The sequence below is a fragment of the Leptopilina heterotoma genome, unplaced genomic scaffold, assembly GCF_015476425.1.
Source record: "Leptopilina heterotoma isolate Lh14 unplaced genomic scaffold, ASM1547642v1 Lhet_281, whole genome shotgun sequence".
Lineage (NCBI taxonomy): Eukaryota > Metazoa > Arthropoda > Insecta > Hymenoptera > Figitidae > Leptopilina > Leptopilina heterotoma.
The window spans coordinates 88-72,176 of NW_025110988.1; the positions used below are offsets into that span (position 1 = coordinate 88).

General features: G+C 21.9%; 1 long non-coding RNA gene and 1 pseudogene across 1 annotated transcript; one reads left to right on the forward strand and one right to left on the reverse strand.

Moving 5' to 3' along the window:
- Window positions 1–1,082: 1,082 nt before the first annotated feature.
- Window positions 1,083–16,501, reverse strand: LOC122504143. The gene is made up of 3 exons (XR_006301809.1): window positions 16,416–16,501; window positions 8,544–8,624; window positions 1,083–1,115 (listed from the first exon to the last, which is right to left on the reverse strand). It is a non-coding gene; the product is annotated as an uncharacterized LOC122504143 (long non-coding RNA).
- Window positions 16,502–27,082: 10,581 nt separating this feature from the next.
- On the forward strand, window positions 27,083–55,955 carry LOC122504146 (annotated as a pseudogene).
- Window positions 55,956–72,089: the final 16,134 nt, after the last annotated feature.

Genomic DNA, 72,089 nt, shown 5'->3' on the forward strand with positions numbered 1-72,089 from the left:
AAACAAAAAACGGATTTTACTAACGGTTTTTTGCGCTAACACAGGTTTAAGTACAAAATGATACAGTCTGACGGAATCGATGTACTACTAATGACACTATGTAAGTCAACTAAAGGAAAACAAGTGAGTAAAAATCATTTTTGTTTTTTTAGGTCATACGTATGATTTATTAATCATTTTCATGAGGTCTTACTAACGTATTTTGTTTTACTACTACTGACAAATTAAAATAATTGAAAGTATAAGTCACGATTCAAGGAAATTTTGTGTGTTTAACAAACCGGAGAAATCAGTAAAAAACGTAAATTAAGTAGTAAAATCATTTTAGAGGTCAGACACCGTTTTTACGTCTGACTAACAATTTTACTACTACTGGTAAAAATTAAAGTAATTTAGTGAGATACCCAGACATTAATCATTTTTTACTAACTAACGAAATACTAAGTAAAAACAATACAAGTAATAAAATTATTTTTTCTAGTCGACTAACGATTTGGGTGATTTAATGACTAAAAACGCTTTTTTACTACTACTAACAAAATTACAAGTACTCCTGGTGATACGTCTGACGAAAAAGATTTTCTACTAATTAAATAATATTAAATAAATATAAATATATAAATATTGAATTAAATATTACTAAAAAAAGAAAATCAAGTAGTAAAAATCATTTTTAGTCAGACTAACGGTTTTGTGTGATTGAAGTTCTTTTGTAAAACATAAGATTATTTAAACTTTTAAATTACTTTTGAATTCTTTTTTATTAAATTTATATAGAATTTCAAAGCACTTTTTTGTATTTTTTTTTTTTGCTTCATGAATCTGAGTTGCTTTTAAAATTTTTTTTTTTAACAAAAGAACTATAAAAAAAATAGAGAACAGAAAGAAACTTCTAAAGTATATTTACATTGATTTTATGATCACAATGAAAGCTTTTAAAGAAAGTCATTTTTCACGGTGCTCACCTTTCTTTTTTGACTTCATCGATTCTTTTTGATACTGCGTATGCTCACCTATCGATTTTGAGCCCCACAATTTACGGCCCATCAAAGTGTAACATACCGCCATTACCATCATAGGATAGGTATGTTACTCCGAGAAATACTAAATTGTATCTGAAAGGAGGAACCAGTTTATCAATTGATAGGTGACAAATCGAATCATCTCCTTTAATCAAAATCATATAATAGCTCATAATTATTATCGCAATCCCATTAGCAATCGAATATACGTAAACAATATATATTATTATTTTTGTTGATAAATTATGTAAAATATCCTTGAAACAATAATAGAAATCAAATAATTATTATAAACTATGTTGTATGTTTTAATATTTATAATGTCACATGTAATTAAAATTTATCATCTTTTTCAATTTTTCCATTTTTTTAGAATTTTTAATTTAATTTACATTTAATTTCATTACCGCTGAAAAAGTTCTATAGAATTTCACTAGAATCATTCTATATATGAATTCTAGTAAATATTCTACAGAATTTCACTAGAATGATTCTATAGAATTTCTACATGAATTCTACTACATTTTAGTGATTTTTAATTAGAAAGAATATAAATTCTCATGAAATAATAATAATAATAATAATTAAATAATATATAACATTCTTCGCAGAAATTCAATTGTGTTCAAAATTTTTTAAACAATTTTCGTCAAAATCTTAATTATCTTTATGAAATATAAAATTCTTATCCGAAATTCAATTATTTTAAAAAGTAATAAAATTCTTGGTAAAATTTCAATTACTTTCAAAAAATTGTTTCTATTTAATTATTTTTAAAATCTATATATTAATAAAATTTTCCAAAAGAATACAATTGTTTTAAAACATTTTAATATAATTCTACGAAAACATTTAATTTTTTTAATAAAATTTTAATAAATTCCTCGTAAGGTATAATTATTTTGAAGAATAATTTGCAAGAATTCAAGTACATTTAAAAAAAATCAATTAATTCTTCGCTGAAATTCAAACATTTTTAAAATTTACTATTTTAATAAAATTCTTTCAGAATTCAATTATTTTCATAAATGATAAAATTCTTTACAGAATTTCAATTATTTTATAAATAATAAAAATTCTTTACAGAATTTCAATTATTTTTATAAATATTAAAATTCTTTACTGAATTTCAATTATTTTCATAATAATAAAATTCTTTACAGAATTTCAATTATTTAGAAAAAATTAATAAATTTCGTTTGCAAGATTTCAATTATTCTCCTAAATAATCAAATTCTTTGCTGGATTTCAATTATTTTCAATACAATTTTAAGTAAATTCCAGGTTCGAAAATGTAATTATTTTCAAAAATCGTATTAAAATTCTTGTAAGGAATTCAATTATCAGCAATTATTCTTAATAATTTTTGCAAAAATTCTTTGATAATTTTCAAATCTACGAGAATTCGTTATTTAAATAAAATAAATATTTATTAAATAATTGAAAACATTCAATATTCAATAAATTATTTTTTTGTGTTTAAATAATTGATTTCTAGTCGAATTTTCTAATAAAAATTAATTTAGAAATGAATTTTCAGTTAAAAACAATAATTAAATTTGAAAAATTGTCAAAGAATTTTCAAAAAATTTTATTAAAGGAATTATAGAAAATTTTATAAAACTATTTTTTCAAATAATAATTTTTAAGAAATTACAAATTATTGCAGAAATTCATTTTTTCAAGAGTAATCCCGCCTTAATTATATTCAAAAATAAATTCATTCTCTTAGTTATGGTATATTCAATTAATAAAATAATTACTCAATTACAATTTAATCAATTTCTCGTAGATTAAATTTAATCAAATTTTAACTTGAAAATTGTCAAAAAGAAAAAATTTTTAAAATCGAAAAATAATTATAAAATATAATACATTCTTTATGAAATTTGAATTTCACGAACATTCAATTGTTCAATAAATCATTATTTTTGTATTTAAATAATTGAATTCTAGTAGAATTTTCTAATAAAATTGATTTAAAAATCAATTTCAGTTAAACTGTGGATGTATAATGAATATTAAAGCAATATAGTGTGAATTTTTAGAAATAATTGAATTTTGAAATTAATATTTTTGAAAAAAAATTGAATTCTTTTTGTTATTTGAAGTTTTTATTTTCTAACATATATTTTTAATTGCAGAATTTACGAATAATTGAAGTTTGTAAAATTGAATATTGTAAATAAATGGATTTTGAAAATTGTTGGAAAACTTTTTCGAAAATTAATTGATTTACAGAAAAATTTTAGTGTAAATTTTTTTAAAAATCATAATTGAATTGAAATGATGCAATAATTTTGAAGAAGTACAATATTCTTATAATATATAAAATAATGATTCTATTAATTTGTCATTTTTTAATTAATATAAAGCATGAAGAAATCGATCACTCCGAGTCTCGGGGCGCCCTCGACCTCCACTCGTGTCACAAAAATCACCGTAAACAATGCTGCCTTTATCCTCTTGTTGCTTATATACTATTTTCTTCTTACAAAATAACAAGTAAATATTATTATGTATCAATGTTTCAATATTAGAAATTGTAATTTTTTATAATAATTAATAATTTTTAATATATATTAATTAATTAATTAATTAATTTTAACAATATTTAAAAAATTAATTATTAAAGAAATAAATATTTAAATAATAAATAATAAAATTAAAATTAATGAATTAATATTTTCTGTATGGGAATTTTTTTTCTTTAACAAAGAAAAAGGAACACAACTCCTCACGTTTCTGAATGCAAGACAGCAGAATAAAAAAATGAAAGAAGAACTTCTCCTTTTTCCTTTAATGAGAAAACTATTTATTAAACATTGCTTTCAAGTCATTATGCAGTTGGAAAAATAACGAGCTGCTTAATAGTTGATTATAAAAAGAACCTTTTAATAAAATTCAAATAAACTCCTTATACATTTTAACTTTTTAACAGAACTCCTATCATGGGCATGTCTATATTAAAAAAAATTCCATCTATCATAATATAGCTTTTGTTCAATTCATAAAAAAAATTTAAACTCTTCGTTTTAAATCATCGTTAATTTCCTATTCGGAAAATATATGATGTTTACTTTAAAACACTCTCACACACCACTCGCCTTATTTCCTTTCAACACTTTTTTCTCGGGATCTTTATTTTTTATTCAAAAAAAAAGAGAGAAGGAAAAAAAAATAAAATGTATGCTTGGCGTTATTTTTTATATACACAAAAGGAAGAGAGTTCAATGTGACTCGCGTAAATAATGCAGTTCTTATGTAATGTCATAATTTATCACTAATGAATGAACAATATAGTTTATAGCATAGCAAGTCAAGAGAATGAAACGCAAACTTTTTTCCGGTTACTTTTAACCTTTTTTATATGTGTGAGGAACATATATGTGTATCTGTGTGTATATATATATGCTAAACGTAACATTCAAACAACAAAAGTTTTATAACATTATAGAAATTTCTTATTCGAAAATTCCAACTCACATACTTATTTCATTTGCTTTGAAAAATTAATTCCTTTGTTGGTTAAAAAATATGAGGGACTGACTTTTTTTATACATTCAAATATTTATTCTTTATTATTCAATTATATGTTTTAATTTCATTCTTTTTTGTAATTATATTCACGTTACTAATGAGAAAGACTATTATTAAATTTTACGCTCCGAACTTCATGCTCAATTTATTTTATTATAAATATTTTTGCCAATAATAATGCAATACGAAATTTTTTGTTTTTCTATATAAATATTTTAATAATTTCAGCTTAAAAATTTCGAAAATTCACTTATTAAATACATAATTATTAGCATTATTTATATTTTACAAAAATGTTAATAAAATTCTTCGCAAGAATTTAATCATTTTTATAATAATAAAATTTTTCTCTGACATTCAATTATTTTAACAATTTAATTTTAATAAAAATCAATAATCAAGATTTTTAATTATAATTATAACAGAGACAGTTATATATATATATATATATTATATATATATATTATAATATATATATATATATATATATATATATATATATATATATATATATTATATATATATATATATATTTCATGAAAAAAAATATTTAAAATTTAAATTTCAAATTTCAATTAAATATTTAAATCCTAATAAAATTCAGTAAAATTATTATTACTATTCTTAACAAATTGATTATATTAAAAAAATTAAAGAAAATTTTCGAAAGAATTCAATTATTCTCAATATTTAATAAAAGTCTGTGAATAAATTAAATTATTTAAAAAAATTGTAATAAAATTTTGAGAAGACTTTAATCATTCTCTAAAAATTTTAATAAAATTCTGTAATTAATGATTAATTTTAATTACTACTAACAAACACGATTATTTTAAAAAAAATTGAAAGAAATTTTCCATAAAATACAACTACTTTCAAAATTTTCTATTAGTTATTAAAGGAATTTCATTATTTTAAAATAATTCAAAGAAACTATTAAAAAGAATTGAATTAGGATTTTCAAAATTTTTATTAAATTCTTCTCAAGAATTCAATTATTTTTATAAATAATAGGTAAAATTTTTGCAAAAATCCAATTATTTTCAATACAATTCAAATAAAATTTAACGAAAGGATTAATTACTTACTTTTTAATTTTTTATAAAATTTCTCGAAACATTCACTTATTTTTTATAATTTTGGTAAAATTCTTAGCAAGAATTCAATTATTTTTATAAATAATAAAATTTTTCTCGGGCATTTATTATTTTCACAATACAATTATAATGAAAATCAATAATCAAAATTTTTAATTATAATTATAACAGAGACAATTCTATATATTTTAAAGATGGAAAAATTCTTCGCGAAATTTAATTACTTTATTAAATTTCAATCAAAATTATTTTTAAAAAACTGCATTATTTAAAAAAAGAAATTCATAAAAATAATTTAATTATTTTAAAAACTCTGATAAATTTAGTAAATTATTAATTACTATTCTTAATAAATTGATTATATTAAAAAAATTAAAGAAAATTTTCGAAAGAATTCAATTATTCTCAATATTTTTAACAGAAGTCTGTGAATGAATTACATTATTGAAAACATTGTAATAAAATTTTTAAAGAATTTAATTATTTTCTAAAAATTTTAATAAAATTCAGTAATCAATGATTAAATTAATCATAATTAATTAAAATTTAATTACTACCTACTAACACACGATTATTTAAAAACTTGAAAAAAATTTTTTCATAAAATACAACTACTTGGAAAATTTTCTATTAGTTAAAAAAGAATTTCATTATTTATAAAAAAATTCAAGGAAAATAGGTATTAAAAAGAATTTAATTAGGATTTTCAAAATTTTTCACAAAATTCAAGAATTAAATTATTTTTATAAATAATAAAATTCTTTGAAGGAATTGAAATTATTTTCAAATTCTAAAAAAGAATTTAATTAGGTTTTTCAAATTTTTTTATAAATTCTTCTCAAGAATTCAATTATTTTATAAATAATAAACTTCTTTGAACGAATGAAATTATTAAAATTATTAAGAATTTAATAAGGATTTTCAAAATTTTTTATAAAATTTTTCTCAAGAATTTAATTATTTTTATAAATAATAAAGTTATTTGAAGAATTAATTGTGTTTTTTTAAATATTTTGATAAAATTCTTTGCAAATGGTCTCGTAAATTCTCATTAGGTTTTTCGTCAATTTCACTCTAAATGTTGCTTTGAGCATTTTGGAAACTTTGCTATAAATGTTTCTAAAAACTGTCTTGTAACTTTACTAAAAATATTACTGAAAATTGTCTTGTAAGTTTTACTATAAATTACACTGTGAATGTTACTGAACAAATTTTACAAAGTTTCACTAAAACTTATTTTAAAAAAAATTAAAAATTAATAGAAATCCAAAGAAGATAGAAATGAAAGATATTCTCTTTCATAGATAAAACTTTAAATAATTGATTAAAAAATAAAAGAAAATCGAGTATATTGAATTATTTACAATACTGTAAAGGAAGTAAATTCTGTCATAAAAAATTTTGTGTAGCGAGGATAATTATTTCTGTTTTATTTCGCTGTTGTGGCAAATGATGACGCAAGCTGAATCGTGTAAAAGGTTTATTGAGAACGAAGAACAAACGAGAAAGAGGCGGAAAGGAGGACCTGAGTACATGAAGGTATAGGAACAGAGAGAAGGAAGGAACCATCCTCTAACCAAAGGATTGATGAGAAAAGAAAACTTGACAGAGAAAAAATATTTGCTTTTTCCTGATGGATAAAACTACGAAATCTCAATTTTGATTCACTGCGATTTAATAGCATGTTTCGTTACAATTCATTCACGAAATGTTAATTTGTCAATCATTTTTCTCGTACAAAAAATATCTAATCTTTACTTTTAATAATAAAAAAATTTTTTGTTGGTTACTTCTTAATATTCTTTTCTTTTTTTCAATTTTTGATAAATTTCTTTCAAGTTTTAAAAATAATCGAGTTTTGTCAATAATTTTAATTAATAATTTTATTATTGAATTTTATTAAATTAAAGATCAGATAAGAAATTAAATCTTCTAAACCATTTTATGAGATTTTATTGTAATAATTAAATTCGTTTGGAGAATATTTTTAAGTTTTTTTTACAATAATAGTATTTTTTTAATAATTTTATTTCTGAATTATAAAAATAGTTAGAGTTAATTTAATTCAATAATTTAGTAAAATTATTATTTATTTTTTTTATTATTTATTATTTTTATCAATAAATTGAAATTATAATTAAACGAGTTTTCGAATTCAACTACAAAATTCAAAAGTGAGAAAATTTCTTGTTTATTTATAAAAAAAAATATGCGATTTTTGAGCTGATTCATTTTAATGAAATTTCTCAAGAAATTGAAACAAAAAGTCAATTGTAAAGGGGCTTCTATAATAGATTAATATGTATTTTGTTCCCTTGCGAGTAAACGTTGCGCAGAACACGTCATTCTCATAATAGTACGTGTGTTAATCTCCTTCCTCTTTTCACTTGACCACACAGATTCAATTTATTTTTCGCTTAATATTTCCTACCCCATCTCTACAGCAGAGATCTTATTACTCTGACGCATGGTGTGAAATATTAATAAGCTTGCGGCAAAAAAAAAAAAAAAAATGACTCGACACACACGGAAAAGAGTGGCTCTCGAGATAAAAATCAATCTCATTAATTTTTACAAATATTTTATATTAATGATTGTTATTTCTTTGGTTTTTTTTTTTAATTCCTACAAAATTTAAATGAATTTTAATATTTAATATTTATATCAATATCCGATAAATAATATTGAGTATTATGAATTTTTAATAATTAAGAATTATTGAATATTTGATTATTCAATATTTAAGAATTGAATTTTAAACATGTCGCAATACTTAGTATTTAAGTATAATTTTTTTTAAATATTTAAATATATAAAAGAATTCAGTTATTTTTATGCCTGTTTAATATTAATTGGATAAGGAAATTGGTTGAATATGACTTACATGTATTCGGTTTTACTGTTTGGATAACTTCCATCAGGCCATTGCATATAACAGACGATTCTAGTATTTCCGCTATTATATCTGTAACACAAAAATGAAATTTTGTTTCATAATTTTAATATTGACAAAAATGTGCTTTCCAATACTGAAAAATTGGAAATCATTCAAGAAACAGTAATTTAAGTAGTTCAGGTCGGTACTGGTCAGACTTACCAGACAAAATTTTTATGATTTTAACAGGTCTGACTAAAAACGTTTTTTACTACTACTACCACTAAAATTAAAAGAATTTAAAGCAATAGTTAGACGTAATCGAATTTTTTTTGCAATAAGTAAAAAGGAAATCAAGTAATAAACATAATTTCTAGTCAGACTAGGAATTTTTATAATTTTAATAGGTCTGACTAAAAAGGTCTATCACTACTAACAACAAAATTAAACTAATTTATTGAGACATTTTATTATTTCGTTAGTAGTAAGAACCACCGACAAAATGAAAATGATTTAGTGAGACATTTGACGTTAATCGATTTTACTACTAAACAATAAAAAAACGACAAAAGAAAATCAAGTAGTAAATTCATTTTCAGTCAGATCAAAATTTTTAGTTTTAATTAGTAAAAAAATTATTTTTTACTACTATCGAATTAATAGGTAACGAAATTAAATCAAGTAGTATAATTTAGTTTTAGTCAGGTATAGCAAAATGATTGTTTTATTCTAAAATATTTTCTTAAAAAGAAAGCATAAAATCACTAAAAATTATTTTTTTTACTAATTAAAACTACAAACATTGTTGGTCTGACTGAAAATGATTTTTACTACTTGATTTCCTTCTGTCGTTTTTTATTGTTTAGTTTTATTTTTGTGATTATAATCTTGACAGAAGGTTACATTTATTACAGAGAAATTGAAAACCCCTTTAGAAAGTAATTTAAGTAGTTTAGGTCAGTGTTAGTCAGACATAGGAAAATAAAAAATAACAATATACCCTAAAGTATAGGTAATATGATTAATAATAAATTATAATAAAACGAAATAATAATTATGAAAAAAAAAATTAATATTTGTGAAACTATGCGAGAATTATTGAATAATTTCTGTTTTAATAAATAAATAAATAAATTATATTTTACTATTTTATAGTATATAACTTTTTTGCGGAAAAAATACAATGTACCTGAAAGTGATACAGGATTAAATTCTATCAATGTTGTACTAATTACATTAAAGCTTGTTGAGCATTCACGTACTAATTCCAACTAATTCTATTGCAAAATCCACAGCATGAAATTTCCTTGTTTCACAAACTGAAAAACGTGACGCAAACATGAATTTAAAGATTCACTTAATTCTCTACGAACTTTCAACAAATCCTTGTTTTTTTTTTTGCTAAAAAAAAAATGTTGAGAACTTTTTAAATTTAAATTTCTTTTAAATTCTGCTTCATTTTATATTTTAATTGCTTATTCTCTACATTTAACGTTTTCATATTTTATTTTATATTTTACTATACTTTTGTTTCATTTTACTTATTTTGTATTTTATTTGATAATATATTTTATATTCGTATTTACCATCAAATATAATAAAGTTGAAAAAAACTTTTTTTTGCGACTCTTCACTTTGACGGATGAGAGTAAACATATTTATAGAATAAGATTTTTTTTTTTGGGAAAATACGGGGTAAAATTAGTTTAGGAATCTCAAATAATATTGAATAAAACAAGTGAATAGTATTGTGAAAATGGAATAAAGTTTCAGACCGCAGAAGAACAAGTTTGGAATAAAAATTGACGTGTCATGTTTTTTCTCGCTCCTTGAAACTTTTAGATGTAATGTTACTTTAACTTAAACGACACTTCTTATTAACGTCAACACATAACGTAAAAAAGTTTTGTACCCCCGAGATAAAAAAACACGATTCGCTAATTTTCCCCTACTTATTTTTATTTTATCGCTACTGGTTTTTTTTGAATATCAGATTTAAATTCGTATTTTGCATTTATTTTTATCTCCTAATTTAAAAATGCAGAATAATTCTTTGTGTTTGTAATTTAAAACTTAATAATTTAATAATAAATAAATATTTAATAGAAATAAAAAATTATTATAATAGGTAATGATAGAAACTATTTTGAAAATTTAAAGTATTTAACTAATACTGGAAAAATTATAGAAAAATAAAAATATGTAAGTTTCACTTTGTAATTTTGTAACATTCAATGAAGAAAAATTGCATTTTCCGACTTTCAGACTGTCATAAATTAGACTTGCAAGGAACAAGAAAACTAAACAAGTCTAGAGAATACTCATAAAGCCTAAGTGAACGTTTTATTGGCTCAAAGCCAACAAACTGAAAACAACAGTAATTCAGTACTGTCGAGTACTGGGATTTAAGTATTCACAAATTACTTTGCGCAAAATCAAATAAATGAAAAATTTACACTCACATTTTTTCCACAAATCTCAGTTCTTTTACTTATTAGTTTTATTTCAAAATTATTTATTAATTTTCCAAAATGAAGAATGGAAAATAAATAATAAAAAACGTACAATAAAAGAAATTGATGTCGAAAATAAAAAACTGAAATGTACCTACGAAATAAAAATGTTCAAAATGAATATAAAAAAAAATACAAAAATACAAAAACAAAAAAAAATAATATGTAGAAAATAAAATATACAGAATAAAACATGGAATTCAAAAAATAAAAATCCTAGAAATAAGAATATGAATAAATTGTAGGGGAACATAGTCTAGGTCGGCCACTTTTTGACTTTTGTTTATAACTTTTTTTTTAAAATGAATTTGGACAATTGAAGTATATGGTTGGAAAGTCCTGTTTAATAGGAACATTTTTTCTGTACAAAGTAAATTGACAGGTTTAAAAATGAAAAAGTTATAAAGATTTAAAAAAAAAAAAAATTTGTAGTCCAGGTTGGCCATTACAGTCAAGGTCGGCCATGTTTAAATTCAAAGGGCATTAATCGTTAAAAAATAAAATAACATGTTTGGAGTACGGAAAATTGATTCTTATTGTTTACAGTTTGTAACTAATGAAATAACAAAATAATAACAATAAACAATATAAAAAATAAATATAAATAAAAAAAAGTTTTGCACTAAAATATTAATAAAATTAAAAAAAATATTAATAAGATGATCAATTATATTATGAGTTATACAGAATTGCAGTTTTTGCAAATGAAGTAGCTCGTCCTCAACTTTGCGCATTTAAACACATAGTGGCCGACCTTGACAGTAAGTAACATTACCGAATTGGTTGTAACCATAAAGAAATACGTTTCGGATTCGATTTTTACTTTGTTTTCCTTTCAACCATGAGTCCCACAAATTTTCTGCATACTTGCCTTGATGATTCAATTTGTTTTTTATCTTTATAAATGGTTTTTCACATTATGCACAAACTTTTTTTGAGCTTTTTTTGTACCGACGTCACAGAAAACACAATTTTCGATTTTCCGAAAATGTAATTGAACAAAAGTTAGGTTTCACTAAGACAAGCTTCGACAAAAATGCGCGTAGGTGGCGCTAGTGAACTTGACAAAAAAACGCGAGTGGCCTACCTAGACAGTAGGCCAACCTGACTACATTCCCCTACAGAATATGAATGTGACAGAATAAGCTTTTTAAAAAATAATGAAACCAAAATTGTTATTTACTAATTAGAAAAAATTGTGAATTCAATCATTCACCTACGTTTATTATTAATAACAAAAAAAAAGAATTTAATCTAGAAAATATTAAGAATTTTTCGAAGAAAAAGAAATAATTAAATATTTCAACGACTATATTATTATTTAGAATCTTCTACACAACCTTTGGCATAAAGCTTTTCAGTGTACGTGCGTCCATCAAATCTTTTTATCTCTTTCATAACTTTTTAACAATTCAACTTTCTTTCTTTAAAAAAAAAGTGTTATATCACTCGCTACATGAAGGAATTTATACACTTTTGCATAAGCAGTTTATATAAATAGATAATTCATATTTTTTTCTAAAAGAATTTTCAATTCTTTTATTAAAATATATTTTTTAAAGGCAAGAAACATTTGATTGTTGATTGTTACATAATTTTCTTTATTATCTACTATTACTCATTACATTGATACATTTGTTTGAGACTGTTCGTTAATATTATCGTTTTTATTATTCGCTGCTTTTGTTATTGATTCGTTTCATTCTTCGTTAATTATTATCACATATTACTTTTATTAGTTACGTCTTAACATTGACATTTATATATTTTTTTTATTTTCTTTATTTTCTTTATTTTCGTAATTTTTTTTATTTTTTAAATTCTTTTTTATTACTTTATTTTATTTATTTCTTATTTATTTATATTTCTATTATTTATTATTGATTAATTTATTTATTAGTCTTTTTTTAGTTTTCTTTACAATAAATTTTGAAGTAAACCAAACTAATATTTTTAATCAATCGATTTTATCTTCTTTAGTAAGTAGGCAACTTTAATTGCATTAAATAAATATTTCATTGGACGCACTTAAAAATTTTCACTTCATAGAACAAATAAAAATTTATTTAAATTTAATTTATTTACTCTGAATGTGTTAACGTCTGTAGTACACAAAGATCAATAGTGAAGTTTTGTACTTCGATAGGAAAAAAATTATGTAATGATTTATTTAATTTATTTATTTCAATTTATTTCTTTATTTTTTCCTTATTTATTCTAATACTTTAATGTAAAAATTCGAATAGTTTTATCTTTTATTTGTTCTATTTGTTATCTCTACATTTTCTTTATCTTTAGAGTTTAATTTTCCATGTAAAGAAAATAATTGTATTAGATAATTTGCAATTTTATTCACTTTTCTTGTGAAAAAAAAACTCCTTGGCATTATTTTCACTTATACGACTTAAGTTTTTCACAGTAATAACTGTTGCTACTAAGTTTCTTCTTTGGATATTTTCCTCCTTTTCAAAAGTAAATCCTTTTAAACCTTGGTAAAACATTAACGCCTTTATTTTAATGAATATTGTACTGCAACCTACTCGAATAAACTTAAGAGTTATGAAATTTATCATTTTGAGCGCAAAAGAAAAAATGCTCATGAGAATTGAAATATTTTCAAATAATAAAATTTTTTCCGGTATAGTGCACCGTCCGACACGATTTTTCACACACAAAAAAAAATCAAACATTTTCAGAAACTAGGACAAAAAAAAAAAAAACCCGTGTCTGGCCGTTTTGCTGGATCAAGTCGTTTGGGGCTTATAGGGCTGAAAACAACCCTTAACCCTCACAGGCTCGAGTTCGATTTTGAAATGCGCGCACAAGGTGGGTCCGAGGGACCGGATGTTTCAATGCAATAAAAAATAAAATTTAATAGCAAAGTGTGCTTCATATTTTCCATATTTAATACAATTTTAATGATATAATTGCATAAAAAATTTTAAATATTGAAAAGTAATCAAGATATAACTAAAATGGTTTAATAATTTAATGAGTCATTTTGAATAAATCGAACTACATACTTATTAAGCAAGATTTTTTAATGTGTATTTTTTGTTCCATTAAATTTACCGATGTATTAAGCATATGTTATCACTTATTATGTCAGTGTTGATAAAAATACCATAAATAAATCCAATATTGCATAAAAATTGCAAATTTTTAAATTTTTTTCCATAGCCCGGGTCCCTCGGACCCGGCTTGAGCCCTTACGTATGTTCGACTTAAAAGGTAATTTACCAGAATATTTTATAAATAAAAAATTGTTTATATTGATGAAAAATGTGTGTTTTTACGTCCCCAAGCCTAATGTGAAGTTGATTTTTCAATAATATTTTTTTAACCAAAAGTAGATCAAAAAAACTTTCCACCGGGTCCGAGGGACCCGGCTCGAGCCGTGGGGTTAAATGAAAAGTGTCAAGGTATATTTTGAAAATAGGTTCAATTTGCCTATATGATTCGTTACTCGGGGGGTTTTGGGGTCGCTGATCACGAATCTGATGTCAGTTTTTCAAGATTCAAAAATGGTGGATCCAATATGGCGGACAACTTTAAAAAATTGATTTAATTTGCCTGAAACTCGTTGCTTGGGGGTTTTTGAGGTCGCTGATACGAATCTTATGTCAGTTTTTCAAAATTCAAAATAGCGGATTCAATATGACTGACAACTTTTTTAAGAATAGATTCAATTTCCTGAAACTCGTTACTCAGGAGTTTTTGGGGGTCGTTGATTACGTATCTAAAGTCAGATTTTAAAAATTAAAAATGGCAAAAAACAAAAAAGAATCACACAATTAAATCTAATAAAAAAGATACCAAAGTTTAAAAATTTCAAAGACAAGAAATCACATTTTTTGTCCTTTTTTGGAAATAGTGTGATAACTTTTTAATTTTTGTCTTACTGGAAAGGTGTCTAAAGGAAAAGCTGTTTGTTTTGGCCCAAAATTTAAGGACAAAAAGAGAAAAAATACTTTATTAAAATTTAAAAAAGATACCAAAGTTTAAAATTTTCAAAGACAAGAAATCACACTTTTTTGTCCTTTTTTGGAAATAGTGTAATAACTTTTTGATTTTGTTTTACAGGAAAGTGTCTAGAGGAAAAGCTGTTGTTTTGGCCCAAAATTTAAGAACAAAAAGAGAAAAACATACTTTATTAAAATTTAAAAAAAGATACCAAAGTTTAAAAAATTTCAAAGACAAGAAATCACAATTTTTTGTCCTTTTTGGAAATAGTGTGATAACTTTTTTAATTTTTGTCTTACTTACTGGAAAGTGTCTAAAGGAAAAGCTGTTTTGGCCCCAAATTTAAGGACAAGAAGAGAAAAAAAAATTTATTAAAATTTGAAAAAAGATACCAAAGTTTAAAATTTTCAAAGACAAGAAATCACAACTTTTTGTCCTTTTTTGGAAATAGTGTAATAACTTTTTGATTTTTTTTTACTGGAAAGTGTCTAAAAGAAAAGTTGTTTGTTTGGCCCAAAATTTAGGGACAAAAAAAAAAAAAAAATTTATTGAAATTTGACAAAGATACCAAAGTTTAAAAATTTCAAAGACAAGAAATCACAACTTTTTGCCTTTTTTGGAAATAGTGTAATAACTTTTTGATTTGTTTTACTGGAAAGTGTCTAAATGAATAGCTGTTTGTTTTGGCCCAAAATTAAGGACCAAAGAAAAAAAAACAATATTTTATTAAAATTTAAAAAAGATACCAAAGTTTAAAAATTCAAAGACAAGAAATCACAATTTTTTGTCCTTTTTTGGAAATAGTGTGATAACTTTTTTGATTTTTGTTCTTCGGGAATGTGTTTAAAGAAAAAGTTGTTTGTTTTGGCCCAAATTTAAGGACTAAAAGAGGAAAAACATATTTATTAAAATTTCAAAAAGATACCAGTTAAAATTTCATAAACTAGAAATCATACTTTTTTAACCTTTTTTGGAAATAGTGTGATAACTTTTTGATTTTGGTTTTACAGGAAAGTTGATAAACCGGTTGTACTTGGAGAGGTTTTCTACAGTTCCCTCTCTACTGTCGAGAAAAACCCATTAGACGGGTGGTCTAGGCAAATGCGAGTACTCTAATTTTCAAGTCGCTCTGTAGGCGCAAAAAATTTAGTATTAAGGAATGTTTGTAAGGAATGTTCTACGGTTGTAAAAAACACTTGTATAGCCAAGATTGTATCTAGTGAAATAAAGTAGAAAATTTCGCATTATTTTTTTTCAAATTTGGTTTTTGCAAAAAAAAACAAAGTCTCTATACGATACATAATACACGCACACATATGATAGATAAAAGATCTGGAAAAGTAATCTATTTTTAAATTAACATGCAAATCAAAATATCGCACGTGACAGTTATATATTATTTTACCTTCGAGAATTTGTAGTTGAATATAGAAGGCAAGGTATCGCTAACATGGCTGAAGCGAACCAGATTGAGAACAATGCCAATATTGTCTCTTGCGAGACATGTGATGTTTAAGAGGTCGCATAATCGCCATATATCTGCAAAATTCAAATTCAAATCCAACGATAGATATTTTTTTTGGCGAAAATTTGAAAAATTAAAAAAAATGTTTAATCCTTAGGAATAAATTTATGCAATACAGAATATTATTTATTTTTTAATTACTGTTTTATGGTAATAGTATATAATTTTAAATATAAATATAAAATATAGTAAATAATATCTGTATATGAGAATTAATAAATATATTTGCAACTTTAATATTATTAATATTAATACCAATAATAATAAAGAATAATACCTACTAATGCTAATAATAATAACAATTATTTTTATTGTAATTTATTATTATAAAAAAGGCATAATAAGGAGTTATAATAATAATATTACTGTTATCATATTATTATTATTATTGTCCCGTATGTATAAATCAATAAATAAAATAAAAATACATTTTTTGTTTATTATCATTCCAGTTTTCGCTTTGCTGATATTATTTTATTGTATAATTTTTTAAATGACATAATTTAGGCTCTCACTTCTTTCAATGATAATTTATCTGTTCCAAGAAGAGCAACTAGAAATTACTCACTATTTACTAATACTATTCATAGAACTAATTAAGCCTTCTCTAATTAACAGACTTCCTAGAGAAGCAAAATTATAATAAATTTCAGTATCAAAATTGTTACATAAATTATTAAAGTTTTGACTTAAAATTTTATATATCAAAATTTATGTCAAAATAATAATTATTTATAAACTTTTAAACAATTTTTTAAGCAAATAAATTTATATTTATTTATTTTTTTAAAATTTGCTTTTTATATTAAAATCATTCATTCTTAATAACATTAATGTTTGATTTTAATTATATTTTTCTTTTTGGATGATATGTTTTTGAAAATATTTAAGTAGAAAAAATAATACAATAATCTTTATTAGTAGTAAATAATAGTTTAAATCAGACATAATCCACTAATTTTTTTGTTAGTAGTAAAAAGAAGCTTTAGTCAGACAAAAAAGTGTTAAATTAATAATTATACTAACAGTAGTGAGTAATTGTTTTTAAGTCAGACATTCCATTTTTATTAATTAATAATAATATTAATACCTAGCAATAATAACAATTAAGGAATACAAATTATTTTTGAACTATTGTATAATGTTAACTGCATGTTATATATAATTCTCTTATAACCGTATCTCCACTCTCATAAACTGGATTTACGTAAGAGAAATCCAAGAGATCAAATAAATATTTCCTTGTATCAAATAATAATTTTTATTTCAATCAATTAAATGGTATTCCTTTAAATACAGTTAAAACAAAAAAATAACAAAAAAAAAAAAAATACTAAAATTATTGGTTCGAATATGATTTATTTGAATTAATTAAAAATTGTTTGAATCAAGTAAATTTTTATTTGATAATAACAAGTGATCAATTATTTTAAACAAATAATTTTTTTCATATAAAATTTTACTTTCAATTCTATTAGAAAAATATCTTAGAATTTGCTTATAAATATTACACTTTTAAAACAAATTAATACTATTGTTTTGAAGATTACAAATACTTAAATAATTGATATTATATTAAAAAATACCTTCTCATATGATGAGAATGTAATAAAAATGAGTCGTTAATTATTTTTAATGAAACAAGTAAATATAAATTGTTTTAAAAGTGTAATATTTATGAACAAATTTAAAGATATTTTTCTAATGAATTGAATAAAATTTTATATGAAATTTCTTAAATATTAATAATGTTTAAACTTAATGATCACTTGTTTATTATCAAATAAAATTTACTTGATTCAAACAAATTTTTTAATAGTTAAAGAGGAAAAAACGTTCAAATAAATCAGTGGTATTCGAACCAATAATTTTAGTCATTTTTTTTTTTTGTTATTTTTTGTTTTAACTGTATTTAAAGGAAATATTTTTCAGTAGTACAAATGATTGAAAAAAAATTTATTATATTTGATACAAGGAAATATTTATTTGATCTCTTGGATACGTTTCCAGTTTATGAGAGTGGAGATACGGTAAATTAATAACTGCAGTTTACATTATACAATAGTTCAAAAAATATTTGATTTGTATTCCTCAATTTTTGATTCAGTAGTATAAATCTTGATTTTTCTAGGTATTAATATTATTAATCAGATAAATTAATGTCCCTGACTTAAAAACTTACTCACTACTGTTAGTGATAATTATTATTTAACACTTTTTGTTACTTCTTACTACTAACAAATCAAAAAAAAACTAGTGGATTATGTCTGATTTAAACTATTATTTACTACTAATAAAGAATTATTGTTTAAGTCGGACAATTATTTTTCACTTAATATTTTCAAAAACTATCAGTCCAAAAAAGAAAAATATAATTAAAATCAAACTTAATGGTTATTAGAATGAATGATTTTAATATAAAAAGCAAATTTTAAGAAAAATATAAATAATATAAATTATTTGCTTAAAAAATTGTTTAAACAGTTTATAAATAGATTATTATTATTTAAATTTTTTGATATAAAATTTTAAGTCAAACTTTAATAATTTACTGTAACAATTTTGATACTGAAATTTATTACATAATTTTTTGCTTCTCTAGGAGTACTGTTATTAGAGAAGGCTTAATTAGTTCTAACGTATTAGTAATAGTGAGTAATGTGTTCTAGTTGCTCTTCTTGAACAGATAAATTAATCATTGAAAGAATGAGAGACCTAAATTTGTTTCATTTAAAAAAAAGTTATAAAATCGATATAGCTCACTTTAATAATATCAGCATTTGAAGCGAAACTGGATGTAATAATATTATTACTTTTATTGATTTATACATAGTCCTTGGACATATAGTTACAAAAAGCAAAGTAGTCTGTCCTATATATATATAGTCAATGATGGGACAGTAATTTATTATTATACTATAACAAAGAGTCCTTATTTCGAAAAAATGCCTTTTTTATAATAATAAATACAATAAAAATATTCGCAAAAGTTATTAAATATTAGCATTAGTAGGTATTATTCTTTTATTATTCATACATTGGTATTAATATTATTTAATAATATTAAAAGTTGCAAATATATTTATTAATTCTATTATTATACAGATATTTATTTATTATTTTATATATTATATTTAAAATTATTTATTACCAATAAAACAGTAATTAAATAAATAATATATTCTGCAATTAATATTGCATAAATTATTCCTAAGGATTAATACATTTTTTCGATAAAAAAGGAGTAGAAAACTAGTAAAAAGAAAGCAAAGTGATTTTTAAAATTCACTTGCAAAAATATTTATATAAAACAAACGCTATAAAAAAATTTCCTTTCACACAGAAGCGTTGATTTTAAAAATTTGTCAAATAAAAATGTTTTAAATTATATTATTATTATTTTATTATTATTATTATTTTTTATCATTATTGACTTATTTGCATACAGTTAAAAATAGTATAAGATAATTTAAAAAAAACAGTTGCATTTTTTACATAAAATCGTTTTTTTTTTATCACAACGCCCTTCAATCGAGAACAATTTCTCTTTGATTGCACTCTTCAATTTACAATCAATGAAATTTCATGGTGATCTAGAAATTGACTTTATTTAAGTTGTTCAGGAAAATTTGCAAATTTTTTATTTTCCTGAAAACTTAAATAAAGTCAATTTCTAGATCACCATGAAATTTCATTGATTGTAAATGAAGAGTGCAATCAAAGAGAAATGTTCTCGATTGAAGGGCGTGTGTGATTAAAAAAAAAACGATTTTTATGTAAAAAATGCAACTGTTTTTTTTAAATTATACTTACTATTTTAACTGTATGCACAATAAGTACAATAATGATAAAAAATAATAGTAATAATAAAATAATAATAAATAATTTAACATTTTTATTTGACAAATTTTTAAAAATCAACGCTTCTGTGTGAAAGGAAAATTTTTTATAGCGTTGTTTTATATAAATATTTTTGCAAGTGAATTTTTAAAAATCACTTTGCTTCTTTTTTACTAGTTTTTACTCCTTTTTATCGAAAAAAATTATTACCGTGTTGATAAATTTTTCATATTAATTGCAGTATATCATCTTTATTGTTTTATTTTTACTTTATTTAAAATTCTATTTTCACTGCAAAATATAAAAAAATAAATAATAATAATAGTATTTCGTACTATTTGCACGAAAGGGCGTGTCCATTTATAATAAATAAATAACAATGTATGAAAAATAAATAAATAAACTATAAAAAATGCTTCAGATACAAAAAAATTTAATTACTTTTGCGAAATTTCAGATTTTTTTTAGTTATAGAGAAAATGTATTTTTTCGAAATAACTCTTTGTTGAAAGTATAATAATAAATTTTCCCATCATTGACTATAGTTATATGAAATTCTAGGACAGACTACTTTTGCTTTTGTAACTTATGTCCAAGGACTATGTATTCTGTTTGAAGTAAATAAACAAGATCGTCAAATGCTACATATTAAAGTGAGCTTATACGATTTTATAGAACACTTTTTTCCTCCGAAGAAACAAATTTCAAGTCTTCAAAGAATCTTTGGTGGTCGTTTTATTTTCCATCGCAACTTCAGAACAAAAAAAGGAGTCATGCTTTTTATTCGTTTATTGCATGTACTCTGTTTTGAACAAAAATTTGTAACTACCGTGGTATTGTATTCAGTTTTTAGAGTAAGTTATAAGTATTGTAAAATATCAGATTGTAAAAAGTTCTATATTATTGTTTACATTAAATTTATATTAGTTTTTGGAATATTTTTTCTTCACTTTTTATGCTATAATCGAAATTTTGAATTATTTTTTAAAGTATTAATCAAATAAATTTCAACTGACGTTCATTTATTACTACTAAAACCAATACTAAATATTATGAAAAATAATTGTCCGACCTTAAACAATAGTTTTTGTTTTATTTTAAATATTTACTATGAAAATAGTTTTGTCTGACTAATAATGATTTTTACTACTGAAACTGTGATTTAGATTTTGATTTTTATTTAAATTAAGTAATCAAAATGACCTTGCCAGACAATAATCGAATTTCACTACTGAAAGCTTAGTTACTATGTAGGGAATTAATTTTGTCTGATTAAAATAAAATTTATACTACTGAAAAATCAAGATTTATACTACTGAATCAAAAATGAGTACAAATCAAATTAATTTCCTTTGACTAAAATTATTTAAACTACTGAAACTACCAGAAAAAAATATTCTTTCAGAATTCGAAAAAATTTTTTTGACTGAAATTGATTTGTACTACTGAAATAATATTTATTAAAAAGTAAAAACAAAGAGATTTTGTCTGACTAAAACAGGTTTTACCACTGATTATTACGTTTTTTCCTTTAACTATTCGTTTATTTACCGTCGTGGTGTCAATTAAATTTTATATTAATTTTATAATTATGAAGAGATTTAGTTTACATTAAAATGCATTAAGAAATTTCAGTCGCTTTAGTCAAACTATGCGTCTAGAAATGTCTAGATAAGCCAAACTTTAAATACCCCTTCATATTTCCAGTCTAGTTTGCAATTTATATTACTTGTTTCATTAAAAATAATTAACGACTCAATTTTTATTACATTTCATCATATGAGAAGGTATTTTTAATATAAATATCAATTATTTAAGTATTTGTAATCTTCAAAACAATAGTATTAATTTGTTTTAAAAAGTGTAATATTTATAAGCAAATTCTAAGATATTTTTCTAATAGAATTGAAAGTAAAATTTTATATGAAAAAAATTATTTGTTTAAAATAATTGATCACTTGTTTATTATCAAATAAAAATTTACTTGATTCAAACAATTTTTAATTAATTCAAATAAATCATATTCGAACCAATAATTTTAGTTTTTTTTTTTTTGTTATTTTTGTTTTAAACTGTATTTAAAGGAAATACCATTTAATTGATTGAAATAAAAATTATTATTTGATACAAGGAAATATTTATTTGATCTCTTGGATTTCTCTTACGTAAATCCAGTTTATGAGAGTGGAGATACGGTTATAAGAGATTATATATAACATGCAGTTAACATTATACAATAGTTCAAAAATAATTGTATTCCTTAATTGTTATTATTGCTAGGTATTAATATTATTATTAATTAATAAAAATGGAATGTCTGACTAAAAAACAATTACTCACTACTGTTAGTATAATTATTAATTTAACACTTTTTTGTCTGACTAAAGCTTCTTTTTACTACTAACAAAAAAAATTAGTGGATTATGTCTGATTTAAACTATTATTTACTACTAATAAAGATTATTGTATTATTTTTTCTACTTAAATATTTTCAAAACATATCATCCAAAAAAGAAAAATATAATTAAAATCAACATTAATGTTATTAAGAATGAATGATTTTAATATAAAAAGCAAATTTTAAAAAATAAATAAATATAAATTTATTTGCTTAAAAAATTGTTTAAAAGTTTATAAATAATTATTATTTGACATAATTTTGATATATAAAATTTTAAGTCAAAACTTTAATAATTTATGTAACAATTTTGATACTGAAATTATTATAATTTGCTCTCTAGGAAGTCTGTTAATTAGAGAAGGCTTAATTAGTTCTATGAATAGTATTAGTAAATAGTGAGTAATTTCTAGTTGCTCTTCTTGGAACAGATAAATTAATCATTGAAAGAAGTGAGAGCCTAAATTATGTCATTTAAAAAATTATACAATAAAATAATATCAGCAAAGCGAAAAGGAATGATAATAATAACAAAAAATGTATTTATTTATTTATTGATTTATACATACGGGACAATAATAATAATAATATAATGATAACAGTAATATTATTATTATAACTCCTTATATTATGTTTTTTATAATAATAAATTACAATAAAATAATTGTTATTATTATAGCATTAGTAGGTATTATTCTTTTATTATTATTGGTATTAATATTAATAATATTAAAAGTTGCAAAAATATTTATTAATTCTCATATACAGATATTATTTTACTATATTTTATATTTATATTTAAAATTATATACTATTACCATAAAACAGTAATTAAAATAAATAAATAATATTCTGTATTGGTTTAAATCGTCTACTCAAAAATATTGTATGCTTTTTAATGTAACTTTTGAACTTTAGTAGTTAAGCAACTTTGTTAAAAGCGTATTTCCCTCCCTCTCACTATCTTTCTCTCTCGCTTGTGATAAATTGTGTATTTTTTAAAGCAATAAATACTAGCTTAAAAAAGGTAAAATGTATATATGAAGAAATTTACTTCCGTTTTGTTTCAGATGCACTGTTCATTTTCTTAATAAGAAAAATGAACAGTGCACTCTGAAACAAACGGAAGTAAATTTCTTCATATATACATTTTACATTTTTAAGAGTATTTTATTGCTTTGAAAAAAATACACAATTATCACATAGCGAGAGAGAAAGATAGTGAGAGGGAGGGAAATACGCTTTTTAACAAAGTTGCAAACTACTAAAGTTGGAAAAGTTACATTAAAAAGCATACAATATTTTGAGTAGACGATTTAAACCAAAACAGAAAAGTTTATTAAATGAATTAATTTTCAGGTACTGTATTTTCAACATCACGTTTAATTATTGTTTAATTAAACAAATTTTCATTTCATAAAGTAGCATTTAATTTGTAAAAAAGTTGTAATTTAATTTATACATTTGAGCTAATTAGTACAAGATAATAATTAATGCGTAATTATTAAAGAAATTATTAAAAAATTATTAAGTAACTAATTCGTTTACTCATGTAGTCATTCATTTATTAATTATCATATGTTTAAGTAATGTTAAATAACTAATTACTTAATACATTAGACTTTTTAAAATTCTTTACTAATTGAAATAATTTTGTCTGACTAAAATCGATTTACACTATACTGAAACCGCAGTTATTAAAAATCGAATTTTCAATGTCTGACTAAAATTCATTTTTACTACTAAATCAATAATTTCCAATTTTATTCCAATTCATAAGAATTTAAAAAAATAAAGTTTGGAATGACCAAAATCGATTTTGACTACAGTAATTATTGTTGGATTTTTTATTTACACAAGATGATTTTGTCTGACTGTAATCGATGTTTACTACTGAAGTGATGTGGTTTAGATTTTTATTTTATTTATATTTATCAAATGGCTTTGACGGACTATAATCGAGTTTTACTACTGAAAACATACCTACCAATATAGCGTATTAAATTTGCCTGACTAAAATTAATTTATACTACTGAAAATGTTTTTATCTGACCTGTGCCATTTTTTACTACTTATTATGAACAGTTAAAATGTTTGACTGACTAAAGAATGTTCTTTCTAACCGAGAAAAATAAAGTTTATAAATTTTAAATAATTCTGTCTGACTAAAATTGATTTGTACTACTTAAGCTGTAGTTAAAACAAATCGAATAAATTTTGTCTGACTAAAATCGATTTGTTCTACTGTATTCGTCCTGGGTAAAATCAAATAAATTTTGTCTGACTAAAATTGATTTCTTCTACTGCATCCGTCATATGTAAAAAAAAACTAAAAAAATTTTAATTTTTCCCACAGAATTTAATGAAATAAATATTTTTTTATGTTAAAAAAATAGTCGTAAATATTTTTTCTTATATAATTTTTTACATTAATTTTAAATATTTTTTACTGAAACAGTTTGTTTGCTGTAATTCGTTAAATAATAAAAAAATACTAGAAAATTTTAACAAGTATACAAATCAACAATACACTATTCGAATAATATTATTATCAACAGTGAACATATAACATCAATTGTATTTTTTATCAACAAGAATGTGCAATTGCAGAATAATAAAATGTTTCCTGAATTCGTTTGTCAAGAATAATTTCAGTTTGCATAAATTGGCTTGATGAAATTATTCGAGATGTTTCGGAATTTTATTATAGAAAAAAAAACTCGGATTATATTTTCAGTTTAGAAAAATAATCCATAGTAGAAAATTGATACGATAGAGAAGGGAAATAATCATTTTTTGACACTGTCATTTTGAAAGTAATTTAGAATCCCCAGTCACGTATATGATGCCTTTCTCACTGTTGCAAAACTTATCGAATGCGGATGTAACTTTTTCATATTATCTGCGTTGATGGCAGCAGATGTCATATTTCTGTAAAAATGAACTTAAAGTGTGAAACTGTTCAAGGAAATGACAGATAACGGATCCATATTGATATTAAAAAAGGGGTTTTTTTCTCTTAACTTGAAACATAACAGATGGCTCATGATATGAACTTCTTTTACTCTTTTAACTACGATATATTATATTTCACAGCAGGTGTATATAATAATGTAAATATTATAATTGTTTTTTAACTTCCAGCAGAAATTGCTTTTGTAATTTTCTTTTCATAATTATATGCAATTTATTAAAGTAATTTACATATTTTCCTTTTTTTTATAACTGAATTTGTTTTGCATTTCTTTAGTTCTAATTTTATTGTTTTCTTAATTTTCCTATTTTTAATTTAAATCTTTTGATTCCATTTTTATTACTTTTATTTATTACTTCTTATTGTTATTATTTCTTATTAATTTTTTATTTCTTAATTTAATGTAATTGTATTATTTATTTTTATTATTTACTTGTCTTACTTTTACTATTACTTTTTATTTTCGCTGTTTGACTTTATTAAATATACAAAAGATAATAATAATAAATTAAATTTAGTTTGTTGAAAATTTTTTTTTATTTAAAACTTGCAATTCTGCAACTTGTTGCTTTTACTTTTTATACGATCATTTCGGGAAAATGTTTTGATCCAAATAACAAACACATAAAGAGACTATTTTTCCATTTTGACAAAAACAAGTGGAAAATTCTAAACACACATTGCTTTGTGTCACAAAAAAGAATTCCTGCATCTCTGAAGACTTTTTTTTTAAATTACTCTTCAAATCGGAACTAGTAAAATTTCATTAATTTAAAATAGTCACTGACATTTTGCTTTGAAGATTTATTTTTTACTTTATAAATTCTGTATTTTTTCAAGGACCTTTTACTTTTTAATTTACTTGAAAAAATTGGATTTTTTAATTAAATTTTTAATAAAATTTGACGAACAAAGTAAAACAAACTAACGAATAAATAAGGGAAGTAAAATAAATGAATGAAATAAAAAACTTGAAATAAATAAATTAAAGAAAATAAGTATTAATTTTAGAAATTAAAACTCGTAGGTAGTAGTTTTAATATAAAAATTAAATTTATTTATATAATTCATTAACAGTTTATTGATTAATTATTACTAAATAAAAAAAATCTAATAATTTACTATTAAATTTTAACTAAATTAAAAAAAGAATTGTACTATCTTACTACTAAATTTTAAGTAATTTAATAAACAAGTCAGTTACCAATTTCAAGAAGAGTAATTTCAAAATTTCTTCTAATAATAATGAAAATATTAAAAAAAAAATAATAAAAAGAAATAATATTCGATAATTTTTATTCTTGAGAAGTAATAAAAATTTACCAGAATATAATAATGAGGTTAATTGATCAATCAGTGAGGGAAAATAAAAAATTTGCAAATTTTCCTGAACAACTTAAATAAAGTCAATTTCTAGATCACCATGAAATTTCATTGATTGTAAATTGAAGAGTGCAATCAAAGAGAAATTGTTCTCGATTGAAGGGCGTTGTGATAAAAAAAAAACGATTTTTATGTAAAAAATGCAACTGTTTTTTTTAAATTATACTTACTATTTTTAACTGTATGCACAATAAGTCAATAATGATAAAAAATAATAATAATAATAAAATAATAATAATATAATTTAAAACATTTTTATTTGACAAATTTTTAAAAATCAACGCTTCTGTGTGAAAGGAAAATTTTTTATAGCGTTTGTTTTATATAAATATTTTTGCAAGTGAATTTTAAAAATCACTTTGCTTTCTTTTTTACTAGTTTTCTACTCCTTTTTATCGAAAAAATTATTACCGTGTTGATAAATTTTTCAATATTAATTGCAGTATATCATCTTTATTGTTTTATTTTTACTTTATTTAAAATTTCTATTTTCACTGCAAAATATAAAAAATAAATAATAATAATAGTATTTCGTACTATTTGCACGAAAGGGCTTGTTCCATTTATAAATAAATAAATAACAATGTATGAAAAATAAATAAATAAACTATAAAAAATGCTTCAGATACAAAAAAAATTTAATTACTTTGCGAAATTTTCAGATTTTTTTTTAGTTATAGAGAAAAGTATTTTTTCGAAATAACTCTTTGTTGAAAGTATAATAATAAATTTTTCCCATCATTGACTATAGTGATATGAAATTCTAGGACAGACTACTTTGCTTTTTGTAACTTATGTCCAAGGACTATGTATGTCTGTTTGAAGTAAATAAACAAGATCGTCAAATGCTACATTATTAAGTGAGCTTATACGATTTTATAGAACACTTTTTTCCTCCGAAGAAACAAATTTCAAGTCTTCAAAGAATCTCTTGGTGGTCGTTTTATTTTCCATCGCAACTTCAGAACAAAAAAAGGAGTCATGCTTTTTATTCGTTTATTGCATGTACTCTGTTTTGAACAAAAAATTTGTAACTACCGTGTACCTTGTATTCAGTTTTTAGAGTAAGTTATAAGTATTGTAAATATCAGATTGTAAATAAGTTCTATATTATTGTTTACATTAAATTTATATTATTTTTTGGAATATTTTTTCTTCACTTTTTATGCTATAAAATCGAAATTTTTGAATTATTTTTTTAAAGTATTAATCAAATAAATTTCAACTGACGTTCATTTATTTACTACTAAAACCAATACTAAAATATTATGAAAAATAATTGTCCGACTTAACAATAGTTTTTGTTTTATTTTAAATATTTACTATGAAAATAGTTTTGTCTGACTAATAATGATTTTTACTACTGAAACTGTGATTTAGATTTTGATTTTTATTTAAATTCAGTAATCAAAATGACCTTGCCAGACAATAATCGAATTTTCACTACTGAAAGCTTAGTTACTATGTAGGGAATAATTTTGTCGATTAACATAAATTTATACTACTGAAAAATCAAGATTTATACTACTGAATCAAAATGAGTACAAATCAAATTAATTTCCTTTGACTAAATTAATTTAAACTACTGAAACTACCAGAAAAAATATTCTTTCAGAATTCGAAATAATTTTTTTTGACTGAATTGATTTGTCACTACTGAAATAATATTTATTAAAAAGTAACAACAAAGAGATTTTGTCTGACTAAAACAGGTTTTACCACTGATTTATTACGTTTTTTCCTCTTTAACTATTCGTTTATTTACCGTCGTGGTGTCAATTAAATTTTATATTAATTTTATAAATTATGAAGAGATTTAGTTTACATTAAAATGCATTAAGAAATTTCAGTCGCTTTAGTCAAACTATGCGTCTAGAAATGTCTAGATAAGCCAAACTTAAATACCCACTTCATATTTCCAGTCTAGTTTGCAATTTATATTTACTTGTTTCATTAAAAATAATTAACGACTCAATTTTTATTACATTCTCATCATATGAGAAGGTATTTTTTAATATAAATATCAATTATTTAAGTATTTGTAATCTTCCAAAACAATAGTATTAATTTGTTTTAAAAAGTGTAATATTTATAAGCAAATTCTAAGATATTTTTCTAATAGAATGAAAGTAAATTTTATATGAAAAAAATTATTTGTTTAAAATAATTGATCACTTGTTTATTATCAAATAAAAATTTACTTGATTCAAACAATTTTTAATTAATTCAAATAAATCATATTCGAACCAATATTTTAGTATTTTTTTTTTTTGTTATTTTTTGTTTTAAACTGTATTTCAAGGACATACCATTTAATTTGATTGAAATAAAAATATTATTTGATACCAGGAAATATTTATTTGATCTCTTGGATTTCTCTACGTAAATCCAGTTTATGAGAGTGGAGAATACGGTTATAAGAGAATTATATATAACATGCAGTTAACATTATACCATAGTTCAAAAATAATTTGTATTCCTTAATTGTTATTATTGCTAGGTATTAATATTATTATTAATTAATAAAAATGGAATGTCTGACTTAAAAACAATTACTCACTACTGTTAGTATAATTATTAATTAACACTTTTTTGTCTGACTAAAGCTTCTTTTTACTACTAACAAAAAAAATTAGTGGATGATCTGATTTAACTATTATTACTACTAATAAAGATTAGTGTATTATTTTTCTACTTAAATATTTTCAAAAACATATCATCCAAAAACGAAAAATATAATTAAAATCAAACATTAATGTTATTAAGAATGAATGATTTTAATATAAAAAGCAAATTTTAAAAAAATAAATAAATATAAATTTATTTGCTTAAAAAATTGTTTAAAAGTTTATAAATAATTATTATTTTGACATAAATTTTGATATATAAATTTTAAGTCAAAACTTTAATAATTTATGTAACAATTGTGATACTGAAATTTATTAATAATTTGCTTCTCTAGGAGTCTGTTAATTAGAGAAGGCGTAATTAGTTCTATGAATAGTATTAGTAAATAGTGAGTAATTTCTAGTTGCTCTTCTTGGAACAGATAAACTTAATCATTGAAAGAAGTGAGAGCCTAAATTATGTCATTTAAAAATTATACAATAAATAATATCAGCAAAGCGAAAACTGAATGTAATAATAACCAAAAAATGTATTATTTATTTATTGATTTATACATACGGGACAATAATAATATAATATAATGATAACAGTAATATTATTATTATAACTCCTTATATTGCCTTTTTTATAATAATAAATTACAATAAAATAATTGTTATTATTATTAGCATTAGTAGGTATTATTCTTTTATTATTATTGGTATTAATATTAATAATATTAAAAGTTGCAAATATATTTATATTCTCATATACAGATATTATTTTACTATATTTTATATTTATATTTAAAATTATATACTATTACCATAAAACAGTAATTAAAATAAATAAATAATATTCTGTATTGCATAAATTTATTCCTAAGGATTAAACATTTTTTTAATTTTTCAAATTTCGCCAAAAAAAAATATATATCGTTGGATTTGAATTTGAATTTTGCAGATATATGGCGATTATGCGACCTCTTAAACATCACATGTCTCGCAAGAGGACAATATGGCATTGTTCTCAATCTGGTTCGCTTCAGCCATGTTAGCGATACCTTGCCTTCTATATTCAACTACAAATTCTCGAAGGTAAAATAATATATAACTGTTCACGTGCGATATTTTGATTTGCATGTTAATTTAAAAATAGATTACTTTTCCAGATCTTTTATCTATCATATGTGTGCGTGTATTATGTATCGTATAGAGACTTTGTTCTTTTTTTTTGCAAAAAAACAAAATTTGAAAAAAAATAATGCGAAATTTTTCTACTTTATTTCACTAGATACAATCTTGGCTATACAAGTGTTTTTACAACCGTAGAACATTCCTTACAAACATTCCTTAATACTAAATTTTTGCGCCTACAGAGCGACTTGAAAATTAGGAGTACTCGCATTTGCCTAGACCACCCGTCTAATGGGTTTTCTCGACAGTAGAGAGGGAAACTGTAGAAAACCTCTCCAAGTACAACCGGTTTATCAACTTTCCTGTAAAACCAAAATCAAAAAAGTTATCACACTATTTCCAAAAAAGGTTAAAAAAGTATGATTTCTAGTTTATGAAATTTTTAAACTGGTATCTTTTTGAAATTTTAATAAAATATGTTTTTCTCTTTTAGTCCTTAAATTTGGGCCAAAACAAACAACTTTTTCTTTAAACACATTCCCGAAGAACAAAAATCAAAAAAGTTATCACACTATTTCCAAAAAAGGACAAAAAATTGTGATTTCTTGTCTTTGAAATTTTTAAACTTTGGTATCTTTTTTAAATTTTAATAAAATATGTTTTTCTTTTTTTGTCCTTAAATTTTGGGCCAAAACAAACAGCTATTCATTTAGACACTTTCCAGTAAAACAAAAATCAAAAAAGTTATTACACTATTTCCAAAAAAGGGCAAAAAGTTGTGATTTCTTGTCTTTGAAATTTTTAAACTTTGGTATCTTTGTCAAATTTCAATAAATTTTTTTTTTTTTTTTTGTCCCTAAATTTTGGGCCAAAACAAACAACTTTTCTTTTAGACACTTTCCAGTAAAACAAAAATCAAAAAAGTTATTACACTATTTCCAAAAAAGGACAAAAAGTTGTGATTTCTTGTCTTTGAAAATTTTAAACTTTGGTATCTTTTTCAAATTTTAATAAATTTTTTTTTCTCTTCTTGTCCTTAAATTTTGGGCCAAAACAAACAGCTTTTCCTTTAGACACTTTCCAGTAAGACAAAAATTAAAAAAGTTATCACACTATTTCCAAAAAAGGACAAAAAATTGTGATTTCTGTCTTTGAAATTTTTAAACTTTGGTATCTTTTTTAAATTTTAATAAAGTATGTTTTTCTCTTTTTGTTCTTAAATTTTGGGCCAAAACAAACAGCTTTTCCTCTAGACACTTTCCTGTAAAACCAAAATCAAAAAAGTATTACACTATTTCCAAAAAAGGACAAAAAAGTGTGATTTCTTGTCTTTGAAAATTTTAAACTTTGGTATCTTTTTTAAATTTTAATAAAGTATGTTTTTCTCTTTTTGTCCTTAAATTTTGGGCCAAAAACAAACAGCTTTTCCTTTAGACACTTTCCAGTAAGACAAAAATTAAAAAGTTATCACACTATTTCCAAAAAAGGACAAAAATTGTGATTTCTTGTCTTTGAAATTTTTAAACTTTGGTATCTTTTTTATAGATTTAATTGTGTGATTCTTTTTTGTTTTTTGCCATTTTTAATTTTTAAAATCTGACTTTAGATACGTAATCAACGACCCCCAAAAACTCCTGAGTAACGAGTTTCAGGGAAATTGAATCTATTCTTAAAAAAGTTGTCAGTCATATTGAATCCGCTATTTTGAATTTTGAAAAACTGACATAAGATTCGTAATCAGCGACCTCAAAAACCCCCAAGCAACGAGTTTCAGGCAAATTAAATCAATTTTTTTAAAGTTGTCCGCCATATTGGATCCACCATTTTGAATCTTGAAAAACTGACATCAGATTCGTGATCAGCGACCCAAAAACCCCCGAGTAACGAATCATATAGGCAAATTGAACCTATTTTCAAAATATAACTTGACACTTTTCATTTAACCCTCACGGGCTCGAGCCGGGTCCCTCGGACCCGGTGGAAAGTTTTTTTGATCTACTTTTGGTTAAAAAAATATTATTGAAAATCAACTTCACATTAGGCTTGGGGACGTAAAAACACACATTTTTTCATCAATATAAACAATTTTTTATTTATAAAATATTCTGGTAAATTACCTTTTAAGTCGAACATACGTAAGGGCTCAAGCCGGGTCCGAGGGACCCGGGCTATGAAAAAAATTTAAAAATTTGCAATTTTTATGCAATATTGGATTTATTTATGGTATTTTTATCAACAACTGACATAATAAGTGATAACATATGCTTAATACATCGGTAAATTTAATGGAACAAAAAATACACATTAAAAAATCTTGCTTAATAAGTATGTAGTTCGATTTATTCAAATGACTCATTAAATTTATTAAACAAATTTTAGTTATATCTTGATTACTTTTCAATATTTAAAATTTTTTATGCAATTATATCATTAAATTGTATTAAATATGGAAAATATGAAGCACACTTTGCTATTAAATTTTATTTTTTATTGCATTGAAACATCCGGGTCCCTCGGACCCACCTTGTGCGCGCATTTCAAAAATCGAACTCGAGCCTGTGAGGGTTAAGGGTTGTTTTCAGCCCTAGAAGCCACAAACGACTTGATCCAGCAAAACGGCCAGACACGGGTATTTTTTTTTTTTTGTCCTAGTTTCTGAAAATGTTTGATTTTTTTTGTGTGTGAAAAATCGTGTCGGACGGTGCACTATACCGGAAAAAATTTATTATTTGAAAATATTTCAATTCTCATGAGCATTTTTGTCTTTTGCGCTCAAAATGATAAATTTCATAACTCTTAAGTTTATTCGAGTAGGTTGCAGTACAATATTCATTAAAATAAAGGCGTTAATGTTTTACCAAGGTTTAAAAGGATTTACTTTGAAAAGGAGGAAAATATCCAAAGAAGAAACTTAGTAGCAACAGTTATTACTGTGAAAAACTTAAGTCGTATAAGTGAAAATAATGCCAAGGAGGTTTTTTTTCACAAGAAAAAGTGAATAAAATTGCAAATTATCTAATACAATTATTTTTCTTTACATGGAAAATTAAACTCTAAAGATAAAGAAAATGTAGAGATAACAAAATAGAACAAATAAAAGATAAAACTATTCGAATTTTTACATTAAAAGTATTAGAATAAATAAGGAAATAAATAAAGAAATAAATTGAAATAAATAAATTAAATAAATCATTACATAATTTTTTTCCTATCGAAGTACAAAACTTCACTATTGATCTTTGTGTACTACAGACGTTAACACATTCAGAGTAAATAAATTAAATTTAAATAAATTTTTATTTGTTCTATGAAGTGAAAATTTTAAGTGCGTCCAATGAAATATTTATTTAATGCAAGTAAATTGCCTACTTACTAAAGAAGATAAAAATCGATTGATTAAAAATATTAGTTTGGTTTACTTCAAAATTTATTGTAAAGAAAACTAAAAAAGACTAATAAATAAATTAATCAATAATAAATAATAGAAATATAAATAAATAAAGAAATAAAATAAAATAAAGTAATAAAAAAGAATTTAAAAATAAAAAAAATTACGAAAATAAAGAAAATAAAGAAAATAAAAAAATAAATAAATAGTCAATGTTAAAGACGTAACTAATAAAAGTAATTATGTGATAATAATTAACGAAGAATGAAACGAATCAATAACAAAAGCAGCGAATAATAAAAACGATAATAATTAACGAACAGTCTCAAACAAATGTATCAATAGTAATGAGTAATAGTAGATAATAAAGAAAATTAATGTAACAATCAACAATCAAATGTTTCTTGCCTTTAAAAAATATATTTTAATAAAAGAATTGAAAATTCTTTTAGAAAAAAATATGAATTATCTATTTATATAAACTGCTTATGCAAAAGTGTATAAATTCCTTCCATGTAGCGAGTGATATAACACATTTTTTTTTAAAGAAAGAAAGTTGAATTGTTAAAAAGTTATGAAAGAGATAAAAAGATTTGATGGACGCACGTACACTGAAAAGCTTTATGCCAAAGGTTGTGTAGAAGATTCTAAATAAATAATATAGTCGTTGAAATATTTAATTATTTCTTTTTCTTCGAAAAATTCTTAATATTTTCTAGATTAAATTCTTTTTTTTTTGTTATTAATAATAAACGTAGGTGAATGATTGAATTCACAATTTTTTCTAATTAGTAAATAACAATTTTGGTTTTCATTATTTTTAAAAAGCTTATTCTGTCACATTCATATTCTGTAGGGGAATGTAGTCAAGGTTGGCCTACTGTCTAGGTAGGCCACTCGCGTTTTTTTTGTCAAGTTCACTAGCGCCACCTACGCGCATTTTTGTCGAAGCTTGTCTTAGTGAAACCTAACTTTTTGTTCAATTACATTTTCGGAAAATCGAAAATTGTGTTTTCTGTGACGTCGGTACAAAAAAAGCTCAAAAAAAGTTTTGTGCATAATGTGAAAAACCATTAATAAAGATAAAAAACAAATTGAATCATCAAGGCAAGTATGCAGAAAATTTGTGGGACTCATGGTTGAAAGGAAAACAAAGTAAAAAATCGAATCCCGAAACGTATTTCTTTATGGTTACAACAATTCGGTAATGTTACTTACTGTCAAGGTCGGCCACTATGTGTTTAAAATGCGCAAAGTTGAGGACGAGCTACTTCATTTGCAAAAACTGCAATTCTGTATAACTCATAATATAATTGATCATCTTATTAATATTTTTATTTAATTTTATTAATATTTTAGTGCAAAACTTTTTTTTTATTTATATTTATTTTTTTATATTGTTTATTGTTATTATTTTGTTATTTCATTAAGTTACAAACTGTAAACAATAAAGAATCAATTTTCCGTAACTCCAAACATGTTATTTTATTTTTTAACGATTAATGCCCTTTGAATTTTAAACATGGCCGACCTTGACTGTAATGGCCAACCTGGACTACAAATTTTTTTTTTTTTAAATCTTTATAACTTTTTCATTTTTAAACCTGTCAATTTACTTTGTACAGAAAAAATGTTCCTATTAAACAGGACTTTCCAACCATATACTTCAATTGTCCAAATTCATTTTAAAAAAAAGTTATAAACAAAAGTCAAAAAGGTGGCCGACCTAGACTATGTTCCCCTACAATTTATTCATATTCTTATTTCTAGGATTTTATTTTTTGAATTCCATGTTTTATTCTGTATATTTTATTTTCTACATATTATTTTTTTTGTTTTTGTATTTTTGTATTTTTTTATATTTCATTTTGAACATTTTATTTCGTAGGTACATTTCAGTTTTTATTTTCGACATCAATTTCTTTTATTGTACGTTTTTTATTATTTATTTTCCATTCTTCATTTTGAAAATTAATAAATAATTTGAAATAAAACTAATAAGTAAAAGAACTGAGATTTGTGGAAAAAATGTGAGTGTAAATTTTTCATTTATTTGATTTTGCGCAAAGTAATTTGTGAATACTTAAATCCCAGTACTCGACAGTACTGAATTACTGTTGTTTTCAGTTTGTTGGCTTTGAGCCAATAAAACGTTCACTTAGGACTTTATGAGTATTCTCTAGACTTGTTTAGTTTTCTTGTTCCTTGCAAGTCTAATTTATGACAGTCTGAAAAGTCGGAAAATGCAATTTTCTTCATTGAATGTTACAAAATTACAAAGTGAAACTTACATATTTTATTTTTTCTAATAATTTTTCCAGTATTAGTTAAATACTTTAAATTTTCAAAATAGGTTTTCTATCATTACCTATTATAATAATTTTTATTTCTATTAAATATTTATTTATTATTAAATTATTAAGTTTAAATTACAAACACAAAGAATTATTCTGCATTTTTTAAATTAGGAGATAAAAATAAATGCAAAATACGAATTTAAATCTGATATTCAAAAAAACCAGTAGCGATAAAATAAAAATAAGTAGGGGAAAATTAGCGAATCGTGTTTTTTTATCTCGGGGGTACAAAACTTTTTTACGTTATGTGTTGACGTTAAATAAGAAGTGTCGTTTAAGTTAAAGTAACATTACATCTAAAAGTTTTCAAGGAGCGAGAAAAAAACATGACACGTCAATTTTTATTCCAAACTTGTTCTTCTGCGGTCTGAAACTTTATTCCATTTTCAACAATACTATTCACTTGTTTTATTCAATATTATTTGAGATTCTAAACTAATTTTACCCCGTATTTCCCAAAAAAAAAAATCTTATTCTATAAATATGTTTACTCTCATCCGTCAAAGTGAAGAGTCGCAAAAAAAATTTTTTTCAACTTTATTATATTTGATGGTAAATACGAATATAAAATATATTATCAAATAAAATACAAAATAAGTAAAATGAAACAAAAAGTATAGTAAAATATAAAATAAAATATGAGAAACGTAATGTAGAGAATAAAATGAAATATAAAATGAAGCAGAAGTTAAAATAAATTTAAATTTAAAAAGTATCTCAACATTTTTTTTTTAGCAAAAAAAAAAACAAGGATTTGTTGAAAAGTTAGAAATTAAGTGAATTCTTTAAATTCATGTTTGCGTCACGTTTTTCAGTTTGTGAAACAAGGAAATTTCATGCTGTGGATTTTGCAATAGAATTAGTTGGAATTAGTACGTGAATGCTCAACAAGCTTTAATGTAATTAGTACACACATTGATAGAATTTAATCCTGTATCACTTTCAGGTACATTGTATTTTTTCCGCAAAAAAAGTTATATACTATAAAATAGTAAAATATAATTTATTTATTTATTTATTAAAACAGAAATTATTCAATAATTCTCGCATAGTTTCACAAATATTAATTTTTTTTTTCATAATTATTATTTTCGTTTTATTATAATTTATAATTAATCATATTACCTATACTTTAGGGTATATTGTTATTTTTTATTTTCCTATGTCTGACTAACACTGACCTAAACTACTTAATTACTTTCTTAAAGGGGTTTTCAATTTCTCTGTAATAAATGTAACCTTCTGTCAAGATTATAATCACAAAAATAAAACTAAACAATAAAAAACGACAGAAGGAAATCAAGTAGTAAAATCATTTTCAGTCAGACCAACAATGTTTGTAGTTTTAATTAGTAAAAAAAATAATTTTTAGTGATTTTATGCTTTCTTTTTAAGAAAATATTTTAGAATAAAACAATCATTTTGCTATACCTGACTAAAACTAAATTATACTACTTGATTTAATTTCGTTACCTATTAATTCGATAGTAGTAAAAAATAATTTTTTTACTAATTAAAACTACAAAAAATTTTGATCTGACTGAAAATGAATTTTACTACTTGATTTTCTTTTGTCGTTTTTTTTATTGTTTAGTAGTAAAATCGATTAACGTCAAATGTCTCACTAAATCATTTTCATTTTGTCGGTGGTTCTTACTACTAACGAAATAATAAAATGTCTCAATAAATTAGTTTAATTTTGTTGTTAGTAGTGATAGACCTTTTTAGTCAGACCTATTAAAATTATAAAAATTCCTAGTCTGACTAGAAATTATGTTTATTACTTGATTTCCTTTTTACTTATTGCAAAAAAAAATTCGATTACGTCTAACTATTGCTTTAAATTCTTTTAATTTTAGTGGTAGTAGTAGTAAAAAACGTTTTTAGTCAGACCTGTTAAAATCATAAAAATTTTGTCTGGTAAGTCTGACCAGTACCGACCTGAACTACTTAAATTACTGTTTCTTGAATGATTTCCAATTTTTCAGTATTGGAAAGCACATTTTTGTCAATATTAAAATTATGAAACAAAATTTCATTTTGTGTTACAGATATAATAGCGGAAATACTAGAATCGTCTGTTATATGCAATGGCCTGATGGAAGTTATCCAAACAGTAAAACCGAATACATGTAAGTCATATTCAACCAATTTCCTTAATCCAATTAATATTAAACAGGCATAAAAATAACTGAATTCTTTTATATATTTAAATATTTAAAAAAAATTTATACTTAAATACTAAGTATTGCGACATGTTTAAAATTCAATTCTTAAATATTGAATAATCAAATATTCAATAATTCTTAATTATTAAAAATTCATAATACTCAATATTAATTTATCGGATATTTGATATAAATATTAAATATTAAAATTCATTTAAATTTTGTAGGAATTAAAAAAAAAACCAAAAGAAATAACAATCATTAATTATAAAATATTTGTAAAAATTAATGAGATTGATTTTTATCTCGAGAGCCACTCTTTTCCGTGTGTGTCGAGTCATTTTTTTTTTTTTTTTTTTGCCGCAAGCTTATTAATATTTCACACCATGCGTCAGAGTAATAAGATCTCTGCTGTAGAGATGGGGTAGGAAATATTAAGCGAAAAATAAATTGAATCTGTGTGGTCAAGTGAAAAGAGGAAGGAGATTAACACACGTACTCTATTATGAGAATGACGTGTTCTTGCGCAACGTTTACTCGCAAGGGAACAATTAAAATACATATTAATCTAATTATAGAAGCCCCTTTACAATTTGACTTTTTGTTTCAATTTCTTGAGAAATTTCATTAAAATGAATCAGCTCAAAAATCGCATATTTTTTTTTTATAAATAAACAAGAAATTTTTCTCACTTTTGAATTTTGTAGTTGAATTCGAAAACTCGTTTAATTATAATTTCAATTTATTGATAAAAATAATAAATAATAAAAAAAATAAATAATAATTTTACTAAATTATTGAATTAAATTTAACTCTAACTATTTTTATAATTCAGAAATAAAATTATTAAAAAAATACTATTATTGTAAAAAAAACTTAAAAATATTCTCCAAACGAATTTAATTATTTACAATAAAATCTCATAAAATGGTTTAGAAGAATTTAATTTCTTATCTGATCTTTAATTTTAATAAAATTCAATAATAAAATTATTAATTAAAATTATTGACAAAACTCGATTATTTTTAAAACTTGAAAGAAATTTATCATAAAATTGAATTTAAAAGAAAAAATTATTAAGAAAGTTAAGAAACAAAAAAAATTTTTTTATTATTAAAAGTAAAGATTAGATATTTTTTGTACGAGAAAAATGATTGACAAATTAACATTTCGTGAATGAATTGTAACGAAACATGCTATTAAATCGCAGTGAATCAAAATTGAGATTTCGTAGTTTTATCCATCAGGAAAAAGCAAATATTTTTTCTCTGTCAAGTTTTCTTTTCTCATCAATCCTTTGGTTGAGACTGGTTCCTTCCTTCTCTCTGTTCCTATACCTTCATGTACTCAGGTCCTCCTTTTCCGCCTCTTTCTCGTTTGTTCTTCGTTCTCAATAAACCCTTTTACACGATTCAGCTTGCGTCATCATTTGCCACAACAGCGAAATAAAACAGAAATAATTATCCTCGCTACAAAAATTTTTTATGACAGAATTTACTTCCTTTACAGTATTGTAAATAATTCAATATACTCGATTTTCTTTTATTTTTTTTTAATCAATTATTTAAAGTTTTATCTATGAAAGAGAATATCTTTCATTTCTATCTTCTTTGGATTTCTATTAATTTTTAATTTTTTTTAAAATAAGTTTTAGTGAAACTTTGTAAAATTTGTTCAGTAACATTCACAGTGTAATTTATAGTAAAACTTACAAGACAATTTTCAGTAATATTTTTAGTAAAGTTTACAAGACAGTTTTTAGAAACATTTATAGCAAAGTTTCCAAAATGCTCAAAGCAACATTTAGAGTGAAATTGACGAAAAACCTAATGAGAAATTTACGAGACCATTTGCAAAGAATTTTATCAAAATATTTAAAAACAATTTAATTTCTTCAAATAACTTTATTATTTATAAAAATAATTAAATTCTTGAGAAAAATTTTATAAAAAATTTTGAAAATCCTTATTAAATTCTTTTTAATATTTTGAAAATAATTTCATTCGTTCAAAGAAGTTTATTATTTATAAAAATAATTGAATTCTTGAGAAGAATTTTATAAAAAAATTTGAAAAACCTAATTAAATTCTTTTTTAGAATTTGAAAATAATTTCAATTCCTTCAAAGAATTTTATTATTTATAAAAATAATTTAATTCTTGAATTTTTGTGAAAAATTTTGAAAATCCTAATTAAATTCTTTTTAATACCTATTTTCCTTGAATTTTTTTATAAATAATGAAATTCTTTTATTAACTAATAGAAAATTTTCCAAGTAGTTGTATTTTATGAAAAATTTTTTTCAAGTTTTTAAAATAATCGTGTTTGTTAGTAGGTAGTAATTAAATTTTAATTAATTATGATTAATTTAATCATTGAATTACTGAATTTTATTAAAATTTTTAGAAAATAATTAAATTCTTTTCAAAATTTTATTACAATTGTTTTCAATAATGTAATTCATTCACAGACTTCTGTTAAAATATTGAGAATAATTGAATTCTTTCGAAAATTTTCTTTAATTTTTTTAATATAATCAATTTTATTAAGAATAGTAATTAATAATTTTACTAAATTTTATCAGAGTTTTTAAAAATAATTAAATTATTTTTATGAATTTCTTTTTTTTAAATAATGCAGTTTTTTAAAAATAATTTTGATTGAAATTTAATAAAGTAATTAAATTTCGCGAAGAATTTTTTCCATCTCTTTAAAATATATAGAATTGTCTCTGTTATAATTATAATTAAAAATTTTGATTATTGATTTTCATTATAATTGTATTGTGAAAATAATTAAATGCCCGAGAAAAATTTTATTATTTATAAAAATAATTGAATTCTTGCTAAGAATTTTACCAAAATTATAAAAAATAAGTGAATTGTTTCGAGAAATTTTATTAAAAAATTAAAAAAGTAATTAAATCCTTTCGTTAAATTTTATTTGAATTGTATTGAAAATAATTGGATTTTTGCAAAAATTTTACCTATTATTTATAAAAATAATTGAATTCTTGAGAAGAATTTAATAAAAATTTTTGAAAATCCTAATTCAATTCTTTTTAATAGTTTCTTTGAATTATTTTTAAAATAATGAAATTCCTTTAATAACTAATAGAAAATTTTGAAAGTAGTTGTATTTTATGGAAAATTTCTTTCAATTTTTTTTAAAATAATCGTGTTTGTTAGTAGTAATTAAAATTAATCATTTAATTACAGAATTTTATTAAAATTTTTAGAGAATGATTAAAGTCTTCTCAAAATTTTATTACAATTTTTTTAAATAATTTAATTTATTCACAGACTTTTATTAAAATATTGAGAATAATTGAATTCTTTCGAAAATTTTCTTTAATTTTTTTAATATAATCAATTTTGTTAAGAATAGTAATTAATAATTTTACTGAATTTTATTAGGAGTTTTTTGAAAATAATTTTAATTGAAATTTAAGAAAGTAATTAAATTTTGCGATGAATTTTTTTCATCTCTTTTAAATATATATATATATATATATATATATATATATATATATATATATATATATATATATATATATATATATATATATATATATATATATATATATATATAACTGTCTCTGTTATAATTATAATTAAAAATCTTGATTATTGATTTTTATTAAAATTAAATTGTTAAAATAATTGAATGTCAGAGAAAAATTTTATTATTTATAAAAATGATTAAATTCTTGCGAAGAATTTTATTAACATTTTTGTAAATAATAAATAATGCTAATTAATTATGTATTTAATAAGTGAATTTTCGAAATTTTTAAGCTGAAATTATTAAAATATTTATATATGAAAACAAAAAATTTCGTATTGCATTATTATTTGGCAAAAATATTTATAATAAAATAAATTGAGCATGAAGTTCGGAGCGTAAAATTTAATAAATAGTCTTTCTCATTAGTAACGTGAATATAATTACAAAAAAGAATGAAATTAAAACATATAATTGAATAATAAAGAATAAATATTTGAATGTATAAAAAAAGTCAGTCCCTCATATTTTTTAACCAACAAAGGAATTAATTTTTCAAAGCAAATGAAATAAGTATGTGAGTTGGAATTTTCGAATAATAGAATTTTCTATAATGTTATAAAACTTTTGTTGTTTTGAATGTTACGTTTAGCATATATATATATACACACAGATACACATAAATATGTTCCTCACACAAAATAAAAAAGGTTAAAAGTAACCGGAAAAAGTTTGCGTTTCAATTCTCTTGACTTGCTATGCTATAAACTATATTGTTCCATTAGTGATAAATTATGACATTACATAAGAACTGCATTATTTACGCGAGTCACATTGAAACTCTTTTCCTTTTGTGTATATAAAAATAACGCCAAGCATACATTTTATTTTTTTTTCCTTCTCTCTTTTTTTTTGAATAAAAAATAAAGATCCCGAGAAAAAAGTGTTGAAAGGAAATAAGGCGAGTGTGTGTGAGAGTGTTTTAAAGTAAACATTCATATATTTTCTCGAATAGGAAATTAACGATGATTTAAAACGAAGAGTTTAAATTTTTTTTATGAATTGAACAAAAGCTATTATTATGATAGATGGAAATTTTTTTTAATATAGACATGCCAATGATAGGAGTTCTGTTAAAAAGTTAAAATGTATAAGGAGTTTATTTGAATTTTATTAAAAGGTTCTTTTTATAATCAACTATTAAGCAGCTCGTTATTTTTCCAACTGCATAATGACTTGAAAGCAATGTTTAATAAATAGTTTTCTCATTAAAGGAAAAAGGAGAAGTTCTTCTTTTCATTTTTTTTATTCTGCTGTCTTGCATTCAGAAACGTGAGGAGTTGTGTTTCCTTTTTCTTTGTTAAAGAAAAAAATTCCCATACAGAAAATATTAATTCATTAATTTTTAATTTTATTATTTATTATTTAAATATTTATTTCTTTAATAATTAATTTTTTAAATATTTGTTAAAAATTAATTAATTAATTAATTAATATATATTAAAAATTATTAATTATTATAAAAAATTTACAATTTCTAAATATTGAAACATTGATACATAATAATATTTACTTGTTATTTTGTAAGAAGAAAATAGTATATTAAGCAACAAGAGGATAAAGGCAGCCATTTGTTTACGGTGATTTTTGTGACACGAGTGGAGGTCGAGGGCGCCCCGAGACTCGGAGTGATCGATTTCTTCATGCTTTATATTAATTAAAAATGACAAATTAATAGAATCATTATTTTATATTATAAGAATATTGTACTTCTTCAAAATTATTTGCATCATTTCAATTCAATTATGATTTTTAAAAATTTTACACTAAAATTTTTCTGTAAATCAATTAATTTTCGAAAAAGTTTTCCAACAATTTTCAAAATCCATTTATTTACAATATTCAATTTTACAAACTTCAATTATTCGTAAATTCTGCAATTAAAATATATGTTAGAAAATAAAAACTTCAAATAACAAAAAGAATTCAATTTTTTTTCAAAAATATTAATTTCAAAATTCAATTATTTCTAAAAATTCACACTATATTGCTTTTAATATTCAATTATTACATCCACAGTTTTAACTGAAATTGATTTTTAAATCAATTTTTATTAGAAAATTCTACTAGAATTCAATTATTTAAATACAAAAATAAATGATTTATTGAACAATTGAATGTTTCGTGAAATTCAATTTTCATAAAGAATTGTATTAACATATTTTTTAATAATTAAATTCTTTCGACAATTTTCAATAAAATTTTTAAGAATAATTACATTCTCCGAGAAATTTGATTAAAATTGTAATTAAAAATAATTAAAATTCTGCATTGAGTTATATTATTTATAAAATAATTGAATTCCTAAGAAGAATTTTATTATTTTTGAATATAATTAAATTTCTGCGAAGGCGTTTATTACTCTTGAAAAAAATTGAATTTCTGCAATAATTTGTAATTTCTTAAAAATTAAATTTTTATTAGTTTTAAATAAAATTTTTCTATAAATCCATTATTTTTAATAAATTTTGCAAAAATTCTTTGACAATTTTCAAATTTAATTATTGTTTTTAACTGAAATTCATTTCTAAATTAATTTTTATTAGAAAATTCGACTAGAATTCAATTATTTAAACACAAAAAAATAATTTATTGAATATTTGAATGTTTTCAATTATTTAATAAATATTTTATTTTATTTAAATAATCGAATTCTCGTAGATTTGAAAATTATCAAAGAATTTTTGCAAAAATTATTAAGAATAATTGCTGATAATTGAATTCCTTACAAGAATTTTAATACGATTTTTGAAAATAATTACATTTTTCGAACCTGGAATTTACTTAAAATTGTATTGAAAATAATTGAAATCCAGCAAAGAATTTGATTATTTAGGAGAATAATTGAAATCTTGCAAACGAAATTTATTAATTTTTTCTAAATAATTGAAATTCTGTAAAGAATTTTATTATTTATGAAAATAATTGAAATTCAGTAAAGAATTTTAATATTTATAAAAATAATTGAAATTCTGTAAAGAATTTTTATTATTTATAAAAATAATTGAAATTCTGTAAAGAATTTTATCATTTATGAAAATAATTGAATTCTGTAAAGAATTTTATTAAAATAGTAAATTTTAAAAATGTTTGAATTTCAGCGAAGAATTTAATTGATTTTTTTTAAATGTACTTGAATTCTTGCAAATTATTCTTCAAAATAATTATACTTTACGAGGAATTTATTAAAATTTTATTAAAAATAATTAAATGTTTTCGTAGAATTATATTAAAATGTTTTTAAACAATTGTATTCTTTTGGAAAATTTTATTAATATAATAGATTTTAAAAATAATTAAATAGAAACAATTTTTTTGAAAGTAATTGAAATTTTACCAAGAATTTTATTACTTTTTAAAATAATTGAATTTCGGATAAGAATTTTATTATTTATATAAAGATAATTAAGATTTTGACGAAAATTTTTAAAAAATTTTGAACATAATTGAATTTCTGCGAAGAATTTATTTATTATTTATTTATTATTATTATTTATTTTATTTCATGAAATTTATATTCTTTCTAATTAAAAATCACTAAAATTTAGTAGAATTCATGTAGAAATTCTATAGAATCATTCTAGTGAAATTCTGTAGAATATTTACTAGAATTCATATATAGAATGATTCTAGTGAAATTCTATAGAACTTTTTCAGCTGGGTAATGAAATTAAATGTAAATTAAATTAAAAATTCTAAAAAAATGGAAAAATTGAAAAAGATGATAAATTTTAATTACATGTGACATTATAAATATTAAATACAACATAGTTTATTAATAATTATTTGATTTCTATTATTGTTTCAAGGATATTTTACATAATTTATCAAAAATACATAATATTATATTGTTTACGTATATTCGATTGCTAATGGGATTGCGATAATAATTTATGAGCTATTATATGATTTTTGATTAAAGGAGATGATTCGATTTGTACACCTATCAATTGATAAACTGGTTTCCTCCTTTCAGATACAATTTAGTATTTCTCGGAGTAACATACCTTATCCCTATGATGGTAATGGCGGTATGTTACACTTTGATGGGCCGTAAATTGTGGGGCTCAAAATCGATAGGTGAGCATACGCAGTATCAAAAAGAATCGATGAAGTCAAAAAGAAAGGTGAGCACCGTGAAAAATGACTTTCTTTAAAAGCTTTCCATTGTGATCATAAAATCAATGTAAATATACCTTTAGAAGTTTCTTTCTGTTCTCTCTTTTTTTTATAGTTCTTTTGTTAAAAAAAAAAATTTTAAAAGCAACTCAGATTCATGAAGCAAAAAAAAAAATACAAAAAGTGCTTTGAAATTCTATATAATTTAATAAAAAAGAATTCAAAAGTAATTTAAAAGTTTAAATAATCTTATGTTTTACAAAAGAACTTCAATCACCCAAAACCGTTAGTCTGACTAAAAATGATTTTTACTACTTGATTTTCTTTTTTTAGTTAATATTTAATTCAATATTTATATATTTATATTTATTTAATATTTATTTAATTAGTAGAAAAATCTTTTTCCGTCAGACGTATCACCAGAGTACTTTAATTTTGTTAGTAGTAGTAAAAAGCGTTTTTAGTCAATTAAAATCACCAAAATCGTTAGTCTGACTAAAAATAATTTTTATTACTTGTATTGTTTTTTACTTAGTATTTCGTTAGTTGTAAAATCGATTTCTGTCAGGTATCTCACTAAATTACTTTAATTTTTACAGTAGTAGTAAAAAACCTTGTTAGTCAGACGTAAAAATCGTTTGTCTGACTAAAACTGAATTTTACTACTTAATTTACGTTTTTTACTGATTATTCTGTTAAAAAAATAAATTTCCTTGAATCGTTGCCTTCAATTATTTTAATTTTGTCAGTAGTAGTAAAAAATACGTTTAGTCAGACCTATGAAAATGATAAAAATCACAAGTCTGACTAAAAATGATTTTTACTACTTGTTTTTCTTTCTTTACTTAATATTTTATTAGTAGTACAATCGTTATCCGTCAGACGTATCATTATTGTACTTAAACTTTGTTAGCAAAAAACCGTTAGTAAAAACCGTTTTTAGTCAGACATATTAAAATCATAAAAATCGTTCGTCTCACTTAAAATGATTTCTACTTTAAATTATTTTAATTTTGTCAGTAGTAGTAAAAAATACATTTAGTGAATTCTATTAAAAAAAAATAAAAACCGTTTGTCTGACTAAAAATGATTAAATTAAAAAAATGATACTACTTGATTTCCTATCGTAATTTAATATTTCACTAGTAGTAAAATCGTTTTCCGTCAGACGTGTCACTTCATTACATTATAATTTTGTTAATAGTTGTAATTTAAATAATTTCAAGTTTTACATAAAAACAAAAAATTCTCCAAGAAAATAGAATAAAAAATTTACAAAAAATTTACTAAATGAGCACGATATTATTTTTTAAAACTAAATGAAACAATTTTGCAGCAAATTTTTTTTTATTATACTTGAAGGAAATTAAAGAAATTTTCCTTTTATTTCCAAGAGCACCTGAACCAACTTAATAGGATTATCCACTATTTCTTGTGTATTTTAATTTTATGAAAGAATTAAATTTTTTAATTTAAAAAAATTGCGAAAGAGCTTGTAAAATCAGAATATGTTTTTCTTTTAATTTCAGGTTGTTAAAATGTTTATCATCGTTGTGACGATATTTGCCGTGTGCTGGCTACCGTATCATGGATTTTTTATTTTCGCATATCATCATCGTCGATTCGCAGAGACGAGTTACGCTCAACACGTTTTTTTAAGCTTTTACTGGCTCGCCATGTCAAATGCGATGGTGAATCCTATAATATATTATTGGATGAACACAAGGTAAGATATAGAGAACATTATCCATTTTTTTTTTTTAAGAATCTTTAAATTTTATTTACCTATAAATATTTTTTATTATTATGATTTTTTTTTTTTTAATTAAATTAAATTTTACCAAATTCTTTTCGTTTCGCAACAAAATGATAATTTAAAATTTTTAATTTTCAAGTTTTTTTTAAAAAAACCATTTTTTGAAAAAAGTTTTCTTTCGTTTAAGAAAAAAGGAAATAAAATAATATTTAAAAGGAAAGAAATTCTTTTACAAAAATTTTTCTCTTCTTTGTCAAAAATTTCTTTTTGATTCTTAGGAATGATAAAGACTCTACTTATACTTACCTATCCAAAAGTATTGCTTTTCTAATAAATTTTGAGAATTTATATTACTTTGAAAATAGTTATTTTTATATTTTTATAATATTTTTTATATTATTTTTATATTTATTTATTTTGAACGATAAATGATTAATTATTTTATTAACGTTTTTCTCGAGTGTCGATTTCATTCGTACGATTATTGTAAGTGGAAGTGAATAACGATTTCATTCAACATACTCTCCTTTCATTCAACTCCCTTTTCCCATTAAATAATTAGCTTTCCAGGCAGCCAGTCATAAACTATTAGTTCAGAATTGACTCTGGAGCTATTACAGAAAATACGAAATTTTTTAGAAGAGAAGTAAAATTAAAAAAAAATTACAAACAGTGATTTTTTTAAACAAAAATAAAAAATTAGGTAGTGATTTTCATTTATTTATTTATATATTTATTTACAACATTTTTAATGTAAAATCAAAAATAATAATAAATAGTAAAATAAAAATCAAGAATAAGAATAAATAATAAAATAAATAATAAAAAAATAATAATAAATAATAAAATAGAAGTAAAAAATAATAAAATAAAAACTAAAATAAGAATAAAGAATTAAATAAAAATCATAAAAAACAAAATTCGAAACTAAATTCATTAATGTTTAATAACATTGTAATTGTTTGTAATTTATGAAAATGTAACTTTGCTCTTTTATGAAAGAAAATCTAAAAGAATCTACTAAGAAATGATGATAAAATATTCGCTTAAAAATTCTAAAGAGAAATTTCTAAAAGAAATATTAAATGAGAAAAAATTTAATTGTTCATCTTTTGAGATAATATGGCAGAAAATATACAAGATTGCATTTTTTATTAATGTTATATTCGTGGTATTCACTTTATTCTGTTCTTGATTATCTTTGATTAAAGTTTTACATTGTGAAAAGTTAAAAGAAAAATTCTATTTGCGGAAGAAACAAACATATTTTTTTTAAACAAGGAAGCGGAATATAATTAATTAAAAGAAATCTTCTTTTAAATTTTCCACACCATAAATATTCATTTTATGCTACGATTTTCAAATTTTTAAAGCCATATTCACATAAGGGAATTATAAAATGTCACTGCTTGTGAAATTATTACGTTTCTTCGTATTTTTGAATTCTATTTGAATACTAATTCAGTATATATACACGGTGTGCACTAAATTTTCCGAATACCAACAACTTTTTACGATTTTTCCCTTAAGTTGTGAAAAAAGATGTCAATGTTTTTTAAATTAAGAATTTAGTCGAAAGAAAATATTTATTTTAACTCTATTTTTTTACAGTTGTAACGTCCTAGCTTTTAAAAATTTTAATTGTGCAAATTTTTAACTTGATAGTAGTAGTAAAAGATATTTTTAGTCAGACACATTTAAATAACATTAAAATCGTTAGTCTGACTAAAAATAATTTTTGGTACTTGATTTAAATTTTTTATTACCTCTTTAGTAGTAAAATCGACTTATTTTTTATTTATTATTCCATTTATTAATTCATTTATTTATTTTTCTATTTTTTGATCGAAACTTTGATCTTATCGGTATTTTGTTAAAAAAAAAAAAAGAATTCTTCTTCTCATAAACGAAAGGAAATTATTACTCGTAAATTAAGGGCAATCGTTTCAAATTCCGATGAGAGTGAAGTTAAAAGCTGCCTACATGTGAAATATAACAACATTCCAAAACCAATTAAGAAAGTAATTAATACCTCAGTCCTTTTATACACACAAATTCTATACGTTTTATAGATTATAACTTTATATGCAATATTCTGTCAAATATTTGTTTTTGAAAGTAAGTTACAAATTTTCATGGAAATATAATTTTGAATATAGCACCACGTAGATTTTAAATTAAATTCTAATAATAAGATTTTTTACATATTACAAATATTTTTCCTCTTTAAAAATACCAGATTTCCTAGAAATTTAAAAAAAAATGATCTTTCACATATTTTAATATATAAATTCAATGCATTGAAATATTTGAAACAATTTCAAAATATTTCGCAATATTTTATTAATTTAAATCACTTATTAAGTAAAAAAGAATTTTAATTTATTTTCAATTTGATTTCTCATTGAAATATTGAATAATTTGACTTTGATGTATTTTGTTTTATTTAAAATAAATTTCTATATTTGTATATTTTTGCAGGAGGAAATATTAGTATTTCAAATTATTAAAATTAATTAAATTGTCTGAAATTCAGAATGAGGTTAAAGTTTCAACTAAAAACGAATTTCAAACTAAATTACTTTTTCACGCAGCTGACAGAAGATTTATCCAAGCTGTTAGTACTCTCACTAAATAATTGTAAATAAATGACAAATTTATAAATAAACGTTCAAAAAAGACGTTTACTTAAAAGTCAAAATTATTTTTAAATTATTTTTTAATATTCAAAACCTTCTTTTCTTTAAAATAAAATTTTAATAAGAGTCTCTTAATACCGTAAGGTAACTTTAATATGAATACTTCAACATTGTTAGTAAAAAAATAATTTACGAGCATCAAAGACTTGTCAAGAGAGTAATTTCAACATTTTCTGGCATTTTTTTTTTCTTTTTGTTTCTTTTTTGTAAAATCCTTCAATATTCTTATAGAGTATATAAAAGAAAATGCTGTACGTGTTGGAAAAATTTGAGGAATTTGTCCCGCGTTTTTTTCAGAATTTTTGTCACAACGTGTTACGCAATATAAAATAATTCAGAGGAAAGGAACAACATAAATGTCAAATCGATTTTCTCAAAATATTTATGAGATTGATAGGGGATTTAAAATGTTCTCTCGACGAGACCAAAACCATCCACTGTATTGGCATGATAAATTTTTCACCAAGAAAAATAGGAGAATAGAAAAAAATAAAACTATAAAACAAAAAAAATTTTTTTTTCCTTTTTAATTATTAATTAATAATTTGTGAAATAAAATTAAATAATAGTTGAACAAAATTAAAGAAATAAAAATACCTAGTAAAACAACGGAGAAAGAAAAGAAAATTTTTATTTATTTTTTATTTATTAACTAATAATTAGTCAAATAAAATTTAATAATAATTAATAAAAATTAAAGAAGACAATAAAGAAATAAAAAGAATAAAACAATGAAAAAAGCAACAATAGAAATTTTTATTTCTTTTTTTAATTATTTATAATTAATAATTAATAAAATGTAATAATAATTAATGAAAATTAAAGAATAAAATAAATGCAAGAAAAGAATAAAACAATGTGACGAAAAGAAATAATAAACATTTTTATTTTTTTTCTTAATTAATAATTTTAATAGTAAGAAGAAATATTTCAAAATATAGAGGATTTTTTTTAAGACTTACAAAGCGCTTTTCAGTATATATATACAACTTTCATAATGTTTTAAAAAGGTGCAAAAAGGATTCGGATTCTTTTGAAAAGAAGTATTACTGTCTTCTAAAAAGTGTTCTTGAAATTACGTCTTTTACGTGTCCATCCAATTTTCAAAGAGACAAGGAAAATTTCTATTCAGAGAAAAACTCTTATTGAATTGAAATTTCAATCAGCTTAGTTGTTACGGTTGTTACTACTTTTGTATATTCTAATCTTTGAGAAAAAGTTTTATTTTTTCTCCAACATTGAAAATTTCTAATTGAAATCGTGATATAAACTCTTTGATTTTACTATGTTTGGAATATTTTCTCTCCTCTCATTTTTTTTTTTTTTTATTTCTCATTTTTCGTTTTTTCATTTTTATATCTTTTTTTTATTATTAAAAATTTTTAAAAACAGTAATAAATTTTAATTTGTATAAAAATGGAAAAAAAAATTGAAAATATTTCAAAATAAAATAATTCATAAAGTTGTGAACATGAATACAGTATTTTTAATGAAAAAATATTATTGGAAATATTTATATATTTTAATTATAAATATTTTCAACAATTACTGATGAAAATAAAAGATTAATAATCTATTAAATGAAATATTTTGAAAATTTATTAAAATTTAATTTTGTGATGATTATTATATTTTTAATTTCATTCAATTGACAAATCAAAGTTATTCAATTTAGTAGAAATTTTAATTTGAAGAAGAAATAAATTAATTTCGTTTATTTAAAAATGTGTTTGTAGGTTTCAAAAATAAGAAAAAGGAATTCAGTTTTGTAGTATAAAAAAAATTTTGTTCATGTTTTAAAAATAGAAAAAGTAATTCTTATTGTTTTATTAAAAAAAAAAAAAAAAACGTTTGCAGGTTTTAAAAATAAAAGCAAGTAATTAATATTTTCCGATGTTAAAAAATGTTTGCAGGTTTCGACTGTATTTCCAGCAAATAATTTGTAGATGTTGCTGCGTGATAGGTCGTTCAAACCTCCGAAGTCGTCAAATGCACGAATTGGCAGGTTTTCAACGCTCTGGGATTCTCCCTTCACATTCTGGTAAGTAAAAATAATTATCTACTTAATTTTAAATCTCATCAATTTTCTAACAATCATAATCATTGGCATTTCTGCCCGCAAAGTGACGTTAAGTTAAGAAAATATTTCTAAACTTTCTCAGGAGGAAAATTTTCCCATGATTCAAAATTTTGTTCAAATTAAACATTTATAAATAATTTAATAACATTTATAACTTAATTGTAATTATTAAATAATGATTTTATTTATTTACTTATTTATTAGTTTAATTAATTATTATTAGTTAAAAATAAAAAAATTTTCATTGATAACTTTAATACGGATTTTTGCAAAAAATATTGCAATTTTAATTTTGAAATTGTATTTAAGTAGAAATATTTAAAATCAAGTAGAAATTGTCTGAATAGAAATAAGTAGATAAAATTAAAATAATTGTATAAATAGAAACATGAAATCAAGAAAAAAAATTTCTGAATAGAAATAATTACAATTAAAAAATAATTATGTAAATAGAAATATTTTATATCATGAAAAAATTATCTATATAGAAATAATAAAATTAAAAAAATAATTGTGTAAGTATAGAAATATTTAAAATTAAAAAAAAGTATTTTAATATTTGTAACTAAAAAAATATATTTGGGTTGAAATATTTGAAACTAAATAAATATATTTTAGTAAAAATATTTAAAACTAAAAAAATATTAAAATATTTTAATATTTAAAAATTTAAAATTAATAAAATAGAAATTTTTAATATTAAAAAAAAATATATTTCACTAGAAATAACGTCATTTTCGATTTGAATAAAAAAATAAATAAGAAAAATAAATTTCAAATATTCAATTATTCCTTTAGTTTTGAAAAATTTTATTAAAGCAAAAATTTTATTTAGATGCGTCTAAAATTAACTTATCAACTGTATTTTCTAGAAGTGAAATTGAAACAAAGTGTTCCATAGACTAGATTAAAATTTCACTTCATTGGGTTTAAATTTAATCCTAAAGTGAAATCGCATTTTCTTCTTTATTGTAAAAATTTCATTCTGCTTGATTCAAAGTGAAGTGACACGTGAAAAAAATAAATTCACATTTTTCTTCTTTATATTTCATTATTGAAAATTTATCTCATAAAACATAGTCTTCTTGGAATTTCAAATGAGAAAATGCAAACGAATGTAAAAATAACAGAGAATCAGTGTCAAATGTGGAAAAAAATCAACATATCATTTATATTGAAAATTCGATTTGAATTTAGTTTCATTTTCATTTTAATTAATTTTTTTATTTTAAAGAAAGAAAATATTTTATTATTTTTACTTATTATTATAGTTTATTATAATTATAAGTATTATAATTTATTATAATTATAATTATTATAATTTATTATAATTATAATTATTATAATTTATTATAATTATAATTATTATAATTTATTATAATTTTCTTTTTTATTATTTTCTTTTTATTTATTTATTAAATATGGAGATTTTTATGCGAAGATAAATACAAAGATTATTTTTATTTTACTTTTTGAACATTTTTTTAATTTCCATTTGAAATAAATATTTTTCAATTTTTTTTTCTTTAATTATTATCGGAAGGAGATATTTATTCCGCTATTAATTTTCAGTTCTAGCGAGAGAAGTTGAATCTTTCTTTTTTTTTCCCGCAGATTTTCCGCTTTTTCCATTTGAAAAATATGAAGATACAGTGTAGTGTATATAAAGAAAATGTTTCTTTTCACTCTTTTTTTAACGTTTCGAAAAAATACCATATATTGAAATTTATGATTGCAAACATTCACAAGTAAAGTTGCTTCTCTCTCAAAAAGTATATTTGTCACATTCCATAATATGTTACGAATTTTTTTTTTTTTTTATTTTTTCCTACAATATTCTAAGTATACAGATTTTCTAAAGATTTTTTTTTCATACTTAAAATATTTTAAAATTTTAATATTTATTATTGCGAATCAAATCATCGCTTGATTAAAGCATTTTTTACTATTTCTCCAAATATTTTCGTAGATTATTTCATAATAATTTATAATTTTTTTAATTTGGAGTCAAATTTAATTTACTTTTTGCGTAGATAAAGTAAAAGAAAAAAAAAGAAAACCAAAAAATAAAATATAAAGAAAAGAAAAGAAATATTAGAATCGCAAGCGTAAAATAAAATGAGAAAAATTGAAGTGATTTTTCAGAAATATTTCGTAAAAGTCAAATAAGATCTATTTTTCTTGAGGAAAAATGGAAATATTACTAAAATATTTTATCAGAATTTGCTGAGAATAAAAAAAAAGAATATGAAGAAAGAATATAATAAAAAATATTTGAATAGAATGATAAAGAAACAAATTCAATGTCTTTTGAAATAAGAGAGTAAAATTTTCCTTTTCAAACATTTAATAAGATCCACAAATTAATTGAGATTACACTACTTCTAATTTGTAATTAGATTAAAAATTTCATGATTCGAATTTTCTTCTTCTCAATAATCTCTTTGACTGACTTTGACATTTGATAAGTATTATTTTAATAATGAATCATTTTTGAAGAGATTAAAAATCCTCATTAAATTGGAAAAAACTTCTTTTTTTTAAATAAGAGAATAGAATTACATTTTTTTTCTTCCATTGTTATTTTAGGTCATGTGAAATCTTTGTCTATTCGATGGCGACACAGTAATGCGGAAACTCACGTGCAAGCCTTCAAGACAAATTCTCGATCAATTTGTGAAAAAATTCATTCTAGAGACGATGTAGCCATCATTTAATCAAGAACTGTTATACATATTGTTATAAATGTATTTACAGTGTAAGTACGATGTAATTTTTATTAAAATATTAAACGACGACGTGTTAATGTGTAAATAGATATTTAATTGTCATTGACTTGAAGAATATTGACTTGAATCGAAATTAACTTTTTAATGAAAAACAGAGAAGAAATTTCTTTTATTTTTGTATTATTTATTGGAAAAAAATATTGTACATATAAATATAAAAAATTGCCTATTGTAAAAGTTTTACAGATAATTACAAATTTAGAAAAACAAAATTTTGTTTGTATTTTATTTTTTAACTTTTTAATTTTTTCATTTTAATATTATTAATTTGTATTTTTGTTTTTATTTTATTTTTTTACTATTTTTAATGTTTTTCATTTGTATTTCTTTATTTGAATTTTTTTAATATTTAATTTATCTAATTTGAATTTTGTTTACTATTTAATTTTTTCATTTGTATTTTTTTTTTCAATTTCTATTTGAATTTTTCCATTTCACTATTTTACTACATTTTGTATTTTACTCTTTAATTTATTTGTCAACCTGTAATAATAATATACAAAAGTCAATTAAAATCGCAAAAAAGAAAAGAAAGCAGAAAAATAATTCTATTTTAAATATTATAATCCGAATTCCCATAATTCTTATCCAACTACCAACAAAATTTTTCTTCCGATTCAAGTTAAATTATTCTCAAGTTAAATAAAAATGATGTTTAAATTTAATAAAAAAAATAAATAAATAAAGAGTGCATTAAATTATTTCAACGAAGCTATAATGTGCGTCATGGTGTGAGAGCAGTAAAAATTAATTGCTCAGTTAAAAAATTTATTGTATACATAAAAGAAAAAAAAAAATAACATATTGAACTATAAGACCTCGAATTTTTTTTATACTTGTAACTATTGTGATTTATAATGGATATCGTAAATTTTTTACAATTTTCACAAAATAATTCTTTCTGTGAAATAATAATGAAATTTCATCGTTTTTCGACAATGTATATTAATTATAATATGTACCCGCTTGTCGAGTACTTAAATACTGTCGAATTGTTTCATGCAAATAAAGTTGTTTGTGCTTTAAATAAAATTTATCTTGTTTCAATAATCTTAACATTATCTCTACTGTTTACACACAATTACACAGTAAATCGTGTCAAACCAAAATTTGATGGGATTTCCGATTTTTCAAGAGCAAACAACGTTTGTAAACTTGGATACTTTTTTTTTCCTATCACTTTTTTCCAGGTCAACATATTTTATCAGTTCTGAATAATAAAATTATCTCTAAAAAATTAAAAATAATGATCAAAATAATAATAATATTTCGCAATAAAATGTTTTAAATACAAAATAATTAAAAAAATGATTTTAAAAAAATGCAAATAATAAACAAAAATAGTAATAATTATTATCATTCATAATTTCTTTCCGCTTGAAAATTTGTGGTTTTGATTCGAAAATATAAAAATTGAAGAATAATTTTTAAATTAATTGTTTTGCATATTTTGTCTGTGCCTGTGCATTCACGAGAGAACAGATGAATGTCAGGTAAAAATATTTTTTTTAATTGATTTAAATAATAATTGAAAATAAATGTCAGTGAAATATTTCTTGTATGTATTTATTTGTTTTGTGCAGGAAAATATTAATTTTCCATTTTAATTAAATTTTTTTGCAAAAATATTTACATTTAAATATTTTTAAAATTTTCAAAAATTCTTCATGATGTTACAATTTTAAATTAAAAAGCAAATAAAGAAAAATATCAAAAAATAAAAAAAAGAAATAATTGCTGCGCATTTTTTCCACTTATTTATTTTTTTTTATTTATTTTATTTTATTTAAAGAAGTTTCTTTTCACTTACTTAATTTCGAATTATTAACTTATTCAAATATTTCGTGTCGTAAATTAAAAATAAAAGTTTTAAATATCAATAACCTCCATGGACAATAAAAAAAAATTTTTTTCTTCTTTTTTTCATAAATAAATATTAATACAATGATTATTATTCACAATTGGAATGAATGTGCAGTGGAATTGTTTTTTCACTTTAGTACTTTTTCATTTCAATAGTTTTCATATGAAGCGAACTTGTAATTTAAAATCAATAACGGAATAAAAAAAAAACGTATTTTGAACGCTTGTTTGATGCGAATTATTCCTCTTCAAATTAATAAACACGAGCATAGTTTACGAGTAGGGGAATGTAGTCAAGGTTGGTCTACTGTCTAGGTAGGCCACTCGCGTTTTTTTGTCAAGTTCACTAGCGCCACCTACGCGCATTTTTGTCGAAGCTTGTCTTAGTGAAACCTAACTTTTTGTTCAATTACATTTTCGGAAAATCGAAAATTGTGTTTTCTGTGACGTCGGTACAAAAAAAGCTCAAAAAAAGTTTTGTGCATAATGTGAAAAACCATTAATAAAAGATAAAAAACAAATTGAATCGTCAAGGCAAGTATGCAGAAAATTTGTGGGACTCATGGTTGAGAGGAAAACAAAGTAAAAAATCGAATCCCGAAACGTATTTCTTTATGGTTACAACAATTCGGTAATGTTACTTACTGTCAAGGTCGGCCACTATGTGTTTAAAATGCGCAAAGATGAGGACGAGCTACTTCATTGGCAAAAACTGCAATTCTGTATAACTCATAATATAATTGATCATCTTATTAATATTTTTATTTAATTTTATTAATATTTTAGTGCAAAAATTTTTTTTATTTATATTTATTTTTTTATATTGTTTATTTTTATTATTTTGTTATTTCATTAAGTTACAAACTGTAAACAATAAAGAATCAATTTTCCGTAACTCCAAACATGTTATTTTATTTTTTAACGATTAATGCCCTTTGAATTTTAAACATGGCCGACCTTGACTGTAATGGCCAACCTGGACTACAAATTTTTTTTTTTTTAAATTTTTATAACTTTTTCATTTTTAAACCTGTCAATTTACTTTGTACAGAAAAAATGTTCCTATTAAACAGGACTTTCCAACCATATTCTTCAATTGTCCAAATTCATTTTTAAAAAAAAGTTATAAACAAAAGTCAAAAAGGTGGCCGACCTAGACTATGTTCCCCTACCTATCTTAATTTAATAACAATAAAAAAATGTTTTAATAATTTTTAATTATTTACGAAGTTAACTTTAAAATAGTAAAAAGCTGTCAGTTAAAGAACTTTTATTTTTTTTTTTTTGTTACGAGAAAAAATTTACTATCGAATATCAAGGAACTCGTACTTCTCGATTTCGTTCATCAAAAATTAAAAAAAACTCTTTTAGTCTTTTTCATGAATTTTTTTGCAGGGAAACCATTAAAATGTTTTTAAAGAAAGTAATTATTATCTGAAAGTACTCGAATTTAGTCGAACTAATTGATTTTTGTTAATTATAATAACATTTAGTTTTAGTTTAATAAAGAATTATTATAAAATAAAATCGCTAATAATAATATTCTGTTTAATTTAGTTAAAATTAAATATAATTTGTTCATTTTAATTTAACTTTAAATACAAATAATAATATGATTATTAATTAATAATAATCTGAAATAAATTTGAAAGGCAAAAATGAAGTGGATTTATATTTCAGTGAAAATTGATGAAGTCCTTAATGAAAGGATTTAAAAAAATAATATACCTACTCATTAAATAAAAAATGTCAATCAAAATAATAAAAATGAAGAAAATATTAATGAATTTTGAAACAAACTTATATAATGTCTATGATGGGAAATGTGAAAGTATATAGAACTTTGTGTTGGATACTCTGTCATATCGATTATAGCTTGAAAGCAATATCCAACAATTACTGACTTACCCTCAATATTATACCTCTATTAAGCAAAACTGATCCTTTGTCCATTCTTTCGTTTATGATTTACCATTAATAATCAAAATGGATAATTAAATAAGCATTCATCTGGTTTTATAATTCAATAGTTATAGAAAATTCCAATCCAATTAAAAAGGAAAGAAAAAAAATATATAGAAAATGTAAAAAATTTAAAAAAGTAGAATTTTGTTTTGATGGAAAAGTTTTTTGATTAAAGCCAATTGCAATTGACACTGTTAGTTTTCCTCTTTCAGAAACTAAATTATCATAAAAAAATTTATGTTCATCTACATATGAAAAATAACAGAGTTGATATTCTCGCTTTGGTTCTGAAAATAGTAATTCAACTTTTTTTTTATAACCGAAAGTTAATAAATGAATTAGTGAAATAAAATTTATGATAAAAATATGAAATAGAATTTTTTATTTATTTTTGTTTATATACAAGATAAACGGGACGAGTTCTTTCGTACAATCAGAATAATTAGTTTATTTATAATGGAATTAATTTAAAAACTAACAAATTTATAAATTTATTAATTAAAAATAAATAAATTAATAAATTTGAAAGTTTTATAAATTTATAAATTTAAAAAATTTGTAAAGTTAATATGTTGAGAAATTTATAAAATATAAAATTAATAAATATAAATTTTTCTATGATTCTTAACTTGAAGATAATATTCTAATGCAATTAAAGCAATAAAATATTTTTAAAAATAAATTCCATTTTCCAATATAAATGTTAGTATAAGGTGAAAAATTTCAATTCCTTCTTTCCGCATAATATTGCTATTAGAAAAATCTGCTTTAGATTTAAGATACTCGCATGCAAAGTGAACATTCAATGTATTTTCTTTGAAATTTTATGTAAATTGCACCTGCTCTTTGAAAATTTAAAAAATTTCTATTCATTTGCATGAGTAAAATTATTGTAAATTGTTCGTAAAAATTTACAATACACATACAATGGCAACATAAAAGCTAAACGTAAAAAAATCATTCTCAAATAACTTTTTTTATAACTTTAGAAAAATTTTACAATTTCAACGAAGAAAATAAAAAATTTAACAAAAAAAAAAAAAAGAGACTATTGGCAAATTTTTGTGATAAGAGAGAAGCTTCGGCTTTTCTTTTGTCCGGAATATTTTTTGGAAATTAAAATGAAAAAGAGGGGGAAAAAATGAAGAAAAATGAAGAAAGCGAAAAATAAGAAAGCAAAGAAAAAAGAGTAAGAAGAAAAAATCAAAAAAATCAAAAAAATAGAAAAGTGAATGGAAAATAAAAAATTAGAAAACAAATAAAAACGAAAAAACAAAAGGACAAAAAATAGAAAGCGAAAAAGAAAAGGAAGAAGAGAGTCACATTTTCTAACGAAGACAAACGGTACAGTCTTAGGATTCTCCAAGAACACAGCAACTCATGAATGAAGCTTTCACCACCGAGGTCACCAAAGGTAGACAAAAAAAACATCAATAAAATGCAGTCGGCGAATCGAAAAGTAACACTTGAAATCCGTGACTTTTGGATTGCTTCATTACAATTCCTACAAAGAAGAAGAAGAAGAAGTCTAACAAGTTGTCGGTTAAAATGTTTGAGAAGCCACAAGGCAAACTGCAACAGGCAAAGTATGAAGCTCTTTATAGTAGCCTTCTCCGATAAGGACTTTCTGAATTTAAAAGAAAAATAAAAAACGTAAGTTCATATTTAATTTATTCTTCAAATTCTACCCTCCTCTCTATATACATAATTATTCACATAAACCCCCCCCCCCAAAAAAATATTGTCCCACTTCATCAAAAAAGACTACTTACTTTACTTTTGACAAATTTTTTGTAAAAGAGCAAACACGGTATTTTCTTTATCATGAAAGAACGTTTCTAAAACTCAGAGTGTCATGAATCAAAGGCAAAAGGATTTATGGCAGGATATACCTATATGTGTGTACAACTTACATCCTTTTCAGTGCTGAATTTCCCACAGTTCGAGGTGTACCACAAAACATATATCAAGAGATTTAGATTTAGAATTTTCAGCCTTTTAAGTACGTAAATAGAAAATTTAAATTTTCTGCTTGATCTTAGGAAAGCTTATTATTTATTTATTTTTTTTTATCCACTGGTGCAAAATAGTATTACAAAATAATAAAAAACTTGACCAAAAAGTAATTAGTAATCAACTATTATATTATAAAATTAAAAATAAAACAATATTATATTATATATTACTAATTACTAATTATTACCCTTTATGGGAATAATTAAAGTAGTTCAGATCATTTTTAGTCAGACTTGTCAAATTTATACAGAATTAAATTATTTCTGTATAAATCTCTCTTTTAAAGAGACTATTAAATAGTCTCTATTAAAAGAGTATATTTTCGATTTTTAATTTTTTTTAACGCATTTTTTTTGACATTTTAATAGGTCTGCCTAAACGTATTTTTTACTACTACTGTCAAGATTAAAATAATTAAAAACAATAATTGACGGAAATTTATTTTTAATTCTAACGTCATAATAAGTCAAATAAGCAAATCAAGAAGTAAAAATCATGCTTAGTCAAACTAAAGATATTTTATGATTACAATGAGTCTGACTGCAATTATTATTTTTTACGACTAATAATAAAAATAAAGTAAGTCAGACTAACAATTTTTTTAATTTTAATAGGTCTGACTACAAATATTTTTTACTACTACTACCAAGATTAATGTAATTTAACACGTCTGACAAAAGTAAATATTTACTACTGACAAAATAGAAGAAGAATGCCCTCAAATCAAGTAGTAAAATTCGGTCTAAATCAGACTTACCAAACTCATAAAAATACTTTCGGCTGAAAGATTATTTTTTTACCAATAAGTTTTTAGAAAAAAATCAAAATTGTAATAATTACAAAAATTTTATTTTACTATTAGAAAAAAAAAAATATTTTATTTTATATTCCGATAACAGTAATGTATAGTTAAGAGAGAAAAATATTAGAAGAAAGAAGAGAATTAAATTCTCTTTGAATTCAGTGAAAAAAAAAAAAATTATTCCTAAAGGCTACATGTAAAATTTACACTTGATGGGAAAAAGTAGACTGATATTTGATATAAAAAGCTCGAGTTATATTCAAATTAAAAGCGTACATTACTTTCCAGCAAACAAAAACTGAAACTTCTTTCAACGTTCGAGTGAAGGAAGAATTACAAATTTTTTTTCACCCATTAAACACAATTTTTTTTTATATTTTTACATGTTTCTAAGTATCCCCTATTTTATAAACAATGACTTTTGTAAATAAATATAAAAATAAATTTTCTAATAAAAGAAAAAGAAATGTTGGAAAATAAACTAAGTTTCGAAAAGAAACTCTCGCGACCATAATAGAATAGTAGAACCACTTCATCTCAGTTTTGTAATTTATTTATTTAGAAGATGAAACACGTTTTCTATTAAGTAGTTTTTTAGACTTTTTTTTTTTATTTTCTTGCTCTGTATATTTAACTCAACTTTACTCTCAACGCAATAAATGGTCATTACCCCCCCCCCCTCCACCCACCCCCTAAACTCCTGCTAGGAGAATTATTTGATAAAGTTTCCAACGTTCTGTCGCAGATTGAAATTCCCCTTTGTATTTTGTCTCTTTCAAAAGGAGCTTTGTCATTAATTGTACCTTTACAAAATTTTGAAATATTACATCAATTAATTAATAAATTTATTATAATTAGTAAGAAATTATGTCAATTTCATCTATATCAAATGCTGTGATCTGATTTGTGAAATTGGTTTATAAAATATTATTATACTCTAAATAACTGCTGGATAAATAAATTTTCTCTAAAGTGAGCAATCAAGGTTAAGTAAAGCATTATTTCTTTAATATTTTTATTATTTATTTATTTATTTTATTAATGGCGCTGGTCTGACTAAAAATGACTTTTACTACTTGATGTGCTTTTTAACTTATTATTTCTTCAGTGGTATAAATTAATTTCCGATCAAAGTTATATTAAATCATTTTTATTTTTTTGCAGTAGTAAAAAACATTTCTAGTCAGACCTATAAAAAGTATTTGTCTGACTAAAAATCATGTTTACTACTTGATTTCCTTTCGTTACTTAATATTTTCTTAGTAGAGAAACTCGATTGCTGTCAGACGTCTAATAAAATTATAGGGGAATGTAGTCAAGGTTGGCCTACTGTCTAGGTAGGCCACTCGCGTTTTTTTGTCAAGTTCACTAGCGCCACCTACGCGCATTTTTGTCGAAGCTTGTCTTAGTGAAACCTAACTTTTTGTTCAATTACATTTTCGGAAAATCGAAAATTGTGTTTTCTGTGACGTCGGTACAAAAAAAGCTCAAAAAAAGTTTTGTGCATAATGTGAAAAACCATTAATAAAAGATAAAAAACAAATTGAATCGTCAAGGCAAGTATGCAGAAAATTTGTGGGACTCATGGTTGAAAGGAAAACAAAGTAAAAAATCGAATCCCGAAACGTATTTCTTTTTGTTTACAACAATTCGGTAATGTTACTTACTGTCAAGGTCGGCCACTATGTGTTTAAAATGCGCAAAGTTGAGGACGAGCTACTTCATTTGCAAAAACTGCAATTCTGTATAACTCATAATATAATTGATCATCTTATTAATATTTTTATTTAATTTTATTAATATTTTAGTGCAAAACTTTTTTTTATTTATATTTATTTTTTTATATTGTTTATTGTTATTATTTTGTTATTTCATTAAGTTACAAACTGTAAACAATAAAGAATCAATTTTCCGTAACTCCAAACATGTTATTTTATTTTTTAACGATTAATGCCCTTTGAATTTTAAACATGGCCGACCTTGACTGTAATGGCCAACCTGGACTACAAATTTTTTTTTTTTTAAATCTTTATAACTTTTTCATTTTTAAACCTGTCAATTTACTTTGTACAGAAAAAATGTTCCTATTAAACAGGACTTTCCAACCATATACTTCAATTGTCCAAATTCATTTTTAAAAAAAAGTTATAAACAAAAGTCAAAAAGGTGGCCGACCTAGACTATGTTCCCCTAGTTTAACTTTGTTACTAGTAGTAAAAACCATATTTAGTCAGACCTATTAAAATTATATCATAAATCGTTAGTCTGACTAAAAATAATTGTTACTACTTGATTTTCTTTTTTTACTTATTATTATTAGTAATAAAAACTATTTCCGTCAGACATTTAAATAATTTTATTTTTGTTATTAGTAGTAAAAAGTGATTTTAGTCAGACTTATTAAAATCATAAAAATCATTTGTCTGACTAAACATGATTGTTACTACTGGATTTGCTTTTTTTACTTATTACGTTAGAATTAAAAACATATTTTATGCAGTAGTAAAATAATTCTTAGTCAGACCTATTAAATTACAAAAACTGCTTGTCTGACTAAAAATGATTTTTGCTACTTAAGTAGCAATTGATTTGAAATCAATTGAAATCAATCAATTAATTTGATCCTTTTTACTTGTAATTATTTCGTGAAAGTAATTAATAGTAAAAGCGATTTCCGTCATTAATCATTAATCAATTATATTTTTACTACTTGATTTGTTCCCGTTTATTAATATTTTGCTAGTAGCAACTTTAAAAATAATAAAATTTAAAAAATTTTCATTATAATTTTTGTTGAAAGCACTAAAAATTTGAATTTTGCAGAAATTCAATTATTTTTAAAAGTAATTTTAAAAAATTTTTCTCATTTCAATGATTCTCAATATCTACTAATTTAATAAAATTTCTTAAGAAGAATTTAATTATTTAAAGAAATTTTTAATATAGTTGTACTAAAACATTTAATTATTTTCAGAAATAATAAAAATTTGCCAGGAATTCAATTATTTACAAAATTTTTAAAAATTTCTTCGCAATAATTCAATTATTTTTATAAAAATTTCTTCGCAATAATTCAATTATTTTCATAAAAAATAAAATTGAAAATAATAATTGAATTGAAATGATGAAAATAATTTTGAAGAAGTTACAGTTAACAATATTTTTAAAAATATAAAATAATAATTTTATCACTCAGTCATCTTTAATTATTATAAAACATTAAGAAATCGATCACTCCGAGTCTTCGACTCGGAGCAATTGATTTCTTCATGTTTTATAACAATACATTTATAAGTTGTTTTTTAAAAAAAAAAAGTTTGAATCTGAAATTTTTGAATACTTTAATTCCTGTGGAAAAATAATAATAATTAAGTATTTATTTAAAAAAAGAAGTTTTTCATGTTTTTGAATAATTTTACAATGCAATATATGTAACAGAACATTTTTTTGAGTAACATTTTTTCCTTCATTTTTTAAAAATACAAAAATTTTTAATCTCATTTTCAATGTAAATTTGTAATTGACAAATAGAATTTATAAACATTTTTTTCTTTTATTTTTCAAAAACTTTGAATTTTATTAAAACAATTGTAATTAAGAAATTGTAATTGAAATCGAAATTATGCTTAAAAAATGAAAATTAGGCATAAAATGAATATATTTCCTTTTTATTAATCATAATTTTTAACAATTTAACAATATTCTATTTTTTATAAATAAAAAGGAGAAAAATTTGCAAATAATTTAGATCAGTCAAACAAAATTTGTTATAGAAAAAAGCATATAAGAAACAACATTTATTTCTTAATAAATAATTAATTAATAATTAATTAATTTTTAAAAAATTTTCTAATTTTCTTATTTCAAATATTATTTTATTATAAATCATGAAAAAAAACCTGCATTCAATTTGTCAAACAATATTTTTTAAAGAAAAAAAAAAACAAAAGCAGACACAAAAACTAACTTCAAAGTGTGGACAGACAGAATGAAAGAATGAAATACGAAGATTATTATAGTTAGGTAATTATTTATTATTATTTTTTATTGTTTATTATTATTTATAATTATTTATTATTATTTATTATTTATCTTGGCAGTAGTAGTAAGAAATATTTTTAGTCAGGCCAATTAAAATTACAAGCATTGATAGTCTGACTAAAAATGATTTTTACTACTTGATTTGCTTTTTTTACTTATTATTATTTATTAGTAATAAAAACTATTTCCGTCAGACATTTAAATTATTTTATTTTTGTTATTAGTAGTAAAAAGTTGTTTTAGTCAGACCTATTAAAATCATAAAAATCGTTTGTCTGACTAAACATGATTTTTACTACTTGATTTGCTTTCCTCACTTATTATCACGTTAGAATTAAAAAGAAATTTCCGTCAATTGTTGTTTTTAATTATTTTAATCATGACAGTAGTAGTAAAAAATACGTTGAGTCAGACCTATTAAAATGTCAAAAATCATTTGTCTGACTAAAAACGATGTTTACTACTTAATTTTCGCTCATTATTTATTATTTCGTTAGAGTTCAAAAGTTGACACGATTTTAAAAAAAGATTTAAATTATCAAAAAAAAAAAATACTTTCTGACAAATATGTTTTCTATTTTACAGAAAAATAGAGTCAAAAGTTTATCAATGAAAACAAAAAGTTTTCAACTATATACATGGGTTTATTGCACTTTGTATTTTAAAGTAGAAATACATATATGTTGCATGACTGTGGCACATTACTTGGGAACTGTTATTTTATTTGTAATGTCTGATGTTTTCTAGAGATAAACTTCATTAAAGTAGTCACGACAATCAAAACTGTTTTTTTTTTCTTTATTAAATTTTTTGTATTATCTTGTCGAATTGTAATTGACATCCTTTGAAAAGATTCTAATATAGAAGACCGTGGCAAAAGAATTATAGTATTATATTAGAAATTGTTTACTTTAAATTAATTTCTCACCTGACTCTTCAAAGAAATTGTAATTTACACACAGAATTTTTCACTTCAATTTTCCCCCCTAATTAAAATGTAGAATTGATTAGAAAGGGAAATTAAAATAGAAAAGAAATATTTGAATTATTAATTTTCGCGAACTGAAATGAATTTTTTCCAAAGTTTTTATTCAAGATATTTTCTGGATTGATTTCCAATATTAATTGGTTAATTGATTATAATTGTAATATAAAATTTATCATAGTATTTTAAAAATTTTCCTTTTATTAATTCTTATGCAATTAATAAATTTTCTGATAAATATTATATCGATTTAAAGAGAAAAAAGAAATTCAATATGTTTTCTGCTGTAAAAAATTTTAATTAGAATATAAACTATTACCTAGTATTCCGCAAATATTAAATTTCAACAAAACATTTGTTTTAGAAAAAATTTGACTAATTGAAAACTTTTGTTTGGAAAATAAAAATTTTACAGAAATGAAATTCGTATAATAGCAACAAAAAAAAAGGAAATACTTCAAATGGAAATATTTCCTTTCAAAGAACTTCTTTTATAATTAAATTTATAAATAATAGATGAAATTGTTATGAATAATAATGGAATAAAAAATAAAAATAAAAGAATAGTTTATTATTTATTTATATAGTTAAATAATTTTCTGAAATAGAAAAAATAAAATAATAGAAATTATGAAATAACAAAAGAAGTAAAATTTAATAAGACAATATAAAAATAACAAAAATCTTTTTTTTTTTAATCTTTATGTCAAATTATATGAAGTATATCACATCAATGAAGGTTATGTCTGAGAAGTTATCGAGAAAGGGGCAAAGAAATATTTAGAAAGTCACCATGGAAAATAACTTAGTTAATTCAAGTTTTTACGAGGGTCAGAAGGAAAGAATTTTTCACACACATATCTACAATATTGTATCCTATATTTTACTTTTGATCTTTTATTACGTCAAAGCTGAACTTTTGTGACTCTATACTTTTGTACATAAGAAATAAAATAAAACAGAAAATCACAAATTCAAATATTTCTCCAAAAAAAAAAAAACTAAGTTTATAATTTAAAATTATATAAATTAATTTTGTTGTCCCCCAAAACTGTATAATTATTGAAAAAAAAAATAATTTTATATCAATCTATTAGAGGAATTTAAGAAAAAAAGAATGCTAAAACATTCGTAATTTCTCTCGTATAATAAGGAACAAATTTTTCTTGCATAATATAAAAAGAAGTTGAATGACAAAAGAAATTTTATAAAGAATTAAAACCGAATTATATACTTTTTTATTTTCTGACCAATTTACATTTATTTAACTTTCCATTAAGGCAACATTCATGAAACGTGATTTTGTCAAATCCTCTTGCATGAAAGACTGAAAGCATCTTACAAAAAATTTAACTTGCTGTTTATCTTTAGAATGAAGAGTTGAAAAAATTTTTAAATATGAATTTGCATTTTATTTCAGATTAATTTTGTAATTTTAATTTTTTTTTCTCTAGTTTTTTTCTTCCTCTTTTTATTCATTTTTTTTTCTTCCTTATTTGTTTGTTTCTTTCTTTTTTATTTTTTTATTTTTTTTCTTTCTTTCTTTCTTTCTTTATTTTCTTTATTTCTTCTTTATAATTAATTTCTTTTTAATTATTTTTTCTTTCTTATTTATAACTATTTACTTTTTTTCTTTGTTTTTAATTTGCATATTTTGTTTCATTAGTTTATTTTTCTTTATTTATTTACTTTTTATCTATTTGTTTCTTCTTTAAGTATTTATTCTGTTTTTTTGCTCATTTTTTTTTTATTTTGATCAAATTTATTTTGATTACTATTTATTCATCCGCTTTATTGATTCAATCGTGAACGTGATCGTGATTCTAATGTATATTTATTTTTTTTGTTTTCTAATTTTCCATTTAAAGTATTTCTTATTTTTACCGCACAACATGACAAAGGACAATTATCGATTTTAAAATAAAAAAGCGTATTTTAAATAGAATACTTAATTTTTTTATCACGTACAAATATTTTTTTTTTTTTTTTTTTTTTTTTAAAAGTAAAATATTTTAAATATGCAAAAAAAATAACACGATTTCTTTCCATTTTTAAAAATTTATATTGCATAACGTGATATGACATTCGGGGCTTTAAAAAGAGCTTAAAGTAATTTACTTTGTACGTTTGAAACGAAAAAATTTAACAGCTACTTTAAATATTTTATAAAATTTCATTTTCCATCTATGGGTCTTTTTAATTTATACTCTTAATAGTCAATATTCAAATTGTGTTCAATTTAATATTTTTTTTATATTTATTTCACTATTTTCTATTTTTAAGAGTTTTAAAAAAAAAAATTTTTTTTTAGAAAAAAGTAATTTTTTGTATGAAATTGACAAAATTATGTTCAATATTTTTATTTATTTATTAAAAATCTCTGTTGTTAGTAAGATTGTTCTATCTACTAATAGAGTAAATTCTAATATTATAAATAAATAATATTCTATATTCTACTCTATTATTTATTCATTTATTTCTTATATTATAATATTTTTCATTATTATTTATGTATACATTATATTATTATATAATTCGTTTCAATTAGAATGTAATTTGTATTTATTTATTTATTTATAAATACGTTATGGGATCATGACAAGTATTATTAAACTGATTTAATGTATAAAGTTTCAAAATTATCAATTTATTATTAATCCGATTATACAAATTAAACGATTTTGATTATTCCTAACAAATAATTTTAATTACTATTATTTTTTATTATTATTATTATTATTATTATTATTATTATTATTATTATTATTATTATTATTATATTTATTGTTATTATTATCAATTATAATTATCAAAGGCATCATAGAGCAAGACAATTGTATTATTAATTCAATATTCCTTACAATTTCGTACAGTCGCAATTTAAAGATAATTAAATTAAAATATATTAGATTTAGCTACATATTAATATAATTGTACATTAAGTGACTTTCAGACTTATAAAGCAGAGATAATTTATATTTTACTTCAAAAAAAAATCTAATTTAATACACTATTTGAATAAATATTTATTAAATTTATTCAATCCTTATCAATATTTTACTCTTTTTACGAAAGAAATATTAAATAATGGAATTATTTAGAATTTAATAAAGAATAAATTTTCTGTAGTATAATTATATTATGAGAATATTGTTATTTTTTGCCACCTCTATTTAATAATATTATTTTATTAAAAATTCAATTTTTGCAACATAAATATATTACCTACATGAGCATTATGTTGAATTACATGAACAGGAAAATTTTTATGGTTTCTTTAAATTAATCTCATTAGCTTTTACTTTGATGTGTTCTTCTATTCATATTACAAAGTTATAAAGTGAATTTAAGTACCACGCGAAAATGTAATGTAAAACTAAAATTATTCAAATGCGGTAATACATGTTGATTACAGCCGCAATTTTTAGGGGTTTATTAATTTATTTTTTACGTTGGCAAATTTTATAATAAGCAAATAACTGTGAAAATTGTCGAACTAGGGCATAATCTCTGGAATTTAAAACACTTCGTTACCATATTTAGTCAGACCTATTAAAATTATATCATCATAAATCGTTAGTCTGACTAAAAATAATTGTTACTACTTGATTTGCTTTTTTTACTTATTATTATTTATTAGTAATAAAAACTATTTCCGTCAGACATTTAAATAATTTTATTTTTGTTATTAGTAGTAAAAAGTTGTTTTAGTCAGACTTATTTAAAATCATAAAAATCATTTGTCTAACTAAACATGATTGTTACTACTGGATTTGCTTTTTTTACTTATTACGTTAAAATTAAAAATATATTTTATGCAGTAGTAAAATAATTTTTAGTCAAACCTATTAAATTACATAAAATATTTTTCTGAAAAATTATTTTCAAAAATGTCAATAAAATTTTTGTCCTAATTTCAATTATTTTCAAAAATTTTTCTCATTTCAATGATTTTCAATATCTACTAATTTAATAAAATTTCTTAAAAAGAATTCGATTATTTACAAATTTTTTTATAAATTTCTTTTCAATAATTCAATTATTTTCGTAAATAATAAAATTTTTTTTAAGGAATTCAATCATTTTCATAAAAAATAATTAAAAATTCTAGAAAATAATAATTGAATTGAAATAATGAAAATAATTTTGAAGATGTTACAGTTAACAATATTTTTAAAAATATAAAATAATAATTTTATCACTCAGTCATCTTTAATTATTATAAAACATGAAGAAATCGATTACTTCGAGTCTTCGACTCGGAGCAATTGATTTCTTCATGTTTTATAACAAAATACATTTATAAGTTGTTTTATTTAAAAAAAAGTTTGAATTTGAAATTTTTGAATACTTTAATTCCTGTAGAAAAATAATAATAATGAAATATTTATTTAAAAAAAAAGTGTAAAAATATGTAACAGAACATTTTTTTTGAGTAAAATTTTTTCCTTTATTTTCTAAAAATACAAAAAATTTCAATTTCATTTTCAATGAAAATTTGTAATTGACAAATAGAATTTATAAACATTTTTTTCTTTTATTTTAAAAAAACATTGAATTTTATTAAAACAATTGTAATAAAGAAATAGAAATTATGCTTGAGAAATGAAAATTAGGCATAAAAT